Source organism: Miscanthus floridulus, chromosome 4, assembly GCF_019320115.1.
Source record: "Miscanthus floridulus cultivar M001 chromosome 4, ASM1932011v1, whole genome shotgun sequence".
Classification (NCBI taxonomy): Eukaryota; Viridiplantae; Streptophyta; class Magnoliopsida; order Poales; family Poaceae; genus Miscanthus; species Miscanthus floridulus.
The window spans coordinates 84218238-84290326 of NC_089583.1; the positions used below are offsets into that span (position 1 = coordinate 84218238).

The 72089-nt window shown below is 46.2% G+C and overlaps 3 protein-coding genes and 1 long non-coding RNA gene across 4 annotated transcripts; 3 read left to right on the plus strand and 1 right to left on the minus strand.

Annotated features, from left to right (window-relative positions):
• Positions 1 to 26406: 26406 nt before the first annotated feature.
• LOC136548730 (glycine-rich cell wall structural protein-like) lies at positions 26407 to 26931 on the plus strand. The gene has a single exon (XM_066540153.1). The coding sequence runs from the start codon at positions 26407 to 26409 to the stop codon at positions 26929 to 26931; it is 525 nt and encodes a 174-aa protein (XP_066396250.1).
• A 4592-nt stretch (positions 26932 to 31523) lies between these two features.
• Positions 31524 to 33028, minus strand: LOC136551910 (uncharacterized). Its single transcript, XM_066543442.1, has one exon. It carries the CDS (start codon positions 32938 to 32940, stop codon positions 31732 to 31734), a length of 1209 nt encoding a protein of 402 aa, XP_066399539.1. The 5' UTR covers positions 32941 to 33028; the 3' UTR covers positions 31524 to 31731.
• Positions 33029 to 44835: 11807 nt separating this feature from the next.
• Positions 44836 to 47633, plus strand: LOC136551911 (uncharacterized). The gene is made up of 3 exons (XR_010782696.1): positions 44836 to 45533; positions 45692 to 45795; positions 46632 to 47633. It is a non-coding gene; the product is annotated as an uncharacterized lncRNA (long non-coding RNA).
• A 5714-nt stretch (positions 47634 to 53347) lies between these two features.
• LOC136549896 (heat stress transcription factor B-1-like) lies at positions 53348 to 57864 on the plus strand. The gene is made up of 2 exons (XM_066541326.1): positions 53348 to 54142; positions 56719 to 57864. Exons 1-2 carry the CDS (start codon positions 53915 to 53917, stop codon positions 57412 to 57414), a joined length of 924 nt encoding a protein of 307 aa, XP_066397423.1. The 5' UTR covers positions 53348 to 53914; the 3' UTR covers positions 57415 to 57864.
• The last annotated feature ends 14225 nt before the right edge of the window (positions 57865 to 72089 follow it).

A 72089-nucleotide genomic window follows, 5' to 3' on the forward strand; every position in this document is an offset into this window, starting at 1 on the left:
CATACTCATGAGAGACTCATTCGCAGCAAGAGACTACACAAATTCACTAGAAGAAAATGTTAGTCTTAAAAGACACAAGGCGTAGGATGGGCTCCCCCTTAATATGTGCATCAAGTGCTTGAATTACTTGTGAAATGCACTAGAATCGGTTTAAGAGTCGAGGGAAGTTCATCCTATATCTTGATCAAGGCATGATAAATTTGCAACAATTGAAATTATGCCAAGGAAATATACCACCACCAAGGTAGATAGATCACCACACATATTTTCATCGATATGACCATCATAAGTTAGACTTCAATGATTTGGATGGCTATAGTTCTCTCTTGATGAAATGTGGTGAATTAGAGATTTTGTGATCATCCAAGATCCATATTAGTTTCCTAGTTCTTTCTTTACCTAAAGCAACTCACATAGAGAGCAAAGGTAAAATTCATGAAATTTGCACGTTATGAATTAGGAGTTACCACTTTTTATTGATAAGATCCTGGGAGATCAATGGGATAGAGCATAGGCACTTGATGAGCACTTAGAGAGGAGAAATAGCAATAAAAGCCCACTCTTCAATTATGTTCTCCATCTCATCCAAATCTAGGTCCATTTAAAGGATTGGGACATTCAACATTTAAACCAGGAGCACTTGGTTTATAAAGATCGAGACCTCCTAGAATAATTGTGAAATACCTAGAGAATCCAAAGGAACTACCCATCCTCATTTTTCCATGTGTGGGACGGCACATCAAACACTTGAAAGAAACCAATAATCCCACAAGATATAGGCTAAGCTCCCCCTAAATTTGTGCATATAAGAGTACACAAAGTTCACTTAAGCACATTAACAATATGAGGTCAAGGGAGTGACTTGCATTATACTTCAACTGATTTGAACTCCTTGAAACTGCTTGCAAATCAATAGTCTCAGCTAATTACTTCTTGTTCCAACTAGTTTCAATCACTTGTTGCTGTTGGTACTCTGATTGCAACTTATTTGGACCCTTGTGTGAGTTCTTTTCTTTCATTGAAATTTCTTTAGACCAAATTTATATTTCTCATATTTAATGATTCTTCATGACTAACTTGAGAGCTAACTCAATCTTGTTGCCACAATGCAATCCAATTCCATTCAGTCAGTTTTTAGATTCTATCATCCTTAGAAAGAAAAAGGAAATCCATATCTCTCAGACCACTAGCCTAATATGCATAAAAATTGGTAGAGATCTTCATCTATGAGTCCTCTAACTTCTCTAAAAAATTAGCTCATTTGAACTCCATTTGGTCTGTGAAAATAATTTTCTACCAGAACTGCTCAAATCTGAAACTACACTGTTGAAGCTGACAGAAACCAACTCAAAACTGATTTTCTTTAAAACTAATCTTCATACCAACTGTACAGCAGCAACAAGTACTAGATGTGTATAGCATGCTCACAAAGTTTCAGGTCAATTTATCAGTATTTGAATCTCCAAATCTATGCTTGAAGGCAGTCAACTCAGATTTGTAATTTTCTGGACAGATTTGATGATCGATGATTCTTCTTCTTTTCCTGTCCAATCTTTGAGGTGATTTCAGTTGAGAATACATACAAGATGTTATATCCATTCAGTCCTCTCATCAACACTCGTAATCTTGTGAATTCTTCTTGTATAGCTTATTCAAATCAACCTCAAACTTGATTCAAGCGAAACTGAAACTTTTGATCTAAATGGCCTTTAGCAGCAACATCTTTCTTTAGGTGAAGAATAACCTTTAAGCTTGTGAATTAAATTAGCACAACATCTTCTTATTGATTTTCTATGAATAAACTCAATCACAAAAAGACATTAGTAACACAAGCACTAGTTTTTCCATTTAGTAACCATTTATATGTGGATGACAAGTGGGTTACCAAAATGGAGAAACCTCATAACATGGACTAAATCTCCCTTGATGTCTCATGCACATTCTTTTGAGTGGAATGGAAATGTAAATATGCATGGTTGGTCATTTAAGTCCAAAGGGCAGATTTAAGCCATATTATGGTGAGTGGCTAACATAGACAAATCTAATCTAAATTAGCTAGAGAGAAAATACATCACATGGTTTTGGATTGATAGCCTTCATATAATAGCACACTCTATTTGAGAAACACATTCTCATTTAGTGAGACTACATAAATCACTTAGAGAGAAAGATTAGTCTCATAACTCTAGCCATAGATTAAAGTCTCCTTTTATAAGTGCTCTAAGTATTTGAATTTCTCATATAGCACTTTATTTATTTAAGAACTTGAGATTTTCACTCTATGTCTAGGTCATGGCAACAATAGTGTAATCAATTTGAACTATGCCAAGAGATACTCACAACCATTATAGCATGTAGATGCCCATAAGATGAGAATGAGAATTTGGCAATCTAACACATGACAAGATTTCATCAAGTAGGAAGTTCTTGACTTGTGAGTAATAAGTCCCTTTACTTGACTTGAGCTTGATTCTTTATTCTTGGACATTTTGAAATCTACTTGTATCCTCCAATGTGTACCAAGATTCCAAATCCATCAAACCAACTCATAATATGCACGAACATAAACTTGCTTCATTTTGTTTTTCTTAGTTTGAAGTCCACAAAGGAAAGTCGAGTCATCTATGTTGCTTAATGTGGATGATCAATTCAATTTTGATCATATTTCTATTCTATGACTAGCAACCAATGAATATCCTCAAGTGCTTCTATTATCCTAAGTGGCTACACAAGACACAAAGAAGTTTAGTTTCAAATAAATTGTACTTGAGATTTAGATGTTACCACCCTTCTTGATTGTAATGGATGAGGTGGTCTTTTCATCTTCATCTTGCACATATGAAGGTTGTAGATTTGTCCACGAACTAGACTGGAGTCAGCTGCTACTATGTAGGAGGGATGGCACTGCCGCCCTTAGGTGCGGCACTACTGCCCTGCTGATTTGCAGCAGGGGTGTGCTGCACCTCTACATTAGAGTTGTCAGCGGAATTTGGTACAACAACAACTTAAGGAGCTTCCACTTTTGTAGCATGTACTTCTTGTGGTCTTATATCACCAATGGCCATTTTCTTGATTTCTCCACAAGGTGATTCCTCATTACCTACAACATGAATAAGATCTTGCTCTACTAGAGAGCCATTAAAAGCATCATATGGCAAATGATTCATTTAGACTTGAAGTACTCTAGCCACTCTTAATAATTCACAAACACACATATATTTGTGAACTATTAGAGACTACACATGTCAAGTGGCTAGCTAGCAAGGGTTAGGTACTAGTTACTGAGGTGAATATGAAGTTTGAAGTATTTCCATTGATTCATCTTCGGGTCAACCATATAAGAGTATACAGTGTGAATTGATTGATAGCTTGAGTGAATATTTTCAATCAACTTGCTCAAGCACCCCGAAGCTTCATATCACCTTCAAGTACCTACAACACTTACTAAGCACAATTTGATACCCAAACTATATTGGGTCCATTATGGTTAGTCACAAGAGACTTAGGCACCCAAATGGCCTGTGTGCTAACACATGGTGAACCAATCACCTTTCTAGCACAAGTGCCATTTTTAGGCCTCCTAAGCATATTTAAATCAATTGACAAGTTGAGCTTAGAAGTGTTACCCATGAGACAATCCTTACTTAAATGTCCCTTTCCTTTGCAAGTGTAGCATAGGCGGTTCTTGTTCTTTCTAGCCTTCTCTTCTTGCACTTTGCTTGCTACCTTGCTAATGAACCTCTTTGTTGATGATGACAAGCCTTCACTTTTCTTATTAGGACATGAGCCAATTTCATGTCCCTTCTCATGACAACCATAACACTTCCTCTTGCTTCTTCTTGTCTTGTTTTTTGGAAGTGTGGCTTGATCATCGACCTTGTTGGAACACATAGAAGCATTGTGACCCATGTTGGAGAACTTGACATGAGCCATCTTCTTCTTCTCTTGGATCTTGCTCACGCCCTTCTCTTCTTTCTTCAAGGGGCAATCTCTGACATGGTGTCCGTCTTTCTTGCACTTGAAGCAAGTGATGAGAGTCTTCTTTGATTGACGTTGCACCTTGATGGCCTTGGGAACTTTCCTATTCTATCCAGGTGCGGCACTGCCGCCCTTGGGGTGCAGCACTGCCGTAGTCTGTGCAGCTGGCTAAACTACTATATTTTGGACAGATTGCACTTCTTTAAGTATCCCCTTCACTTTGCCATCGTTGGACTTGTAACCCTTTTGATAAGGCTTGATGCATGCATCGGTTGATCCCTTCTCGAGCTTCTTCACCATGTCTTCGTGGTTATCTTGAGAAGGTTGAGCATTGCACTTGCCCTTCCATTGAATCAAGTCCCCTTTTAGCATTTCAACATTTTCCTTGAGCTGTTCATTTTCTTTTGTAATGGAATCATCACAAGTTTCTACAATTACATGCTCAACGGAAGGTTGGCTTGCTTGAGAGCAACACTTGTTAGCACATGATAAATTAGATGAAACTTGTCTATATGTGCATTTGTGAGTGTGAGGTTGGTATGATTTTATCATTATTACCACAACCTCATGAGCAACTTGTAGCATGAGATGAGACTCCATAAGCTTCTCATGAGAGCACAAAAGCCCATCATGACTTTCTTGCAAAGTCTCATTTTTGCTAATAAGCTTTTCTAACTTGTCTTTGAGCATATAATTCTGATCTTCTAATTGAGCAACACAAGATAGAGAGTTAATAGTATGAGTTTGCTCAATTGACAAGTTTTCATACCTTTGGACCAAGCTAGCATGAGAGCACTTAAGCTTTTCATGCTTTTTGGTCAACTTCTCCAAGCATTTGATCTTTTCAACGAGAAGCTCTTCTTGCTTGTAGAGATCTTCTTCTTGCTCTTGAATCTTCTCTATGAACTTGACCACTATCAACTTGTCTTTCTTGCTTAGACATGCAAGGTGTTGATTGATCTCATCATCATCACTACCACTGTCACTGTCACTCTCACTTGCCACTTTCTTCTCTTTCTTTGCCATGAGACCGATATGTGGAGTGGTATAGAGAGTTGAGCTTCTTGGTAAGGTGGATTCATCATTTGGCTTCCACCTATCACAAGCTTCTTCTTTCTTTAAAATGTTAGTCTCACAAGAACTAAAGAAAGTAGAAGTACCACATGTAAAAATATTGTTCTCACCAACTATTTCATTACCATCCAATAAGTCATATGTTGGCGACGAAGTGGATGTGGCATGATCAAATTGGCCTTTTGAGAGAGTCACTTGAGGCTCATCATTTGTCGATGAAGTTGAGCATTCCTCAAGTGGTTTTTCCAATGAGAGGTTGCTCTCTTCACATTTGGAGTTGTCATACATTTCCTTGAGCGTGGTCCAAATGATATGAGCATCACCGAGTGGTTTACCATATCCAAATATGACAACATCAAGTACATCTTCACTCAAAGCACTCCTCACTTGTCGACATCGTTCTCTCAAGGCGGTTAAACCCAAAATTGAGAGCCAGGCTCTGATACCAATTGAAAGGACCTTGATGTCGCCTAGGAGGCCTAGAGGGGGAGTGAATAGGCCTATAAAAATTTAACTTGAAACTCTGTTAGAATAGAGAGCGGCACTACCGCTCTTCAAAAATAAAGCAGATAGTGTTGAGATTTCACAGATAGTAACCTGACCCTCTCAACTGCTCAATCCTACAACAGAAAGAAAAAATCTAGTTCGAAGACTCGATACCATAGAAATCTCATACAAGAGAGGATCTAGCTACCAAACCCTAACAACAGCTAGCAAAGAGCTGAACCAGTAAGAACACAAAGTGAAGCACGTGAGACACAAAATTTATCCTATGGTTTAGCTCGCCACCAAGGCTTGCCTAAGTCCATGTTGTTGAGGTATCCATAAAAGGATTGGCTCACCACCAAGGCTTGCCTTGCCCTCGTTCTCAAATTGAGAGAATGAACTCTTGAAGTGAGGGATAATTTCTTAGCTGTAGGATGAGGTTACAAACCTCCCAAGGCTACCACATGAGTTGGCAAGCACAAGGGCGATGCCTAGCCGGCTAGGAGCAAGCTCTAAGAGTAACAAACCCTAGAACCACCGGCCAAACATGAACCAAATGCTCTTATACTTTGGAAATCAGTGGATCTTCTCTCTAATCGAGTTTTGCTGCTTTTCTCTCAAGTTTTGATGGTTGGAATCAAGGATTTGCTTGATGATGAAGGAGCAACAATGGAGGAGAGAGAGGTGAGCTTTGGTCTGTTTAGTTTCGAACTAAACTATTGGAGAAGAAGACTCACTGTTGTGGGCCGGCTCAAATGGTATTTATACCTCTTGGGTTCCAACGGTTGTTTATGGGCGGCACTGTCACCCTCATAGGGTGGCACTACCGCCCTAGCCAAAATAGGTAGAATCTAGAGATTTTTGACTAGCTACTTTGGCTAGGTAAGAGGATATAGATCTATAGTTTTGAGCATCTGGTTGCATAATTGACAAACTATACTAGAATCCCTCTTTATAGTATGGCTTTTCCTAAACTCAAATTCAAAGCATAAAAAATGTAAATGCCTTTGAGCTGGTTGCCACTTCATTTAGCAATTGAAAACTTCTATTATCGAATATGTTTTCTTCATTCTCATTATACCTTGATTATGTGACTTGAACCATTTCCATACATATGAGTTCACCTTCATGGATTTAAGTCACTTCCACTAATAATTTGATCCTCAACACAATATGACTCCTCATAGCTTGATTAGTACCTCGACTCAATGCAAGTACTCTCGTCTTCACCTTAGCCATGGTACCTCGGTCATCAAGCCGTCGCTTGCCCTTCACCTTCGCTTAGTACCTCAAAGCCCTTTCCTTACTATCTTCACCCTATCAAGCCATACTTAAGTCACATTATATTAAGCATCCATTGAAAAATATTTCTTCAATATTTTGATCCTTGCTTGAATATTTTCTAGATATGAATGTTGAGATCAATCAAGCTTTAGTTTATCTCACATAGAGACATACATGGATCAACATCAATATGGTCAAGCTAATTCATGATTCCTTATTCCCTTCTCATTTTGGCTTGACATTCCAATTGATCTTTCATATATTCATCCATGTAAGCAAACCAATGTAGAGACCGACTTATATCCACTATACATTGTCATTTACCAAGTATGTTTGCTTTCACATGATGCTATGATATCCCATAACATAGAAGCCATTTCATTGATTCCATTTGCATTGTTGTCTTTTGCTTGAACTAGATTGCTTCCAAAAACTTCCAATACAACAATACATAGTTTGGCATTCACTTTAACACAATGTGGCATAGCATTAAGTTTGCCTACTAGTTGAACCTTGTATATACTTGTTAATACACAACCCATAAGTATATGCAATAAACTCAATTTCCTATTCAACACTTAGCAAACTTATTAGACCTTTAATCATGTTGTCATTCAATTTACCAAAACCCACTAAAGAGCTAGATCCACTTACACATCCTCTATGCGATTGTAGAGATCGAGCTATGATAAACGCTGAGAATACGTTGGAGTTTGTATGTCCAAACAAGCATGAAGTAAGTGCAAAATGTATGTGTTGAAATCTTGAGCTATATGTGTTCATGTACTAATGTCTCATTATTTAGGTGTTTTCAATGGCGAAGTGTCGTTTCAAGGAGTGGTTGTATGGTCCTAAGAACCAATGGCCGAAAGAACCACGGAGGGTTAAGGAAAAGAAGAAAGAAAGGGTAATCTATAAAGCACCTCCTATCATGTGCGAATGTGCTATAAAATCCAACTATGGCCTAGTCCCTTCGGAGCTTGGAATAGGCCATTATTACGGCCATATGATTGAGTATGATGAGGTTTGTTATTTTTCTAGTAAACATGTAATCGTATTTTCTTTGTTTTGCTAAGACATATATGATATAATATTTCTTTTGAACAGAGCACTAGGAAATATAGTTGAGAATGTTATGATGGTCAAGCTAAGTTCTTAGATGAACTGAAGAAGAGGCAACTAATTGCACAGAAGAAGGGATATAGACTTGACTATGTCAACCTATTCGTTAAACATCACAAAGAAAAGATGCGTGAGTTTGCTAGACAGCGTGGTATTTATAACCTGATCGATGTTGGGCTTAACAAATGGAGATTGGAGAGGCGGATGACGTTAGAGGAGGAGAGGGCAAGGAATGAGGCAAGGGAGGAGACAAGAGTACAGATGCAGGTCTTGAACGAGCATGTTGCTACATTATGTGCCAGTGAGTGCTCAAAAACCTTTTTTTCATTGCCTAGTTTTAAATGTAATATAATCGTGTTGCTAACTGATTGCATTTTATATATAAAGGGATTGGTTGCAGCGGGGAACATGCCACAGAGGTGGCTCGTGCAAGGTATGAGGAGAAGAAGTTAGATGACCATAGATCACGAGCTGGTCGCACCATTCAATCACCGATTGTGTTGTTTGATGAGGGAGACGAGGATGAGGACGACACTACCAGACTGAGTGAGCTCATTGCTCTAGCAGAGGCGGACATGCAGGCGCAGGAGGCTGAGGATGACACTGACAGACTTAGCGAGCTCATCGCTCTAGCAGAGGCGGGCATGTAGGCACAGGAGGCTGAGGATGACACTGGCAGACTAAGTGAGCTCATCGCTCTAGCAGAGGTGGGCTATAGGCGGAGGAGGATGACGATGCATTCTTCACTTAGGTTGCTTACTCAGTACATTTCAGACCGAGGATTTGGAAGTGCATTTACCCCTATATCTACTGTCGGCACGTAGTTGTAGTATTAATATGTTGTGTAATGTGGCATAGTATTGAACTTTTCATTATGTGGTTATTTTCATTATCTATGGTCTTAATATTCCGCTTAATGATACGGATGTATTGAAATGTGAACACATGCTGTAAAAAAACCTAACGACGTACGGCATTATATAAATCAACACATGAAACACATCAAATGGCATGTGACTACATGTACCGAACCTAGGTATAGAGTTTCCTTCGAGTAAACCTAACATGCCTTAGGTAACTAAACCATGCCTTAGGTAATTAAACCTAACATGCCTTAGGTAATTAAACCTGGGTACATGTGAAAAAGATAAAGTCATCCTAGTAGTGTGGCCACATAGCAAATTATGTTGCACCTTCTCCATAGTAGCCTCCTGTTGTTGTTGGTGGTGGTGGAAGGGGTGACGGGGGAGGCCCCTTGTTCTTGTGGTTAGGGCAGGTGCAATATGGATCATTGTAGAGTGCCTCCTATGAATCGGCACCATTGTTATTGTCGTCATGTCCATCATCCTTATAACCGCTGCTAACTTCCCTTTCTAGATCGAAGATATGGTTCTATAGGTAGTAGATGTACTTCGCATGCGAATAAATAGGTCAAGGATCGACCCACCTACTGAACCCACAGTTTTCTTCAGCCAAGGAAGACTACAATAAGTATGTCGTGTAAGTTATATACAAGACAAATATATTGAAGAAACAAATAGTAATAGCAATTACCCATGCTCGTGGGCATTTGAAGAAACGATGACCTCCATCTATTCCCTCGGTGAACATCTGCACTAGGCAGTCCTCACCATGCATGCATTTTGCCCACTCTTCTTTCCTTTCATCGTATCCTCTCAGTGGTGCCTCTTTGATGAAATCACTTTTGCTCTCAACTGGGAACCTCTCATAAAGAGCTTCCTCAAAGATATCGGGACCAAGAGGACCCTCCCACCCCCAGGTAGTTCCCTTCCCCTTTCCTCTCCCTTTGGATGACCCTCTAGACATTGGTACTACAACAAAAGCAAATGCTGAGGAGTGTTCTTCTTCCTTGTTGTGTGTGTGAATGAGAGGGAGTGAGTGGTTATTTATAGGCTGAGAGGAGGAATGGAGGCCTCTCAGTGTGCCATGTCAGCGATCCATGTGCCTCTTTGAAAGGTCCTAATATGGCTAGAGGGGGGGTGAATAGCCTATTTAAAAATCTACAAATTAACTAGAGCAATTTGATTAGTATGACAAATAGCGTAATGCAAACTTGCTCTAGCTCTACAAGGGTTGCAAGCCACCTATCCAACAATTCTAGTTGCAATGATTACTTAGGCACACAAACTTGCTACTCCAAAGAGCTCAACTAGATGAATGTAAATAATAAAGCAAGCTCTCAATTCTAATTACACTAAAGAGCTTGTATCAACTAGTTTGCAAGAATGTAGACAAGTAAGTAGGGTGATTATACCACCGTATAGGGGATGAACCAATCACAAGATGAAGATCAAGCCAATCACCGGGAGAATGCAAATGACAAGAGACAACCGATTTTTCTCCCGAGGTTCACGTGCTTGCCAACACGCTAGTCCCCGTTGTGTCGACCAACACTTGGTGGTTCGGCGGCTAAGAGGTGTTTCACAAACCTCGTCCACACGATAGGACATCGCAAGAACCGACCCACAAGTGAGGTAACTCAATGACACGAGCAATTTACTAGAGTTACCTTTCGGCACTCCGCCGGGGAAGGTACAACTCCCCTTACAATCACCGGAGATGGCCACGAACAATCACCAACTCATGCCGATCCTCTCCGCTGCTCCAACCGTCTAGGTGGTGGCAACCACCAAGAGAAAACAAGCAAAATCCGCAGTGCAACACGAATACCAAGTGCCTCTAGATGCAATCACTCAAGCAATGCACTTGGATTCTCTCCCAATCTCACAATGATGATGGATCAATGATGGAGATGAGTGGGAGGGCTTTGGCTAAGCTCACAAGGTTGTTATGTCAATGAAAATATGCAAGAGAGGTCCCTTGAGCCGGCCATGGGGCTATAAATAGAGCCCCCATCAAATAGAGCCGTTATACCCCTTCACTGGGCAAAACGCGCTCTGACCGGACGCTCCGGTCATACTGACCGGACGCTGGCCCTCAGCGTCTGGTCGCCCGATGGACGCCATGCGTCACCAGCTTCAAACGTTGTTCATCAGATTTCAACGGCTACGAAGCTGACCGGACGCTCCGGTCAAAACTGACCGGACGCTGAAGCCCCAGCGTCCGGTCGTTTCCAGTAAGCTCCCCGAGGCATGTTTTTTCGACCGAATGCGTCCGGTCCACCTTGACCGGACGCAGCCAGCGTTCGGTGCTCAACCCTTAGCCACTGTATAGACCAGTCAGTTTGACCGGACGCAGAAACCAGCGTCCGGTGCATCACAGGTCCAGCGTCCGGTGCAACACCGAAACTGGCGACTTCTCTGCCAGCTCGACCGGACGCAGCCTTTCAGCGTCCGGTTGCTGAGTGACCCAGCGTCCAGTCAGTAGACCGATGCCAGCATCATTTCGACCAACTCCATTTCAACTCTAACTTCTTCACCCTTACTCAAATGTGCCAACCACCAAGAATTTTGCATCCGGCGCAATAGAAAATAGACATTTCATTTTCCCGAAAGCGCCGTGTTAGCCTGCAAACAAAATATTTTCACAAATACCATCTCAACCCTGCAAACACCTTGCGCACATGTGTTAGCCTTTTTTCACAAATATTTTCAAGGGTGTTAGCACTCCACTAGATCCTAAATGCATATGCAATGAGTTAGAGCATCTAGTGGCACTTTGATAACCGCATTCCGATACGAGTTTCACTCCTCTTAATAGTACGGCTATCTATCCTAAATGTGATCACACTCACTAAGTGTCTTGATCACTAAAACAAAATGGCTCCTACATTTTATACCTTTGCCTTGAGCCTTTTGTTTTTCTCTTTCTTCTTTTCCAAGTTCAAGCATTTGATCATCACCATGCTATCACCATTGTCATGATCTTCGTCATTGCTTCATCACTTGGAGTAGTGCTACCTATCTCATAATCACTTTGATAAACTAGGTTAGCACTTAGGGTTTCATCAATTAACCAAAACCAAACTAGAGCTTTCACTCTTCACCTAAGCCCTTGGATCAAACAATAATAAGATAGATGGTGGAGATAGAGTGGAGTTGTGCTTCCTTGCATGCCAGTACTATATTAGTGATGTGATAATTCGATGTTGTCCCTGTATCTGAAAAGTCTATGTTTATTGTCTAAAAAGCATAGATTCATTCACTATTGCTTGGTAACCCTAGATTCATCTACAAAGCATATGTACGATACGTTTGGATTATACATGTTCTAATAAATTTATAGTTAATTTGTGTACTACATTTGTGCCTATGTAGAAGTGTAGTATGATTAATGTTTCACAGGAAAAATTCGTAAGAGTTTGCCTTGTTTTAGGAGCATCCACAGTTACAAATAGAGACATCAATATATATTCCAAACATTTAATCATCCAAGGAGCATAATGCAACCACAACGAACATCACAACCAACATAATATGTCATGCAAAGTCCAAATAGTCCACAATGTCCTTACAGTCCCAAATAGTTATAGAAAAGTAGATACAAAATTTATAATAGTGCATACTAACAACTACCACATCCCTCACTATCTCCTACTCTTGCCCTTACCCTTGTGACTGAGAACGCTCGTACCTAGAGTGTAAGGGTCACACAGACGGCGTCGCCTAGTGCCTAGAGGCGGTGTAGGATGAGTCGAGGGAGCATCATAGAGCTAAGAGGGGCCAAGCTCCTTGTGCCTCTTGTCCATGTCATCGTCGTCGTCGTCTTCCTCGTCTTTGTCCCCGTCCCCGGTAGCTGCTTGACTAGAGGAACCTAAGCCTCCTCTTCCTGTGGAAGGAACATACACGTCTTGCGTCATGTCTGTCCTACAACCACAACGACCAGCCATATGGTGTAGACGACATGACAGCCTCTGTTGTACAAAACTATGTTAACTGAAAGAATATAACGTATTAATGATATGTTTAAAAGAATATTTTTAATCTTACATCTAGGAAGCCAAGTATGTAGTCGTCATTGACTCTTGGTCGAACGCGCTTGATCTCTTCAACTGAGCATTTGAGTGTATTGCTCTACAACAAAGTTCTCAATAATAATACTTCTAAACATATAGCAATAGGTTTTGTTTTCTTTTTTACAAGAATCTAACATATTATAAGGGTTATACGGCTCGAAGGTTGCACTAACTACAATAGATAACTCCTAATGTCTATCCAAGAATGCCTAATGTATTGTTATGCAACTTAACGTACAAAAATAAGGCAATTGGCTTACCACTCTATCCAAGATCGGTCCTACCTCCACCTGCCTTCCTGCACGAGTCGACTGGTCATACGTCGTGTCTTCATCGTCGGAGGACTCGATGTCAACGTAGTTAGCTTCGGTCCGCTATAGCCTTAGCCTACACCGTGTCGCACGCTGGTACCAAGCTTGGTACCGCCTGAACTCACGGTTCGTATGTGGCTCATTGTTGTCGTCCACGTTGTCGTGTATCTCCTCTCATTCCTCAATGAAGGACTGGTGGTGCCTCTCTTAGTCAAAAATCTTCTTGTTCCTCTGACGATCCAACCTGCACGTATGTCATCGTTACATGAATCCATGTACGTGTCACCATATTAATAGAAATGGACCATCATCCTGAGACATTTGAAATATCAAAACACTTACTTGTGTAAGTCAACGCCAATCGAGAACAGAGCCGTAGGCCAAAGCTGTCTCACTCCAAATTAGCGTGCAAACCTATTTGGCAGGTGGAACTCGACAATATAGAAGAAGATTAGAGGGCACCTCATCCTATAGAAGTCGTCGGTGGCCCCACAAATGTTGCTCAGCTGAAAAGGAAGTGCATCCACTCCACCATACGGCTCCCACTCCACCTGCAACATGTCCAAATAAGATGTTAGATGGTATACTAATCATTTTCCAAACAGCATGGAAAATAAAATTTACTTACACTAGACGCCATTAGCATGTCTAGCTTGTTCGTGTACTCAATGTATGCCCGGTCTATCCTCATGTGTGGAACCCTGACCTGGTCCCAAAGGTACACCCACGTCGGCTGGTGACTTGGAGGCTGACCTTGGAACCACTCACGACGATCCAGAACCTCTGGATAGCCAACTGGAAGACGAGCCCACATCCACAGCTATAACAGGTACATGCATCCACCAAGTGACGGGTTGAATGAAGACCGACGACACCCCTCACACAGCTGCCAGTATAGAAAACACAAGACTATAGAGCCCCAGCTGTACTGACCCGCCTGGTCCCAGTCACTAAGGCAGTGGATCCACATCCAGGACACACTGTCACCCGTGGCATTGGGAAAGAGAACGTAGGCAAAAAGGTGTAGGATCCATGCCCGGCAGTAGTACCAAACCGTCTCCTCAGCTGTCTCCTCAGGGCACTGTGTGAACTCTTCACGTAGCCAAGAGATGGGAACTCCAGAAGTGCGAGCCCCTTGCTCGCCAAGCTCATGCCCAAGGAAGGCCTCCACTCGTGCTCTCTAGCCCTCTGACCTGCACTGCCCGGTGACTGGGTTGCCATGAATCCTTAGGCCTAGCATCTTCTGACAGTCCTGGAGCAAGACTGTCATCTCCCCAAAAGGTAGGTGGAAGCTGTGAGTCTCTGGCCGCCACCTATATTTAAGACAAAGCAAGATTACTTATCAAAAAGTCAATCGTATGAACAAATGGCCATGAATGGAGGCAAAGATTCACTTTAATACCTGTCTACCAACACAGTTATGGCCGCTGAGTTGAACTTGGGCAACCCACGATGAACCTGAAAAGAGATGACATCTAGGCTAGCTCTTTGTAGGAAAGGAGTGTACCTGTCGTCTTACCGTATGTCCAAGAACCCACTGTGGGTTGTAGGACGAAGGTACGGAAGGTCCTACATCGAATAAAACATAGTCTCCTGTTACTTCACGAACACATGTACGAATAAAACTTATAGATTATTACCTGCCCCAGCGCTATGAGACGTCCTCGGTGGGTCGCCTTGTACATCGGGTCGAGCAGGTGGAATTGCTCCATCCTACAAAAAAGTGAATGAATTAGAATTCCAATATACAATGAAACATGAACTTAGAAATGTATAAGTAATTGACACAAATACAGGCATAAATTGAGACATGCATAATTAAATATATGAATACAACAAATATAAAATAATAATATAAACCAATAGTCCTACCTCACTAATCTACCAACGGCAACTTCATGAGTTGTGGCCAAGTCTACCGCACTTGCCGCACTCGTACTGCTCGGGATCAGTAACAAATGGAGTTTCTCTCCCACGCCTAGTTCTTCCGGGTATCTGATCCATAACCATCCTGTGCATCATCCTCTGCCTTGATCCACGCTTGTTCCAATAGTAAGCTGGATCCACAATGTACTTCGGCCCATCATATGGAGGCCACTCTCTAGGGTCCTGGAAAGGCACAAAGCGGGAGCTCCATGTGTTCACAAGCGTGTCGACACTAAACTCGTGAGGTATCCTCCTCTCGATATTATAGTTGCGATGCCTAGCTGCTGCCACCAAATGAGAACATACAAAGTGGTATTGCCTTGGTTTACCATAAGTGCACTTGAAATTTTGGAGGACAACCACATATATCCTCGACTCTCAGACCTCGTCGTCGGACATTGTACCGCCCCTATGCTCGACCTGATAAGTCCCTGTGGCGTGGTCAAAGCATGCAACCTCATGTGTGCCAGCCCTTTCTCTTGCCTTCTCTAGGTGTGCCTTTAGTTTCGGAGCCCATATCTCTCCATCACTCCGCAACTGCAATGCATGGGCGTGTCTATCGTTGAACCAGGCAACAAGCTTATAGAAGGTGAATTGAACGACTGCATTCACAGGCATACCATGTATCCCTAATAGCAACTTATTGAATGACTCTACCATGTTGCTGCACTGAAACTCGTACCTCCAGTCACTAGCGTCATGAGCTCTCGTCTATTTCTCTAAATCCCTCATCAAACCTGTGAGCCATTGTCTACCTTCTGCATTTGATGCGGTTCTGACCTGCTCCAACTTTTCCTTAAAGTACTTGTCCTCAAGCTGTCGAGCAGCCTCCTAGAACAGATCAAAGTTACCCTTGACACCATCCTTCTAGAGTAGATTCTCGGCAAGGTGCTGAGTACACCAACGATGGTGCAATGGTGCATACCCCTCTATCTGCTCTCACACAGCATTAAGTATGCCCTGATGCCTATCAGATATGACGCCAACCTCCCTACCAGGGCCAACCACGTGTATCCGAACTAGCCTCAAGAACTATCCCCAACTATCATTGTTCTCCTTCTCAACTAAGGCAAATGCCAAAGGAACCAACTTATTGTTCGCATCACAGGATATGGCTATAAGAAGTGTGCCCTAATATTTGCCAATCAAGAACGTACCATCAATGGAGAAGATAGGACGACAGTGTCTAAAGGCCTCGACACACTGAGGGAAGCACCAGAAGGCACGGAAGAATATCTGCCTCCCATCCTTTTATGCATTAGGTTTTGGGATGTACTCAATGCATGCATGGATTCACCGCTTTGATTACATTGAAAAGAACTGGCAGCTGCTCATACCCATCCTCCCAGTCCCCATATATCATCTTCCACGCTCGCTGCTTAGCCCTCCATGCTTTACCATAAGTTATCACATATCCTCCAAACAACGCTTCAACGGTCTTGATAATTGTCCTCACCTTCATGTTGGGTTCTCCCTGCAAAATTCTCATCAACCGCTTGGCAATGAGGGTAGATGTCAACTGTCGATGCCTTAGTGTCAGCTCATGGTCAGCACAATTGTGTGGCCCGACAACTTTTGTGATCTTCCATTTTCTGGTTACCTATTGTTTCCTTGCATAAACCCTCCATGGGCAGTGTTCCTTGTCACACACAACTGTGTAACGGCACTCCGCATATGAATGCAATACCCTATAAGGCCTCTTTCGTATCACTGCAAAAGCCTGCAACCACCTCTTCAAAGCAGGGAGGTCATTGAACACCCTCCCATTCTCAATTACCATGTTAGGACTGGCCTTAGGAGCTTATAGGAGCTCATCATCACATTCTTCTCTAAATGCCTGATCGAAATGAGCAAGATCGCTGAACTCGTGAACTCTAGGATCATGGTGGCCAGGAAAGATACGCCTCACCATCTCAACATCACTCTCCGTTAGCTCTCCAATAGGGCGATCATCATCAGAATCAAGAGCCCTAGCCATCTCATATGGCTCTGAATCATACATAATTTCGACACTATTTGACTCACGGAATCTATCTCCAAAGTGCACTTGCGCAACAATAGGGGGCACATCCACATTCTCAAGAATGTCTCCTACAACATTATTATAGAAAATGAGGAAAGAATGAAAGAAATAGATATAAGGAACAGGGTAAGCTCCCAAAAACCATACGGTTAAGACACTTACTCGGATGATTCTGTGTCAAAAGGATCTCATAAGGAGGATCTGCCACGGAAAAATGAGTCTGACAACCATCTCCAAATACCGCATTGGGGGCAGATTGAGCATCAAGAACCATAGGTGCAATCTGCACATGTAGGTAAGGTTCCAGAATGGGAGGGTCGATGGTATGCCTGATGATCCATTGCTAGGGTAAACCCATGAGGGATGGTGATGTGGACAAGGATAAATTAACCTCAACTATGATTCAATAGTTTGTTACAGCTATACCTACAAAACTGGGCCACATTTCTGCATCCTTATTCTATATCAACAGAAAGATATTGAAGTCTAGTTTCCAACGCAACAAACGGTGCATCTTTTGGACTTCCGAGCTAAGAGTTATGATCGTTTTAGTGGAAGGTGCATATGCAGCCCAGCACCTGCGCGAGAATTGAAGAGATTGCTTGAGTTCCCACTTCAGTTAGCCAAAAGTAAAGAGGACCTTTGGTATGGTGGTTAGCACCCAGATTAAGTGTCAACTTTTCACATACTTTTCATCATTGTATAAATACCCATGTAATCCTTCTATGTAAGAGTCTCTTTTGGTTAAAATACAGCCACCTTGTGTGTGTGTTTCTCCTCTCATGGCGAGAATATTTGGAATCTTTGGTAAGGCATGAGTGCTTTACAACTTTCATTCTTTCGACTCTTGAGGGGGTTGTAGAACACCGAACTTTGGTTCACCCAGTTCGTGCCTTCATGTCTATATGGCATAATTGCGTGGACTGGTTTTGTTGGCGCATGGAAGGGTGGATGTCTCGGTAGTTCGTCGTGGGTGCAAGATCTTGTGGTGCGCTACCTCTCCATTAGGTCATGCAATGATAGTTATCAAGTTTACTTATGCTCTACTATGAAGATCAGGCAATACAAGTTGCAGTCGTGCGTTCCATACACGTACTCACATCTTTTGGTATCAGAGCGTGGACTGGTTTTGTCAGCGCATGGAAGGGTGGATGTCTCGGTAGTTCGTCGTAGGTGCAAGATCTCATGGTGTGCTACCTCTCCATCAGGTCATGCAACGATAGTTATCAAGTTTACTTATGCTCCACCATGAAGATTGGGCCATACAAGTTGCAGTCGTGTGTTCTCTACACGTACACACATCATTTGGTATCAGAGCCTTGGTTGTCATGGTGTGAGCTAATTATCCTTACAAGCTTCCTTCGCAGATTGGTATTCAATTCCTAGATAGTGTTGAGTCAAGTCAGAATGCTGATAGGGTGCCTTGAGAGATTTAAACATTGGTTTCCTCTCATTGCGTCGGGTTAATTCGATGGTTTGGTTCTCACTATATAGAGTTGTTCTCAGTTTGCGCTCGAGTTTGTAGTTATCTTGCATCATCAAGTCTTGTTTTTTTTGTTCTTTCTAGAGTCAAGTTTCCAATAATGTTCGTCCAATGTTGATGCTATGAGCACGAGTCGAGGATGACTCGTTTCGAAGGGAGAGAGAATGATGTGGACAAGGATAACTCAACATCTACTATGATTCAATAGTTTGTTACAGCTATACCTGCAAAATTGGGCCACGTTTCTGCATCCTTATTCCATATCAACAGAAAGATATTGAAGTCTAGTTCCCAACGCAACAAACGGTGCATCATTTGGACTTCCGAGCTAAGAGTTATGATCGTTTTAGTGGAAGGTGCATATACAGCCCAGCACCTGCGCGAGAATTGAAGAGATTGCTTGAGTTCCCACTTCAGTTAGCCAAAAGTAAAGAGGACCTTTGGTATGGTGGTTAGCACCTAGATTAAGTGTCAACTTTTCACATACTTTGCGTCATTGTATAAATACCCATGTAATCCTTCTATGTAAGAGTCTCTTTTGGTTAAAATACAGCCACCTTGTGTGTGTGTTTCTCCTCTCATGGAGAGAATATTTGAAATCTTTGGTAAGGCATGAGTGCTTTGCAACATTCGTTCTTTCTACTCCTGAGGGGGTTGTAGAACACCAAACTTTGGTTCACCCAGTTCGTGCCTTCATGTCTATATGGCATGATTGCGTGGACTGGTTTTGTCGGCGCATGGAAGGGTGGATGTCTACGTGTATGGAACGCACGACTGCAACTTGTATTGCCTGATCTTCATAGTAGAGCATAAGTAAACTTGATAACTATCATTGCATGACCTGATGGAGAGGTAGCGCACCATGAGATCTTGCACCCACGACAAACTGCCGAGACATCCACCCTTTCATGTGCCGACAAAACCAGTCCACGCAATCACGCCATATAGACATGAAGGCACGAACTGGGTGAACCAAAGTTCGGTGTTCTACAACCCCCTCAGGAGTTGAAAGAATGAAAGTTGTAAAGCACTCATGACTTACCAAAGATTCCAAATATTCTCGCCATGAGAGGAGAAACACACACACAAGGTGGCTGTATTTTAACCAAAAGAGACTCTTACATAGAAGGATTACATGGGTATTTATACAATGATAAAAAGTATGTGAAAAGTTGACACTTAATCTGGGTGCTAACCACCATACCAAAGGTCCTCTTTACTTTTGGCTAACTGAAGTGGAAACTCAAGCAATCTCTTCAATTCTCGTGCAGGTGCTGGGCTGCATATGCACCTTCCACTAAAATGATCATAACTCTTAGCTCGAAAGTCCAAAAGATGCACCGTTTGTTGCATTGGGAACTAGACTTCAATATCTTTCTGTTGATATGGAATAAGGATGCGGAAACGTGGCCCAGTTTTGCAGGTATAGCTATAACAAGCTGTTGAATCATAGTAGAGGTTGATTTATCCTTGTCCACATCATTCTCTCTCCCTTCGAAATGAGTCGTCCTCGACTCGTGCTCGTAGCATCAACATTGGACGAACATTATTGGAAACTTGACTCAAGAAAGAACAAAAAAAACAAGACTTGACGACGCAAGATAACTACAAACTCGAGCGCAAACTGAGAACAACTCCATATAGTGAGAACCAAACCATCGAATTGACCCGACGCAATGAGAGGAAACCAATGTTTAAATCTCTCAATGCACCCTATCAGCATTCTGACTTGACTCAACACTATCTAGGAATTGAATACCAATCTACAAAGGAAGCTTGTAAGGATAATCAGCTCACACCATGACAACCAAGGCTCTAAATACCAAATGATGTGTGTACATGTAGAGAACACATGACTACAACTTGTATGGCCCAATCTTCATGGTGGAGCATAAGTAAACTTGATAACTATCATTGCATGACCTGATGGAGAGGTAGCGCACCACGAGATCTTGCACCCGCGACGAACTGCCGAGATATCCACCCTTTCATGCGCCGACAAAACCAGTCCATGCAATCACGCCATATAGACATGAAGGCATGAACTGGGTGAACCGCAGTTCGGCGTTCTACAACTCCCTCAGGAATCAAAAGAACAAGTGTTGCAAGCCTCTCAAGACTCACGCATAAACAAAACTCCACGAGTTTGTGTATTCTAAATTCAGCTAATCAAGATCTGACCTTTCATTGTCTAGTACAAGATATATATAGGGATAGGGACGTTCAGCTTGGAGTAAATGGCAGCATGCGCATGCACCAGTGGATTTTGTGGCTGGTTCACGCGTCTTTCAGCTTCTGATAGCAGTTACTAAAATGGGCATAACTCTTTATTGGGAAGTCCAAATAATGAGCCGTTTGATGGGCTGGAAAGTAGACTTGAAGACGCTTCCATCCACGTATAGAACACCGTCTAACTCCTTGTATTCTGTCCGCGGTGATGCTTGGAATCCGTACCATGTATCAGTCATCTAGCTTCTGGTTGCATTTCCATGCAAAGGTGATGAACCACCATTTTATTCTTGCACACCATAGGCTTCTTGGTTCAAATGTCCAGAGGCTTGAATCTATCTTCATCCCATGCTAGTTCATACACTCCATCATTCCTAAGGACATTGGAACAAGAACTCAAAAGCATAGGCTCATTCAACATAAACTGATTATTAAACATAAGGTTAGCGTTCACCTGAGAATGAATTTCCTTCTCTAATTGTTTAGCTCTACTTCTTGTAATTGGACTAGCTTTATCAAGTGGAGTTTCATTTGAAGATGAGTGAATGCTAGGAATGTCCTCATTAGCCTCCCCCTCTTGGGAAGGAGTCATCCTTGACTCAGGCTCACCAGGAAATGGAAGCAAGTCTTTGACATTGAATGTGGTACTCACATTGGAATATTCAGGTGGCAGCTCAAGTTTGTAAGCATTATCATTTATCTATTGGAGAACCTTGAACGGACCATCACCCCTAGGGGATAACTTACTCTTACGCTGTTGGGGAAAGCGATCCTTGCGTAGATGCAACCATACAAGATCTCCTGGCTGGAATGTAACCTTCTTACCTTTGTTTGCTTGCTTTGCATATTGTGCTGATTTCTTCTCAATATTCTTTCTTGTCTCCACATGTAACCGCTTGATAAAGTCTGATCTTTTCGTAGCATCCAAGTTAACTTGTTCCTGTAATGGTAAAGGCAAAATATCCATGGGAGTATGCGGTTTAAACCCATAAACAATTTCAAATGGACAAGAGTTTGTTGTAGAATGGACTGCCCTGTTATAAGCAAATTCAACATGTGGAAGGCAGTCTTACCAGAGCTTCAAATTCTTTTTCAACACAGCATGCAACATGGTTAACAAGGTACGGTTGACAACTTCTGTTTGCCCATCCGTTTGTGGATGACAAGTGGTTGAAAATAACAACTTTGTGCCAAGCTTAGCCCACAATGTCTTCCAAAAGTAGCTGAGAAATTTTGTATCTCGGTCTGAAACAATAGTCTTTGGAACTCCATATAAACAAACGATCTCCCTGAAAAACAAATCAGCAATGTGTGAAGCATCATCGCTCTTATGACATGGGATAAAATGTGCCATTTTAGAAAAGCGATCTACAACAACATAAATAGAATCCCTCCTCCTCTGAGACCGAGGTAACCCCAGAACAAAGTCCATAGATATATCTTCCCAAGGTACATGTGGAATAGGTAATGGAGTATATAAACCATGGGGATTGAGGCAGGACTTAGCTTTCAAGCCAACGATGCAGCACCCAACGTGCCGCTGGACATCACGTCGCATATGTGGCCAAAAGAAATGATTAGAGAGCATGTCCAATGTCTTTTTGACACCAAAATAACCAGCCAGTCCACCTGCATGTGCTTCCTGCAAAAGAACTTGACGAATCGAACAAGCTGGAATGCATATTTTGTTAGTCCGAAACAAGAAGCCATCATGCACATAATATTTATCCCAACCTTTTCCATCAATGCAATGAGAGAAAGGTTCGTTAAAATCAGCATCAACAGCATAAAGTGTTTTAATGGATTCCAAACCAAGCACTTTTGTATCTAGTTGTGTAATCAATGCACATCTTCTAGACAAGGCATCGGCAACAATGTTATCTTTACCACGCTTATGTTTGACAACATAGGGAAACGTTTCAATGAACTCAATCCATTTAGCATGTCGATGGTTCAGCTTGCCTTGGCTTTTAAGATATTTCAATGCTTCATGATCAGAATGAATTACAAATTCTTTAGGTAACAAGTAATGGTGCTAAACTTCCAAAACGCGAACTAAGGCATAAAGCTCTTTGTCATAAACCGAGTAATTTAGATGTGGACCATTTAGCTTTTCAGAAAAGTAGGCAACATGTTTACCTTCTTGCAGCAGTACACCTCCTATGCCAATACCACTTGCATCACATTCGATCTCAAATGTCTTACCAAAATCAGGAAGTTGTAGCAGCGGTGCTTCACAAAGCTATGTTTTCAGTGTGTGAAATGCTAGGTCTTCGTCATGGCCCCACTTGAATGGAACATCCTTCTTTGTGAGATTGTTAAGGGGTGCAGCGAGGGTGCTGAATTTTTTGACAAAACGCCTATAGAAACTTGCAAGACCATGAAAGCTTCGAACTTGGCTCACATTTACCGGTGTAGGCCAATCCTGTATTTCTTTAACCTTCTCTTCATCAACCCGAATACCATCTGCAGAAACAACAAAGCCAAGGAAAACAACACGGTCTGTGCAAAAGGTGCACTTAGCAATGTTGCCATACAATTTCTCTTCCCTCAAAACAGCAAGTACTTGACGGATATGATCAAGATGTTCATCAAATGATTTGCTATAGATCAGAATATCATCAAAATAAACAACTACAAACTTGCCAATGAAAGCTCGTAAAACATGGTTCATTAAGCGCATAAAAGTTGAAGGAGCATTTGTCAAGCCAAATGGCATCACAAGCCATTCATAGAGACCAATTTTAGTTTTGAACGTTGTTTTCCATTCATCACCAAGTTTCATGCGGATTTGATGATAGCCACTACGCAAATCAATCTTGGTGAAAATGATGGAACCACTCAATTCATCTAACATGTCATCAAGTCATGGAATGGGATGGCAATATCGAACAGTTATAGCATTGATAGCACGACAATCAACACACATGTGCCAAGAGTCATCTTTCTTTGGAACTAAAAGAATGGGAATAGCACATGGTGATAAGGATTCATGAACATACCCTTTGTCCAAAAGCTCTTTTACCTATCGCAGAATTTCCTTTGTCTCGGTGGGATTGGTGTGGTAGGCTGGACGATTTGGAAGAGAAGCACCTGGTACCAAATCAATTTGATGCTCAATTCCACAGAGTGGAGGAAGTCCAGCTGGTATCTCATCGGGAAAAACATCTTCGAAGTCCTGTAAGAGATCAAGAACAACACTAGGCAGCGATGAAGGTAAATCGTTAGTTGAAAGTAGGACCTCCTTGTGCAAGAGCATAAAGAATGGGGCTATGGTGTTTCTCACTTCTCTCATATCACTCTTGCTTACAAAGAGACACTCAGTGTGGCGTGGCTGTTTAGGATTGGCATGAGTCTTTATGTGGCTGGATGGGTTAGAACTCTCTCCCTTACTTGTGTTGGGGATCTCACTCAATTTTCTTTTGTCAGATTCCTCTCTTTTCTTGCGAGCCATATCTGAAGCATGTATCTCCTCTGGAGATAATGGAATAAGAACCACCTTCTTGTCATTGTGAATGAAAGTGTGTTTGTTAGACCGTCCAAAATGCACCGAGTCCACATTAAATTGCCAGGGCCGACCAAGCAGCAAATGGCATGCTTGCATGGGGACAATATCACAATCCACCTCTCCATGATAATCACCAATGGAAAATGACAAACGAATCATGGCTAAAACCTTAACTGTCCCAGAATTATTCAACCACTGCATATGGTATGGATGTGGATGGCGACGTGGCTGCAAGCCAAGCTTCTCAACAAGCAAAGCACTAACAATATTATTGCAGCTCCCACCATCTATGATGAAACGGCACACTTGTCCTTTCACTTTGCATCTGGATTGAAACAAATTATGGCGTTGTCCTTGTTCAGCAGCAACAAATTGAGTAGAAAGAACTCGCCTCACCACCAAAGAAGGAGATGGTGTGTTCATTATAGAACGCGTCAAATCAGGAAAATCAGCAAGCAACTCATCAAAATCATCACTAGTAATCTCGTCGAAAGATGGAGAAACAACATCTTGTAATAGGTCATTGTGAGCAAAAGTTGGAATAGGTTGAATGGCTAAACAATTTAGACCTAGCTCAAATGTACCATCCTCTGCTGAATACTCACAAGTGTCAAGATTAAAATCTGCAAATACATTGTTAAACTCGTCCTCCTCTTCACTTTGGGAATCATAAGAACCATCAGCAAGTGCAATAATAGTACGACAATTGGGACATTCAGCTTGCTTATGCCCATGACCACCACACTTAAAACACTCAATCTTGCTTGTCTTGCGTTGGGTGGCTGCAGTAGAAGAAGTGGGCTGACTTGAACTCGCAGCTTTACCTTTCACATCCAATTGTTTGGAAGAAGTTGGAAGATATCTATTTGCTCCACGAGATGAGGATTTGGGCGTTGCAGCTCCTTGCTGTTGGAATTGAGGCGTGACATCCCCTTGCTGTTGGGAATGACGCCATGAAGCATTGTATTTGTAAGACGTAGCAATTTGCCTTTCAGCCCTCTTTGCAAAATGAACCAACTCGGTGAGACATGTGTAGGTTGTCATATCCACTTTATCAGCAATGGGTTTATTGAGGCCAACTAGAAACCGAGCCATTGTGGATTCCTCATCTTCAGTTATCCCTGTACGAAGTACACACATTTCCAATTCTTGAAAATATTCATCAATAGTACGAGTACCTTGCACAAGACGTTTCAGCTTCAAATGTAGATCACGAGAGTAATATGCTGGAACAAAACGACGTCACATTTCTCTCTTCATGTCTTCCCAAGTTATACGAACATGCCCAACTCTCTGATATTCAGTACGGACCTGATTCCACCACGCACAACCACGTCCAAACATTGCAGCTGGCTCTTCATAGCCGATCTTACATAGTTCTCCCACTGATCCGCACAACCAATTGAGATCATTCGCCTGAAGATGTTCGGAGGACAGCCTAGGGCAGTACACCATCAACTGCAATGCAATCATCTCCAAGGCAATGCAGCTCCTCCCAAGTCCTTGCAACCATGTCACTAAATGAAGGCCTATCATTGAATAGCATAGGCACGCTTTGCATGTCAAAAAACTCAACATATCCATAGTGATCGCTTTCAACGGTGCCTCCATGATATATGGTCACTAGGTTGTTCATCTAATTCAAACACGTAACGAAACACGTGTCCTTTAGTCCAAATTAGACGATAGATAGTACCTAACAAGTACTTTCTAACTACAAACTAAGTAATCAAGATAATAACTACGTATATATTTACAGTGTACTCACTAAATAGCTAGATCATATGTAGATAACTAAAAATATAACGATATATCTAAGTAGCTATCTAACTATATCTACGTGCCTATGTGCCTATGTTTCTATCTATCTATCTATCTATCTATATATATATATATATATAGATCACTAACTAAATCAACTACCTGAGTCATCACATTAACTAATAAATAACAAATGCCAACTAAGTAGGTACATTGCATATTCATAATTTTTACCTTTCCGGGCCAGCGGACGATGGGCGTGGGTCAGGCCGAAGATCCGGGCCGATGGTGGTGCAGCAGACGACAGCGGTGGCGCGCGACGGGCGCGGGATGCCCGGGGCTACGCGTGGCGAGTCTGGCTCGACGGGCGCGGGAGGCGCGCCGGCGGTGGACGGCGGCAAGGCGGGGCGAGGCCGGCGGTGGAGGGCGGCAAGGCGGGCCACGGCCAAGGCCGACGGTGGAGGGCAAGGTGAGGACGGCGGTGGAGGACAGCGGAGGCGGCGCGGCGCTGCGGCCAACCACGAGCAACAGCGTGGCGCGGGGGGCGGCCTCGGGCGCGTGTGCGGGCACGGTGGCGGGCTCAGCGCGGCGCGGCTTGAGCGCGGCCTCAGGCGGGGCGCGGGCGCGGCGCGGCGGGGGCGGTGGTGGGGGCGCGCGGGCACGGTGACGGGCGCAGGCGTGGGAGCGGGCGCGGGTGCGGCGCGGCAGCGGTGGACCGGCGGGGGCGCGAGCAAGGGCGGTGGCGTCGGCGGCAGTGCTCGGCTAGGGCAAGAGAGGGAAAAGAAGAGAGGAAAGGCGCGGGCCCGTTAGATATTTCCGAGCTCGGCGCCAGAGTGACTGGCGCCGAGCTCGGCGCCAAGATCTACGGCGCCGAGCCCCCTGGTAGGTCATCGACCGTGCCTAGGAGCTCGGCGCCAGAGACGCTGACGCCTAGCTCGGCGTCAGCATCAATGACGCCGAGCTAAGAGTCTATTTCCTAAATTCTTTTCGCCAGGGGTCTATTCGTGAGAAACTTAAAAAAAAAACAAATTGTAAAAAATTCGGTCGTGGCTGCACCTGCATCTCACAAGTTTCTGTGCAAACAGCAGTAGCTACTGCAGTGAACGGGCCGATAGCAAACACACACACACACTCTTAGGCATTTGTACTATTTACGCGGGCAATCTTACCAGTTAAAAAAACTTAGTGTCAATTAGAGAGTGCTTCCGCATAACCATAGATAGGAGAGTACTAGTTTATTGGGCACACACACACACGATCCATCAATCATCATCAACGTAATCTGCAAAGCTCTACATCTACAACACAGCTCCAATGTCTTCTGATGGCAATGAAACTACGGAGAAAACAAGCATCAGCAAAGCTGCCTGGCACGGAGGCCCCAACAAAGAAACCAGATGGACCCGCCCCCAAAAGTTGGGACAGGGCCACGCTGTGACCGAATAATATCACACCTGTCGACCATCGCCATGCGTCCTCGACTCCTCGTTGTCGTTGGTGGTGTGCTTCGCTTCCCACTCCTACCGCGGTCGAGCGATCAGAGCATCAGGACCGCAGCCACGACGCCGCCGTTTAACTTATTGGCCACTGGCCACTGGTGACTGGCCCCAGACAGGACGCCTGGCATGTCCTGGAGCACGTGCACGGACACGAAGCGAAAGCACCAGCACGGCCGAGGGTGCCGTGGTCGCAAACAATGCGCCAGCCGCGCGCGTGGTGGCGCACGGTGCACAGCGCGGCAGGAGAGCACAGCGCAGGCGGTCGCGGTCGGCCTCTCCCCTCTCTGCCTTTCTGGTACGAGCGGCAGCCGGCAGCCGTGGGCTGGCGCCCGTGTCGTGGAGCTGGCGCCCGGATCAGCACGCCACGCCGCGGCAAGATCGTGTCTCCTCGTCTTGGCCGTTGGGTAATGCGCGCGCTCCACTGACGACTGCCCGGTGTTCCCCCGCGGAAGCAAACCGCGGGTCGAAGAGCGAGCGCACTTTACAGCGGCGCGGCCGCGGCGGCATCGTTATCGGTGAAACCGAATCAAAAGATCAGGCTGGCCGTTTGCTGAGCAGGGCAAGAACGAGCGAGCAAGCGAGGAGTGGCTGCGTGGTAGTGGTAGTGCAGGTGCAATGCAGGATCCAGGATCCGATCGCCTGGCCGGCAGGGCGTACGTACGTTCCTGATGGCCGTGTGGTTCGGCATTATATCCTCCGTCGGCACGGGCGATCTGTCACTACTGCACGTTCTTCGGCTCGCCCCGCCGGTCCGTCTGCTCTCTGCTGCTTCGCGCACTTCCTTCCTCGGCCAATAACCGGACGATTAGGCGTAGGCATTATTGCCATCCGATGGCGATTAGCTGCGCCACTAAACAAACGGTGTGGTCCAATACCTTTTTTGTTTGTCTCCCACAGCATCGTGTGCCCCCTGGGGAACAGATAAGCCCGAGCACGTACTACGTACGAACTGCATACATAATGCACGGATGTACATGTTGCATGCTGGCAAAATTATACGCACCCCTGGTACTTTAATACTACTAGTGCTCTACATGCTCCAGTTGGTTATCGTTAGTTACAGATAATGAGCATCTGCTCATCAGGATTGGGGCCGGTACAGACTACAGAGCTAGCGTGGGAACTCATGCAGCATCTGTACGCGTGCCACTATGAATAATCGTGCGCGGTTGAGTTTGTGGTGCTGTCAGTGTATAGCTCAATAACTGTACATAGCAGCGGATCCAGGAAATATTTCAGGGGCTGAACAATGCTGCTCGATCTTAAGTCTTAGCTCCCCTACGCTATAGAACTTTGTTTAAAAATTCATGAGTGCTCCACAGGAGTTCCACTGCTCCGATACGGGTAGGGGGCTCGAGCGCCCCCTCTCAGCTCCCCTACGCTATAGAACTTTGTTTAAAAATTCATGAGTGCTCCACAGGAGTTCCACTGCTCCGGTACAGGTAGGGGGCTCGAGCCCCCCCCCCCCCTCTCAGCTCCCGTAAGTTATAGAACTTTGTTTAAAAATTCATGAATGCTCCACAGGAGTTCCACTGCTCCGGTACAGGTAGGGGGCTCGAGCCTCCCGTTGGATCCGCCCCTGTACATACATTGTTCGGTGCATGTTCCCTCACGAAGCAAATGAGCCAAACTGGAACATTACTTTACAGTCGGATCACAAATTGTTTCAAGTCATCCGCTCTTTTGTCAAAAAAAAAAAGTTAGAAAACGACTGTGAACTGTCCATGTACGGAGTAAGACTTTAGGCAAACCGAAGAAGGCTCCGGGCGATATAGACATAGTGGAAGCAGTGCTGATTGCTGAAGGACCGCAACAGAAAATGTGGCCCGATGGACTTTCATCAGATAGCTACAAGGTCAATTGTCGGTTGCATTGTAAAGGTCCATCAGACAGGTGTTCTGCTTATCTAGCCTGAGCTTGTTTCAGCTTATTCTCTCTCACAGAATAGTATTGAATCAATAGAAATCGGCCGCAATCCGTTCGAGTTGTGACCGGCCAAAATCAGCTAGTTTCCTTGCGCGCTCGTTACAGCGTGGCTGCAGGTAGACTTGCTGCGTTTCTTAGGCATAACCATATAAGCCAGGAGCTCACAGACAAGCTGTGTTCAGTAGTGTGACAGGGCAATAGTAGGTCCTGGATTTGTATGCAGAAAGGTACACAAACTTTTTATTTTAACGCATGGGCTCAAAGATCGTCGTATCGACTATCCTGATACTTCGCCGAGGTTTTCTACTCCATCTATTCTGAACTGTAGCTCACTTTAAGTCAAATTTATATAAAAAATACATCAACATTGATCTAACAAATTGGTTTCACTAAATTATCCATGAAACATGCCTTGTTACTGCATTTGTTTGAACTTGTGATGTTGATATATTCTTTTAAAAGCATGGTTAGTAAGTATGAACAGTAAGGCAACCAAGGATTGGAGGGAGTATGTGTGATGAACTATCCTTGGAAGTAGATGAGAAGCGGTCAGCTTATTTGACTTACCGTCCTACCTGCTACCTTGCCGCAGATCTTAGGTGCAGTTTTGCCCAACAGTTCATATGCTTACTTGAAGATCTGATAATGATAGCCGTATCTGTGAAAGTGAAGGGCGGATGTAAGACGATGGCAACACCGTACCATTTCCTGCAAATCAATACAGTATTAGTACTAGGCAAGAACAAATAACACCATAAACAGTGAAGTAGAAATGCATGCTGTCAGTGTCAGTTCGTCAGCTGTAGACGGTAGAGCCAGCTGCCTCCCAGCCTCCCTTTTTCAGAACTGTGAACTGGGCATGGGCAGTATCCTTGTCCACGGCCATATCGGAGACGGTCAGACGGACACACGGGAGTGGGCAGGCGCCAACCGCAAGAAGACGCCGTGGCCTTCACCTTGCCAGCGGCAACGGCGCCGGTGCATTCATTAATGGCCGCCGCCACCGCTCGCTGGGTGCCTGCCTGGGTCACGGCGGGCTCAGAAGCAAAGCGAGGTGCATTCATTAATGGCCGCCGCCACCGCTCGCTGGGTGCCTGCCTGGGTCACGGCGGGCTCAGAAGCAAAGCGAGAGGGCGCCAGCCTTGTTCACGTACGCCTCCACGGGCCGCTCGCGTCTCGCGCCCGTGCAGCGCGCAACTGCGACGGACGGAGACATGACCCCGCGAAAGCAAGGGACAAAGCCTTTCTTTTTGGGCGGGTACACCGTGGCGCACGGAAAGTGAGCATGGAGTGCGCCCGTCGGTCCGTGCTTGGGCAAGCTGACCTCCCTGCAGGATGTTCGTTTTCTTCCAGGTACGAACCAGAAACGTTATATAATACATATGTGTTAAAAAAAACACATGCATTTTTATCTCTCTCTTTCTCGCTGGTGACCGCCGCCGCCGACGACGGCAACCGGCGAGCTCGCCCCAGCGCCCGCACCGGCCATGGGGGCAATGGCGGTGGTGGTGGCGAAAAAATTCATGTGTTAAAATTACATAAAATACATAGTTGTGTAGTAGACAGAGTGATACGAAAAGGGCAATCGTGGTTAGGAGTTGTTAATCGTCGGATTGGACTATTGAAGGAAGCTTCGCATGATCTGTTTTTGGATATATCATAAACAAAGCTACAGCCTGTAGGAACACAACACATCAGCACCCACCTACCGTGACTGTTAAAGCTTCGACGTACTAACGGTCTCAAACAGCCTGTTGGTTTGATGGCTTCACTCAGAGCTTATCACTCGATCAACAATGTTTTTTTCTTACAATAAACTAGTATTAATTAGGTTTATCAGTATAGAAATCATGCGTATCTGGTTTTTTAGTTAGAGGACTAGAAATAAACTGTAGCCATAGTTAGAGAGAAAAAAATAGACTTTTTCCTTAAAGAACCACCAGTCCGTTGCAGATCAAGGAGCGTTTTTAACTAGTGTGCAAATGTGTCTTCTCGGCGAATTTCTGGGACACTGTATCTTACAACGAACACGGTGCTTGGCGCACATAATTTACTCGCGCGCGAACATGGCCTAGTTTACTTTCTCACTTATACTAGTGTACTTTGATTCGAACCGGAGAGTAACAAAGAATGAGAAGCGTCCGTGGGGCGGGAACGGGGAGATGGAGATCGATCGAGGTCACGGTCACGGGCGTGCCAGCGCTTGCGCGAGGCGCTGGACCTTGGCGGCGATCTCCGGCGGGATCCGCACGGCGGACCGGGAGCGCTCCTTACCGCGCCGGAAGTCGAGCCCCAGCGCGTCCGACACGTCCTCGGAGGTCCACCCGGCGCGCCGGAGCGAGTCCGAGCACCGGCCAGTCTTGAGGACCAGCGCGTCGAGGATAGCCTCGGAATCGGGTACTGGGCCCCCGGCTTCCTCGCCGTCGAAGAACCCGGAGGCGGTGACCTCGACCATCTCGTCCACTTCACGGTCCCTCCACCCGCCTTTCTTCAGCATTGATCCGAGCTCGTCGAGGTAGTTGTCCACCCACCGCGGGGTTGACCGCCAGGGTGGCGACGGGCAGCCAGAGGAGGAGGAAGAAGAGGCGGTGGAGGCTTCCGAGGACGAGGAGTCGCGGCGGCGGCGGTCGGACGCGGCGTCGCTCCAGAACTCGATCCAGCGCGGGGCCTGGACGGCGTCGAGGCTCCGGCGCGTGCACGACGACCTGCCGGTGGAGAGAGGGGACGCGAGCGGAGAGGAGGAGACGACGTGATCCATCGTCGTCGGCTGGAACGAGGCGTCGCGGGTGAAGAAGTGGAGCAGGTCGAGGCCGCAGCAGAGCACGCGGTCGTCGGCGACGAAGAAGACCGGGTTCCCGGCGAGGCAGGGGCGGCAGGGCAGGTAGCAGCGGTCGAAGAGCGGCACGAGAAGCGGCGCGCGGCGGATGGCGGAGCGCGCGAGCCGCAGGGCGCGGTCCGGGTCGGCGGCCCTCCGCCCCCAGCACCGAGGCCACAGCGCGCCCCTCGCGACCTGGAAAGACGCCGCCGCGGCGGGGAGGTCGAACGCGGCGCGGAGGCCCGCCCGGCCCCGGCCGCGCCAGTCCGGGAACCCGGGACCCGAGGGGACGCCGAGGGCGAGGACGGCGCGGAGGTCCGGCGGGAACGTGAACCCGAACTCGGCCTCCGCGCGGGCGAGCTCCGCGTCGGAGAGGCCCGGGAGGACGGCCACCCCGGGGGCCTCGCGGAGGTGGGCGAGCACCCCCGCCGCCACGGCGTGGAAGGAGTGCAGCCCGTGCCGCGGCGACGCGGACGCCGATGAGGGCCCCGCGGCGGCGCGCGTGGACAGGCGCCGCAGCGCCGCCGTGTGCGCCACCGACGGGGCCAGCCCCGCCATCCGGTGGTCCACGTCCACCATCGCTGCTGCGCTTTCAACCGGAGTGTGAGCCTGTTGCGTTGCGTCTCGGGTGCGGTGCGGGAGCGAGGAGTCCTTGAGATGCCGAGGAAACGGCTGCTGAGACAGAGGACACGAGGAGACGGGCGGAGGGAGGGGTGGGTTTATATAGGGGGAGGCGGTGGCCGTCGGTAAGACAAGGGTGGGGTCTAGGGCCGTGGACGTGGGGGCCCTGCGGAGATCTGAGCTGAGCGTGGGGCGAGAAAGCGACGGCGTCGCAGACATCGTGTGCTTCTTCGATGCGAGCTGGCTGCAGGTGGTGTTAACGTTGCGCGTCTCCGCTTCTGAGGTTATCACCGCAAGCCCAAATCCAAACACGAGATCCATTCTTAGAATTGGATAGCGCGCAGTCACTGAATCACCCATCTAAATTTTTTTTTCCAACAGCTAACGCAAAATTTCCTCCCTTCGCCGGCGAGACTGGCCCCGCGCCTCTTGCGGCGGCGTCGCTCCTCCAGTTGCGGACTCGCGGTCACGGCGAGCGCGGCTCCTCCACTCCCGGCGCGCGCGGCTCCTCCACTCCTCCAGTCGCGGTCGCGGCAGTCACAGCTCCTCCACAGTCGGCGGTCGCGGCGAGCGCGGCTCCTCCACTGCCGTCTTCCCCGCTCCAAAGCTCCGCCCCAGGCCGCCGTCTCCGCCCCGCCGGCCGCTGTCTCCTCCCCGCTCCTAGGTAGCAGGCCACCGCCTTCGGTGATCGAGCGAGCGGCGCACCTCCTCCCTCCACGTCGCGGCCCGACGCCAGCGGGCCCGCACCAGCAGCGCCACCGCCGACACCACGACGAGCGCCACCAGCGCCGCGGCCGAGGACGGTTCCGCCTCCTCCTCCGCCTCAGCCCGACCCTCCTCCCCCTTCGCGCATAGATCTCGGCCCCGCCGCTCCTACTCGCCGGAGACGGAGGAGGGGGAGTCGGGGCTGCTGGACGGGGGCACGAGGCCGGCCGCTCCCCGCCGCAGACTTGCCTCGCCGAGCCGGTAGCGCCCCGCCGCGGTCCTCACCGTCATCTCGTCCACGGGCCCACCACTATGGGCGCAAGATTTTTGCGTCGTCTCTCCTCGACAGCGCTTTTTTGCGTTCTGGATGGCCTCGGATGCAAAATGGGTCCTTTGTCTGGGTCTTCTATTGTAGCATGTTTTTAGGTATGCAAAGCACTGTGAAACCACCTATTTTACGTTTGGGTTGCTGTGTCGGAGACCGTCTGAAAACGCAAGCTCAGAGGTCAGGTACTCAAGAACGGGAGGGAGCAATAAATTCTTGTACTCGTATGATCGTATCGCGCATGGTTACTGTTTCACAGCAAGACTTTCTCAATCTTGTACTGTAACGTTCCGTTTTTTTAAATAAAAAAAAAACAAATAAGAACGGGTGATATTCTATTTTAGTAGTGACAATACAAATCAGAGATGGAGTGGCATCAATCGGTCGAGCTACAGCTACAGCCTACAAAATGTTTTTTTTTTGGTCCATTATTCGGTGCCTGGGCCAAGGACACCTGTGTTCATAACCCCGGGAAGCACAAGTACATGCGGATAGGGAATCCCTTGCCAGCCAGGGATCGATGCCATAACTTGCTTGGGAGCACTCGGATCAGATGTCCCCCAGCCCCCAGGAAAGCGAAGGAAGGGGGATGCTTTGCTTAGTTGGCTTGGCTGCTCATCTCTTATCATAGAACCCAATAATGCTGTCAGAGAAACAGAAACCCAACTGGTGGCCATGATTTTGGTCCCCCCGGAAACCGTGCATCCGTTCATGGCTTCCTCTTGGAGTAGGTCCGTCCGGCGTCCGCTACCGCGCTGCACCATCCAGCCTCTTTCGTGTACTCGGTGTACGGGCATGTGTACGTCGACTGATCTGACGAACTTCCCTGCAAGTTGCTCGTGGTTTCTCCAGATCATTGTGCATCATCGTGTAAACACAAGGCACCGCGCGTGGCGTGTGGATACTGAGACGAGACGCTCTGAATGACCGGCCGGCCGCCCGTATACATGGCCAACCGGCCGCACGGCACGGCACGGCACGGGCACAGGCACGGGCACGACCAGGCACGATACTATGCGGTCCAGTAGCTTAGCCGTACCGTGTCTATAAGTGCCGCCGTGCCAAGGTCGTGGCCCAGGCACGTTACTAAGGGAGGTTAGCCGTGTCGTGCCGTGCTCGTAGGCACGGCAGCCCGCGTGTGACTGTGCCAGCCCGCAGCCATGCCTCGCACTCGAGGCTATCGCGTCGCCGCCGCGTCTTGCGCTCGTGGCCGTCGCTCCGCCACCGCAACAGCCATGCCTTGCGTGAGGCCATCGCGCCGCCACAGCAGTGCCTTAGGCGAACGTCGCCGCGCTGCCGCAGGCCGCAGCGCCTTGCCACGCAGTCGCGCCATCATCGTAGCCATGTTTGGAGGGGAGAAGGGAGCAGGGGAGGGAGTGACCTAGGACATGCAGTCGCTAGCCTAGTGAGCGAGAGGCGGAGAGGATTCGGCGCTTCGGTCGTTTGGGACTCGGAGAAGGATCGAGCGAGAGAGTTGCGGCTGGGAGGGAGGGAAATGAGAGAGAATGAGGATGGAGGTAGCTTTTATACCTAGGTTTTCTATCAAGAGCTACATCCAATGGTCAGTAATACTTGAAGATGATCCAACGACTGAGAATAACCGAGCTGCCATCGTGTCGGCCTGTTATCCGTGTCGTGCCTGGGCCGACACTACGGGCCGACATGGCGGCCTAGGCACGACACTACGACCAGGTCGTGCCAGGCATGGGCACGATGTGAACCAGGCCGTGCCGTGCCTAGGCCGTGCTTATTAGTGCCGTGCCAGTGCCGGCCTGTAACACCCTAGGTGTTAAGCATGCATTTGGCATTGGCATTGCATGGGCACAATTATCATTGATCATTCATGAGCATGAGCATCTCAAATTTTCTCTATGATTGCTTATATAACATGTGTTTGTCACTAAATGCTTAACATATGCTAGGGTTTACATGTGACTAATGTATAAAATGTTTGTGGGTCCCTAGGAGTACCTTAAACATGCTTATAATGTCACATGTAACAACTTTGGTATTCATGACTTGGACCAAATTGGCCTCTAAGTCATGGTTATAGTGTAATCTACCATTTTCAAGTTGCATGTTTAACCTAAGTTGAACTATACCCTAGAGACTTTGCATGGCTGTGCACCCTAAAGCAAAGTTGTAGAACTCAACTATGGTAACAACTTTTATTTTTGGGTCATGGTCTAATTAAGCTCCTAACTTGCTCTAAAATAGTGCATAAGTAGCAAGAAAATACTGTTTTAGTACTTTGAAAATTTTCTTAGTCATAATGATGTTTACAGTTTCAATGGTTCTCACTTGGGAGCATTGTAACTGGCTAACCGTTGCGAATTAGGGGATGCTTCCTAAGGCAAATTTATAGATTACATGTAGCTCTACAACTTTCATTAATAAGGTTTTTGCAAAGGACGAACGGTTTAGGTGTAACGATTACGTGAAGTCGCACTGTCACTCGCGTTCATCTGGGTCTGATGTCGTTTCGACACCGGTGTCAGTGGTCGACCGGGAGCAGGCCAGGCGCGCCGCATGGCGGCCGTACGCCGACGCCGACCCGGCCGGTCAAGCCAGCGTGGGGAGAAAAGGCGTGCGCCTCTACTGCTCGCCCCATTTTTCTCTCGCACCTCGCTCTCTCTCGCCCACGCCAGAGCAAAGCGGAGCACCACGCCGTTGCTCTATTGCCGTCGCTCCGCCATGCCCACTCACCGTCGTCGTAGCTCCACCGCTCGATTCCTCGCACCAATAGCTCCGCCACCTCCACCTCTACCTCCCCAAACCACTACTACCTCACGTCACGCCTTGGTAAGGCCCTATTTCACCTCACCGCCACCGCGCCATCACCGGAGCGTCGTTGTGCTCTCGGCACGCCGCGGCTAGCTTTCATAGAAGCACCTCCGCTCACTCTCTCTAGTCTCATCTTCCCCTCTAACCCTAGTAACTCACGCCGGTGACTGATTAGCCTCTACCGCCGTGTGTTCACTGGAACGCGGCAGCGCATCGCCGTGCCATTGTCGTCGCCAAGACCTTCACGCGGTCGAAGTTCACTGTCGCCTTGTCGGAACCCTAACCCTCCCTAGCTAGCTTCGTTAGGTTACCGTGAAGCCGTAACGTGCCTGGCCTGAGCACACCACGGCCAGAGAACGCCAGCGTACCGCCACGCTGCCTCCGCCATCGCTGTCGGCGAGGGTGCTCCAGTGCACCATCGGTCCAATGAGAGGTACCACTAGATGCGGGGGATCACAGGGAATGCAACGATGAAGACGCTACCGCCGGAGACCTCACCGATCAGCGTCGTCCCCTGTCCTGATCTCACTGATGGGTGGGTCCCATTGACCGCGGGCCCCAGCTGTCAGTCTATGTATGTTTTGATTTTTTGATTTATTTTCTAGATTTGAATGTATGTTTTAAAAATTCATATATCAAGCTAGGAGTGTCCAATTTTGGTGAACCAAATTTTATTGGATTTCTCATGAAGTGTTGATAAAAATATCAAATGCATAGTTTCTAGTATTTTTCTTGGAGAATAAAATGGATCTAAATAAATGTTTTTTTAAATAGGTTCTATCTTGAAAATGCATAACTTGAGCTTGGTATGTGCAAAAATTATGATTCCAATTTTGTTGAGTTTGTATTGACATGATCTAGCTAGAAAAAATACTAAACTTGTAGTGGTCATACTTTGGATATGGTCTTCTTATTTAATCATAAATAAATGCTAGTTTCTAGTGAAAATAAATAAGGAAAAAATGCATAACTTGAGTTCATGCAAATTTTTGTACAATGATCTTGTGTTATGGTGAAGCTAAGAAAAATATAAAATATGTTGCTTGACACTTGTTAAAAGGCAAAACTATTTTTGCTAAAATAAACCTAAGAAACTTGTCATTTTTGTATAGAAGGCTATGCTTATCCAATTGGCATGAAATTTGTATAGTAGGCTTTTCGGGTCATATGTATTCTAGTGTATTTTTCTTAGAATTTATGGAACCCTAGAAATATTTATCTCATAAATCACCTTATTATATAAAGAAATTAATAAAGGTATCTAAATACATTAGTTTAGCATAAACATAATGTTTTCTATGGTCCTTGTGATGCATATGATCTGCTGATAATGGTAGCTGTGCTTGAAGTTGATTGGTTATAAGCATCTACTTAATTATGGCTATAGGAGTAGTTTCTATTGTATTGATAAATTCTTGATGATAATTACATTTCTTGTGAAACTTGTTATCAACAAAGTTGTAGATAACTTACTTATCTTACTTATTTCAAATTTTCATGGTAATAGACTAAATGGTATGGGAGTTATAGCTGTTAGAAGTCTGCTATTAGATTTGCTTGTCTTCTAGATAGATCTGGATGATTAAATTGTTTAACCTACATAGCTATTAAATCATCTTATGATGACTAAATAAAAGTAGTAGGCAATTGTATAAGCTTTCTAGAAAATCCAAGATCATAGCATTTGGTTGAGTAAAACTCCAGTTATGATCTAAAAGCTACTGTGTTATGGTCCAGAAATAGACTTAGTGTGGATTCTTAAACTTTCTAGAGAAGAGATATGCACCTACTCAGTAAATAAGAATTCAACTTGGTTATCATCTAAGTAACTTGATATAATCATAAGCATAGAATCATGCACATTCTCATGTCATATCATTCACAATCCTTCTTATGCATCCATGATACTTACTTTATGCATATGCATGCAATAGGTGCAGTGGAAGAAATCATGTTGGTGGAACTCAAAGCCGATCCACAAGAGGAGAACCAGGAAGCTCATCACCAAGAAGCTCTAGGCAAAGGCGAACCTAAAGTTGATCATCTCCTAGAGTGCCCTGACCACCAGCCGACCACATTTGTGAAAGGCAAGCCCCGGAGCATTCTAACATCCTATGTGTTCTAATACCAACTTGAGTCCTTTTACGTTAATGCATTAAGTACTAGAAGTTGATTGGAACCTCTTGCTACATATATTTTCCTTGTCTAGAAATATCTATCTTGAATCCTATGTAGGTCTAGGATCGACCTTTATGCTTAGCCATGCTTATACCGGTAGAAGTCGGGTGATTTCCTGTCACCTGCGAGCTATAGGTGGTGACTTGATCACGGTTGGCTATATTGTGCTATCGTGGAACATAACCAGGTGATGTTGAATAATTGGAGACTGAGTGGAATCTTATATGTTAGGTATGGTGACTTATAGTGATTCCGTTTGTGTTGTTTAAGGATCGACAGTTGGAGGCCCTCTTGTCATGTTGAACGTATGCCTCTCACAAAGTTGGCCGGATAAGTCATTTCGACCGCGAAGCCCATGACCTATTGATCCGCTCCTCGTACATCTTTACTATCATCCAGAGTGCTCACTCTTACAGAGCGGGGCCTAGCCTGAGTTCAGCTACTCGTCTTCATGGTCAGAACGAGTTATCCAGCCAGCTAAATGATAAACATGCGTTCAATCTTATCAAAAGGTCCAATAATGGTACGGTCCTTAATCGACACAGACAAAATCACATGAGTCAACCTACACATAGACTTCGCCTGGCCTCCATTTACATTACCCTATGATTCTTTTCCACGATAGCAAATATAGCCAACAGTGCTTCTGTATCCACCTATATCTCACAGGTGATAGAAAATCATCCGACTTCTACCGGTCTAACATGGCTAAGCATATATTCAATCCTGGACCTACATAGGATTAAAGGTGTATATATCTGGACAAGGTAGTTCCATGCATCAAGTGTTTTTAGTCAACTCTTATAACCGAATGCATCAATCATAAAAGAACTCAAGTGATATTTGTAAAAACATAAGAGGCTTAGAATGTTTCGGGGCTTGCCTGGAATCCAACACTAGGTCAGTGTTTGTTAGATGACACTCATGAAGTGTAGTATTTGATAAAAATATGAAATGCACTGTTTATGGTATTTTTCTAGGAGAATAAAATAGAGCTAGATAAATGCTTTTTATATGGTTTCTATCTTGAAAAATGCATAACTTGAGCTTGGTTTGTGCAAAAATTGTGATTCCAATTTTTTGAATTTGTATTGACATGCTCTAACTAGAAAAAATACTAAACTTATAGTGGTTGAACTTTGGATATGGTCTTCTTATTTAATCATAAATAAATGCTAGTTTCTAGTGAAAATAAATAAGGCAAAAATGCATAACTTGGGCTCATGCAAATTTTTGTACAATGGTCTTGTGTTATGGTGAAGCTAAGAAAAATATAAAATCTGTTGCTTGACACTTTTCAATAGGCTAAACTATTTCTACTAAAATAAACCTAAAAACTTGTCATTTTTGTATAGAGGGCTATACTTATCCAATTGGCATGAAATGTGCACAGTAGGCTTTTGGCATCATATGTATGCTACTGTAATTTTATCAGAATTTATGTAACACTAGAAATATTTATCTCATAAATCACCTTATTATATAAAAAATTCATAAAGGTATCTAAATACGTTAGTTTGGCATAAACATAATGTTTTATGTGGTCCTTGTGATGCATATGATCTGCTGATAATGGTAGTTGTGCTTGAAGTTGATTGGTTATAAGCAGCAACTTAATTATTGCTTTATAATTTCGCTAGATGGCTGTAGTAGTAGTTTTTGTTGTATTGATAAATTAATGATGATAATTACATTTCATGTGAAACTTATTATTAACAAAGTTATAGATAACTTCCTTATATTACTTGTGTCAAATTTTTATGATAATAGACTAAATGGTTTGGGAATTATAGTTGTTAGAAGTCTGCTGTCAGATTTGCTTGTCTTCTGGATAGATCTGGATGATTGAATTGTTTAACCTAGATAGCTTTTAAATCATATTGTGATGACTAAATGAAAGTTATAGACAATTTAATAAGCTTTTCCGAAAGTCCAAGGTCACAACATTTGATTGAGTAAAACTCCAATTATTATCTAAACTTATAGCTGTTGTGTTGTGGTTCAGAAATGGACTCAGTGTAGATTCTTGAACTTTCTAGAGAAAAGATATGCATCTACTTAGTAAATAAGAATTCAACTTGATTACCATCTAAGTAACTTGATATAATCCTTAGCATAGAATCATGCATGTTCTCATGTTATATCATTCACAATCCTTCTTATGCATCCATGATACTTACTTTATGCATATGCATGCAATAGGTGCAGGGGAAGAAATCACGTTGGTGAAACTTGAAACCGATCCACAAAAGGAGAACCAGGAAGCTCAGCACCAAGAAGCTCCAGGTGAAGGCGAGCCTAAAGTTGATCGTCTCCTAGAGTGCCCTAACCACCAGTCGGCCACATTTGTGAAAGGTAAGCTTCGGAGCATTCTAACATCCTAAGTGTTCTAATATCAACTTGAGTCCTTTTTATGTTAATGCATTAAGTATTAGGAGTTGATTGGAACCACTTGTTGTATATATTTTCCTTGTCCAAAAATATCTATCTTGAATCCTATATAGGTCCAAGATCGACCTTTATACTTAGCCATGCTTATATTGATAGAAGTCGGGTGATTTTCGATCACCTGTGAGCTATATGTGGTGACTTAATCATGGTTGGCTATATTATGCTATCGTAGAACATAACCTGGTGATGTTGAACAATTGGAGACCGGCTGGAATCTGATATGTTAGGTGTGGTGACTTATAGTGATTCTGTCTATGTCGTTTAAGGACCGGCCGTTGGAGGCCCTCTTGTCATGTTGAACGCATGCCTCTCACATAGTTGACTGGATAAGTCGTTTCAACCGCGAAGCCGAGTAGCTCAACTCAGCCCGGGAACACGAGCATTTAAAGTGTGCACCCTGGAGACAGTAAAGATGTGCGGAGAGCCAATGGCGTGAGTCCAAAGCCAGGTTTGAGTCCCGAGCTTCCTAGCAGAGGTAGTATCTTTGAGGGTGCAGCGCTGGTATTACCCGTGATTTGGACCTGAGTTGTACCAAAGGTGACCTATGGGTGTGTGTTAGGAAAAATTCCCCAGCTAGGTAGAAATCGATTCGAATCGCCATCTCTCTCGGATAGTGAAAACTTGACATGAGCCCCCTTCATCGTAGTAATTGATGAAAGTGTTGGTTACGTGGATTATGAAAATGCTCACCTTGATATGATTACTATTGTGATGATTTAATGGTACATAACATGTTTGGCGTAGGATAAATGCTAATATAGAATGGAACAAGAATAATAAACTTGTTATTCAAAAGTTAAAAGATACTAGATAAATATTGGCTTGTAGGCAAAGGATGTTAACCAGCTCCACTTATAAGCCTTGCATGATCATTAGTGTCTCTTATTTTTGGTTTATGACGGGTAAGTCTAGCTGAATACCTTATCATACTTAGGGTTTATTTCCCTATTGTTGCAGATAATGTGATATACCACGGCTACTGTAAGCACTGTTTTGCTCCTGCACTGTCTGGCGGAGAGTCACCGTCACAGTAGTCGGTTAGATGCTGACGGTGCGGCGTGACCGGTGGTGAGTGAGCCAGGGACTGGCATTCTTGGGCGAATGGCGGCTATTACTTGTTGCGATTGGATTTGGAAGCTGTGTTATTAGAGCAAGGTTAATAATACAGCTGGCTTGCTGGTTGTAAGGTTCCTTGTAGCCTTCTCTTAGCCCACTCATATAGTAGTTGGCTCTTTACAGTTAACACATGGCTCACTTATCTCTCTCACAGACTTTCTTGGTTCTTGTGCCCAAGCCGGCTATAAGCTTACAACCTGCTTCTCCTCTCTCTCCTCCCTTCTCTTCTCTATCTCAGCATTTAGTCGGCTTACAACCTGCTATTATACTTGCTCTTATGATTCGGCGGATGGCTCTCTTGGTCTTGGGTAATTCTGACCTACCATTTGTTCTTGTTCTTGTTGTCGCGTGGTTTGTCGCCGTTAGGATTCGTTGGAGGGATTTATGACAAAGCAAAGTGATAAACATTAGCAGCAAGAGAATTTTATCAAAAAAAAGCACTGTTTTTTTCTGGATCACAGGACAGGAGACTGGTCGTGCTTGCTCAATGATTGAGGTGAGGTCTCCCTTTCGATCTTACACGTATGTTGGTTTGGTTTATAACTTGTATTTTTTCAGTCAATGGACATTATTTTTCTCTCACAACAAATCGGTTAAGAGTACTTTTAGTCATAGCTTATCAGCAAAGCGAACCGGGCATAGTCTTTGTTACTGTGCTGTGGGTTGTAGGTCGGCGTCAGGGCATAGGGAATGAGCAGCACCTAATGACCTAGTAATAGCGACGTGGTGCACGAAGCGTTGGCTTAATCCAGAGACAAATTAAAACCGGCTGTACCTTCAGACAGTGACCAGCAGCCTCCACGCATGCACTGGCACATGTGAAAACTGCAGGCTCGCTCGGCACTCTGGACAGAAAGCAGTGGCGTGGCAACAAGCCGACACCACTGTCTACTGGCGCAGAAGAGCCTCTTGTTTTATTACTGCGGCACGTTGCTTGATGATGCATGCTGCTGGAAACATAATACTCGTAGAGTATTATTACTGTGACTCTGTGAGTGCTGACACTGTCACACTGAGAGTCTCAGACGGTGAGCCCATGCACACAGGCAATTGTTACTGTGATTGCTTCAGGATCCACGGCTTTTGTCACTTGTGTGCAAAAAAAACTGCAGCCTTCCCGCACTAAAAAATCGCCGACGGCAGCTGCCATCTTCTGAGAAAAACGCTGCAGCCGGAAGCGTGCTGCTGTTACACTCGCAACGGGCGATTCCTGCAACTCGCAGCAATGAAGATTACCACCCACACCGAACGCTTGGTGGTACATGCAGTAAGAATGGCAGGTGAAATCGTAGAGGAGAGAGGAGACTAGGGATTGGGATACTCGCAGTCTCTCGCTCGCATGTGCGGAGAGACGAGACGAGACGACTGACTCCTGCTGGTTCGTGCGGGTGAGTTCGTCAACCCGAGCAGGTAGGCCGTGCACGTGCGACCATGTGCATCAGGGGAGGACCGCGTACGTTTCGCCGTTTCGTACGTGCCTAGGGAGGGTATAACTCGGAGTCCGTCTCCACACAACTCATAGCTACCTGCCCAAAATTCGGTAATTTGTCTATCTTTTTTTTTTTAGAAACGAATTTATCTATCTTCTCGCGAAAAAAAAAACCAAAAGGAAGTACAAAATCTAACTCGGTAGCGAAACTTTCCCCTCAAAAAACCGGAAGCAATCGGGCCTGATTTTAAAATATGTAGCTGGGCTAGAACCAAAGCTACAGAAACCTCGTTTATTATGCGGATACAGAATGGGCTTCAAAATGAAACACTTCGACTTCATCGAAGTTTCTTCTTGGGCCTGAGGTCTCGTTCGGAAGAGAATGTACGTCGTTTTGCTTCATCGATTTTTTTTCTTGGGTCTTTCTACTTTTGGTCCGTTGTTAGCCTGTTACACCAGCACTCTGCTGGGCCGCGAGCCCGGAAGTATGGACCTATTCGCTTGTTTTATAATTCGTATTTTTTAACCTATTTTTTAGTCAAAACGGTATTTCGGTTTATTTTTTCAGCGAAGCGCACGGAGCCTACGTGCACCAGCTAGTTTTCTTTACTTTGCCTGATATAATACTAGTATCTACCATTATTATTATTACCTTTGTTCCTGCATACCAAAACTGCCCCCTTGCGAAGCCACGTCGCCCCTTCCCTACGTCCGTCAGATCACGTGTACGTCCTCCGCCTAACCGTCCGATCCCATCGCCCCTTTACGGCTCGAACCATCGATGACGTGGTCGCCGCACTGCCGCAGTCCACAGACCTTACGCCTTTTCCTCCCTCTCCGGTGTCCACCACAGGCGACAAAAAAAAAAAAAAAATCGCCTTCGATGGCTACTCACTGCACGCACCTTGGCTGTAGCCGCGTCGCCCCTCACCCTCCTCCTCGCATGCCTGCGCAGCAGCTCCATCGACGGCGGCCGTCTCCTTCCGGCCTCTTCGGGGGACCTGTCGGAGGACGAGGACGATGCGGACGACGCCGGCGACGTCGTCGATGAGACGGCTACGACGATGAGGACGACGACGCCCGCAGGCACGCGCACGCCCGCCACGGCGGATACTGCTCCATAAGCCTGCCCGTCTCCCTCCTCCCTGCGATTCCGATTCCTCTCGGCTGCTGCGGCCTAAGGTTTTGGTTTTCGCATTCGTGCAGGATGGAGCTTCCTTTTTGGGGGAGGTATACACTTCGTGTGAATTTGCTGAAATCCTACTAAAATTTGGATCGCCCTTGATTTTTGTTTCAAGTTGTGTATGCAGAGAGAGGTTGATGAATCCATGAACTTTTTTTGCCCCACTTTGGTACCCCCAGGTCCACTCCTCTGTACTACGACAACCAAACGTTAGGAGAAGAAAAAAAAATCGGGTTTCAGGTTCACAGGGTCTAGGCATGCGCTTCATCGTATTTACAAGAGTATATATTACAAGCATAGTTGCAATGTACTCACCTATGCTCAATCTTTTTACAGGATTTATCTTATTTAACCATGAATCATATGACTCGACGACAAAGGTTATTTTTACTTATTCATCTTATTTATATTTTTGCGCACTCATTTCCTTCCTATGTACTGACATGTAAATCCAATTAAACAACCGAACAGGCTGATGGTTGTTTAATTGGATTTTTCCCTGCTGTGCTTTTGGACTGATGCTTTACCTTATCAACAGGTCTATTGATCAGCTTAGTTAATCTTGGCCTCAGGATGATAGCAAAATAGATGGCTTCTTTAATGGTGCTGTTGCAGTGTCAGCTTCCTCTTCATGCTAACAGGGTACATCATTTCAGTTTGATTTTGTTTGTATGGTCAGATTTAAGCACTAATCTTTTCCTCTCTGCTACAAACTTTGCATTTTTTATTGCCCAGCGTTGTTATTGTTTGCAAGATCACATATTGGGATTCTCTAGATGTCGCTCTCCAAATTATGTTTCACACTCCTTCCTAATTTTTTTTCCCAATTCATTGCATTTGCCTGACAGCCGTCCTCCCTAAATTTGTATATGATGTTCAGTCCCATTTCGCATGAGTCCTGTGCAAAAAAAATCTGAATGTTACACTTTTTCCATGAATTATTTTACATATGCACATCGAAACCATCATGTACGGCTTTTAAAACATAAGCAACTTGCCTTTGCATTCAAACATATTTTTAGGACTCAACTCATTACTTTGCTTATAATAAACATGTTTATTGGTTATTGTCAACCGGAAACCTGTCCAGCAGTCACAGATTTCAAGTTTACTAAATAAATCAAAGCTACTTTGCACTGCTACTTAATACCAGCGCATACAGTGTTCATTTTGAGGTGACCCATCTGCAGACACCTTCCTAAAATTTCACATTCCTGAAATCAGTTTCCCAGTGTCAGTACCTCAGTTAAAGTTTGCACTCTTTCCTCTCTAATAATGATATCATCTACCAAGATTCTGCTATCATCTGACTCTCATATAAAAGAGATATTTGTTTTCCAGTGCATACTTCATGCTTCTTCAGATTAATAAGGCTACCACTTCAGATAGCCTAGCAGACCTTTTCCCAATTTGGGACTGCTTCATTGGTAACCCAGTTTGGACTACCTGATCAATTTTCCTTTTATATATATTTGCAGAGGTCCACCTACCGTGTCTTCGGATTCTGACTATATTGTCAAGGGCTTACAACGATGCAAACAAAAATAACGCATTTCAGTTTCAATGGCGTAAAAAAATCAAAGGAACTATGAGGAAATGAACATCTAGCTTCAGTAACGGCATTGCCATTTTAATCAATGCAACCAATGCACTTCTAACATTAAAACTCGAGTCTTGATTGTTTTGGAAATGTGCTAGGTAAATCTTTCTGTATAATGTATTATTTTGTTTCTTTGGTCACTTACCCTTTTAGTTCCCAACTGATCGTATTATTTTTTCAGTCGGTTCACACTCCTTGGTTATTATTTATGTCCATAGTTCTTTAGTCGTCCTTCTTGCAATTTTTCTTGAGCCTTCTCACTAAACTAGTGAGTCAGTTTATCCATTTCCACATGATTATTTACTCCACTTTAGTAGCAATTCTTTATATGGCTATTGCTTGCTGGAATACTTGACAGTCGACACAACGCAACCATTGCCATTTCAGTTAAAACGATCCGGATCATTGTCAAGGTTCATTATGATTTTGTTCCAACAAAATCTTGAGCTCATTGCCTCAGTAAAAAATGCATAATCTTTTATTTCATAATGCAACCATTCTAACTGGTCGGTTACTTTTTCCCATAGTGATTGAGACATCTAAATTTCCTAATTATTTAGGAGTCGATGATATTTACTCTTGAGGCCATGATACTTTGCAAGTGATCTGCATTAGCCTTTTAGTATTAGGTGGGGTGCCCGAAGTTTCAGCAATACTTTGCATGTAGCTTCCTGCTGTATGACACCATATGAGAAACTGTTAAGCGTCCATGTTTTTGTCATCAATGTAGCAACGATGGAAAGATCTCTTCTCCTTTTGTGTCACTAAACATCAAAGTTCTGGTGACTATGTAAAATTCTGTTACATGTGAGTATATGATCGGTGATGACCTATACTGATAGTATGATTCTGTACATATTCTTTTTTTATTTAATTCTAGAAGAAATTTCCTTCCAAAAAATAGATATACATACTTCACACTATTATCGATCCTGTGTCTCTATGCACACAAATTTTTCTACATATATTCTGTCCATATTACAGACATTTACCATCTGCGCCTCCAAACGCTTTCTGTCCATTGTGCTAACCGGCCTCTGCAATTCAAACACTATCATATTGCCATCTGCTTGCAAATTTCACGGCTTATTTAACCTTCTATCTTTTTCCCTCTATGTCCTTTGAGTTAACCCGTGGCAGCACGCGGGGTACTCACTAGTATATATACAGCTGTAGTAGTACACAATATATCATGGGACCCAAATTCTTTCCTTCCGAGCAATAGTTATTGCATATATTTTATATTAAAACTACAACTTTAGTTTGTTACAATTTCTGGGGCACAATCTGTAATTAACTATTGCATATATTTTATATTAAAACTACAACTTTAGTTTGTTACAATTTCTGGGGCACAATCTGTAATTTTCGCTTTTGAGAATAAAAATCCGTTAGATAAAACCGCAAACTTGACAAAATCTGATTTGTGTTGGCATAAACACAATTAACAATTTGCAATTATTTTTATTGTCAAACAAGGACAAACATTTGATATGTTATTACGACAAAAAGACAAATAACAAAGCACGAATAATTTACATGTACTATTACTTGAAACCATCTTCAAATTCAAGCACTTGAAATATAGGAGAAGTGATATACTATGGTACTAAACAACGGAATTCTGTTCAACAATTTCCTCACGTTTTTTTTTTTGACTATCTATTCTATTTTGAAAGTCGTAACAAGGGTAGCAGGAAGAGAACAGGGGGCAAAAAGAGGCGATGACAATTGACAAGTTTGGATTTCCTGCAGCCAAATTCCGGTCCTGGACCTTCAGAAAGTCACCAATTTGAACCGTTCAGCAGAAGCCACACCAAGAAAAAGAACACACATGTTTCCACTTTTCCAGCTAATAGCAGTCAAACGAAACACCTAGCAGAACCTTCTCAAGCGCCATTATCCATTAACCATATCCCATTCGCGTCCGTTCTCGCGTGAGATCGGCAAAAGAGGAAGCATTCTAGCTTGCTCGGCAGCCTTCTCTGTCCGGGTCCGGTAGCGCCTTCGGTTTGGACCGACGCCCGACGGACCGGCCTGCTACCAAGCGGAGAAGCGAAGCGCGGTGGTGACTCCAAAAGTCAGCAACTTGTCGCGTGGCGTACCTCTGGCATCGGCAGCGAGAGCCGAGAGGGAGGCAGCCACCTTCCCCCGGCCCGGACCCGCAGCTGGCCTCATTTTCTCGACCCCCGCTTTTGTTTCAGTTGGTGAGGCGTTTACTTGGCGATCACCGAGTTGGACAAGCAACCAGAAACAACCAACCCCTTCGGCTGGACCGAATTTTTTATTTTTCGGTCCTTTTAAAAAAAATATTCACAAATAGATTTCGGTTGGTTTGATTTTTGTTTATGGACCCTGACCTCGGCGTTATGGCTTTTGGCGCCGAGGTCTTGACGAGGCGTCGGACGTGACGATGACATGGCGCCGATGTGGGTAAAGCCTCGACGCCATAGATCTTGACGCCGAGCTCGGCGCCGTAGATCTACGCCCTGAGCTTATACCCTATAGCTCTTGGCGTTTAAAATGAAACAAGTATAATTGTTCCGAAAAACATATAACACGTGCGCGACTTAGTTCAAAGGCCTAAGTTCAAACCCAGCGCTGAATTTTTTTAATCTGCTTTTTTTTATCTGAAACGGTATTTTTCTCTTATAAATTTTTACAAACTCATTTAAATTCTTTCAAATCTTTCCTAAATTCCTCCAAAAGAACGGAACCAGAGGTCACCAGCCCCAACCGCCTGGCGCCAGATGAATTGAACGCGCGCACGCTCTCTCTCTCTCTCAAGTCTGATCAAATCTGCCATGTATCAGGAGTACGTCCTTTCGTTTCGCACCGGTCACGTCGTCTCCCGTCGCGTCGTCGTCTTGGGAGGGCACGACAGGTCAGGTCGGAGCAGGCAGGTAAAAATCAGGAGGCAACTATTCACTGTCATTGCAGGTAAAAAAAACATCAAACAGAGTCTTAGCAAAAAATATAGTAAAAAATTAAAAATATAGCGCTGACGTTTGAACTCAGGCCTTTGAGCTACGGGCCTCTTTGGCCGGGTTCCCGCCGGCTCCGGCTTTTTCGCTGTAGCCAGGTGTCGGCCGCTGTGGTGGACAGGTGTCTGCAGGAGCCGGAGCCACGGAGCCATAAAAACGGGCTTCGCTGGCTTCAGTTGTGTCAGTGAGAGAGGAAAGAAGGAGAGAGAAAAACGGCTCCGGTGAACAGTAATATGGTGTCGCCCGCTGGGCGGCCGATAGGCCGGAGCCCTGCCAAAGAGGCCCTAAGTCTCGTATGTGTCCTAACTAGTTAAACCGCAGTAGCGTTGTTACATGTTTCTCGGAACAATTATACTTGTTTCATTCCAAACGTCAAGAGCTATAGGGTAACAACTCGGCGTCAAGATCTACGGCGCCGAGGCCTTGTCCACGTCGACGCCAGGTCACCGTCACGTCCGACGCCTCACCAATACATCGGCACCATTGGCCATAACGTCGAGACGTGTTTCCTCGGCGCCAAAAGCCATGGCATCGAGGTCATGTAAAATCAATATTTATAAATATTTTTCAAAAGAAAGGGCGAAAAAAAAATTCGGTCGGCTGCACTACTGGAGTGGAGAGCAGGTCCAGTCCAAGTTGCCTCGCCATCTGTTTCTGCCTTTTTTCAGTCTCGAGCTTAGCCATGCATGGTCTAGTAGGGACTGTTTGTGGGGGTTGGTGCAACGGTACCTCCTGTACTGCAAAGACATGCTCTAGTGTGTGCCGGCGTGCCGCGTTTCGTTTTGAGTACGTGTTCTCCGTACACACGAGGACGATCGAGATGGATGTTGACGCAGCCGAAGCTTGAGCATAACATCCAACTTTCGAGGATTACCGACCACTACCAGCACCGTGCGGTCTGCACTTAAATTTAAGGTATGCATGCAAAGTACATATGCAGATGTATAAAACAAGTATATGTCGTTTTTCAAGTCAAAACATAGTTGAAGATAAAACACATATCACTTACTTCTGTTATGGTTATCAAGGTGTGCATGAGTGTTACTATACAAACTTTATTCTATATATGCATAGGGAGATGAGCGCGTCCCGATTTCCAAGACAAATTACATATCTGAAGTCAAAAATTAACTAAACACATGTTGAATATACATGAAGGCGAGATGCAAAGGTGAAAAATATTAATGGATATGCAAAATTATATAAAGCTATATAGGTGATTAAAATTTATCACAAGCAGATAAAAAAGATAAGAAAGTATCTATATAAGGACTCTATTAGAATATGAACACATGAAAGTGCATCAACTGAGCACACGCCAAAACACAAAGGAAGCGCAGGAACGGGAAAAATATGAACGAGGAGGGCAAATAGATGGAGCAAAAAATGAGCATTATATATAGAACTACTACCTTGTAGCTGGCTAAAAAATAACTTATTATGTAGCCACTTTGAGTTACGATAATTACTATATTAATTTACAAGATTATAATAAATCATTGCTAAGTGGTTTACTATAACGTTATGGTAAATATCCCATGTATTATAGTAACCCAACTATCATAAATATGTATTAATATTATCGTAAATTAGTATATAAAATTATCGTAAATGGAGGTGGCTAATGAATATATATATATATATATATATATATATATATATATATATATATATATATATATATATATAGAGAGAGAGAGAGAGAGAGAGAGAGAGAGAGAGAGAGAGAGACGGGGGGCCCACCAGCTGGTTGTTATATTGATAATTGGCTCTTAAGCAGCCACGTAGGTTACAAGGTTTTGTTTTGGGATACTCGCTGGTTAGCGTTACATTGCGTTAGCTAGAATCGATCACCAAGTTGTGGCAATCATTCTGTCCTGTCTTCCTGGAGCCCCAGAGGTAAGCTTCAGTTTTGCACGCTGCGAGAGTTGCAGACAATGATGTCCTGTCCGATCTGAATACTCTGGCATTCCTTCTTTTTCTAAATATGCCAAATTCTTAAAAAATGCTACAGTACCCATCACATCGAACCTTGCGATACGTGCATAGAGCATTAAATGTAGACGAAAAAAAAACTAATTGCACAGTTTGGTTGGAAATTACGAGACGAACGTTTTGAGCCTAATTAGTCCATGATTGGATATTAATTGTTAAATAAAAATAAAAGTGCTACAGTAGCCCGAATTCCCAAATTCACCGAACTAAACACGCGCGTAGTAGAAGGAAAGCGTTGAAGTGCTTCCGCGGTATGTGATGGTGAAATCTCCTTGATTGCTTGCACTGGCCAGTCTGATTGTGTGTTGGAATGTGCAGTGCGTTTCAGAGCTGTTGGGCACCTGGGCATCCAAATAGGATGTGAGCAGCCATCTCTTCTGGTGCTTGGCAGGCTTCACAGATGGTGTTGTCAACAATGTTTTTCCTCCATAATGTTGTTTTGCACTGGATCCTTTCCAGGGACAGGACTACATACTATATATCTAACAGCTTAAAAAAAATATATGCTATGCAAAGCGAACAATTATGAATAAGAAATGAAAAGTACGCAGGGCAGTTGGTAGTAGTTGAACTCAATCACAACCGAATATGAATAGAGACGACATCCACATGATTATTACGCTAAAACATGAGCAAACGTGAAAAAAAAAGACAAAAATAAGTTATTTTGATTAGTAGCGAACCCTAAATTTATATATACAACTCTGACAATACTTATATAGACAGGTTGATACTCGATAGATAGACCAGTACTAAGTACGTCAAGTCAGTTAGGCGAATTTTAGTTGTGTTAACTAGGTAACACACCGAGAAGAAGTTACGCATCAGTTCGTCCACCTATAATCCGCGTCGTCAGTGTGACGGCACGGTCGACGCCACGTACGCCCGGGGCTGCGTGTCCGTGTCAAGCTCGCCTGCCGATGATTTTTGCTTGCATGCGCCCGTAACGATCGTTGGTTCCGATCAATCAAAGTTAGTGCATCATCAGGTTGACTGCAATCATCGATCGACGGCGTGCATAGAGTAGTTTCCCTTTTTTTTCGTTTTCCTAAGTCCACGAATTTTGCAGCAGCGCAGTGGATCAGTGAGGACCGTCGCCCGCTGCCCACCCTAACTTTTTTTTGGGGGTGTTGGGGTGACGTCCGTGGAAGTGAGAGATGTGGACAAATCGGAGGTGCAGGTGCCGCCGCAGTGGAGTGCAACGAGCGCGCAAGCCATCGATGCGGTTGGTCTGCGCTGCTCTTTTCCACGCGCCTTTGGGTTTACTTTCTCAGCCACACAGGTGCCAAGGAATTCCGGTGCGGTGGCCGCGGACCCAAAAGGACATTCAATTCGTCCTGGCGCGGTCGACCCTCCTCTGCGTCTGCGTGCACCCGTCCCGCTCCCGCCTCAGGTGACCAAGCCACAAGCCAGGAGCGGCGGGCCCCGCTCGCGCGCCACGATTTTGACTCGGCTCACGGTGGAAAGAGTGCACGGACGCGATTGGAGGGGAGGGAACGGATCGGGGTCGGGGACAGGAGAGCGCGGCGCCCACGGCTCCTCCTGGACAAGCGGTGGATGGAAGCTTCTTATTTATTTGGACCGGCTGCAAGAAAGTGCGAGCATACGTACCCACACAAACACACACACGCACTGACCCGCGCGAAGAAATAGACGCAGCTCACGCCTATTACACTCGGAAAGCAAGAAGCCCAACGCCGAAGGCAACCGCCGCGCTGGTCTATCGGCTATCGCCTCGCGCGCGACGGCGTGACGAGCCGCAACGCAAAGCCCCTCCTCCTCCGCCCGCCAGCCCTTTAAATCGCCCGAGGAGGCGACGAGTGGCTCTCCCCAGCGACGCCAGGGCGGAGAGCTAGGTAGCCGGGGAGCTAGCCCAGCAGCTGGAAGCACAGACCCGAGCGGGGGGCCGCGGCGGCGGCGCACAGGCGCTTACATGGGAGTAGAGGCGGGCGGGTGCGGGCGGAGGGCGGTCGTCACCGGGTTCTACGTCTGGGGCTGGGAGTTCCTCACCGCCCTCCTCCTCTTCTCGGCCGCCGCCTACTAGCTAGATTCGTGTACACACAACAACGCACCGGTGATCAGTTACTAGCTAGTGAGTAGTAGGCTATAAAACACACTCATATATACTAGCAAGCGTTCGTGTAATAAGCAGCAGGGGCCAGTCGCGCCGACCGATCGAGAGATGGAAGAAGCCGCGGCGGCGTCGAAGAGCAGCGGCGGCGGGCCGGCGCCGTTCCTGACGAAGACGCACCAGATGGTGGAGGAGCGGGCGACGGACGAGGTGATCTCGTGGGCGGAGCAGGGCCGCTCCTTCGTGGTGTGGAAGCCCGTGGAGCTGGCGCGCGACCTCCTCCCGCTCCACTTCAAGCACTGCAACTTCTCCTCCTTCGTCCGCCAGCTCAACACCTACGTGAGTACACACTACACGCCGCTTGCTTTGCTTTCCTACTTGCTTAGTCATCAGTTACTACCAATGGATTGGATTCCATCAAAGCATTGCACGGTAGTAATTAATACTCGTCGATCTATTCCATTCCATTCCATGCATGATCTATATATCATCTGTTGGTGAATTAGATGATTGTTGCAGCCGTATTAAGTAATCAATTAGTCTGCTAGCTAGATAGATGATCGTTTTCTACTCTGACTGAATTGTCAGTTCCGGCGCGCTATCGTTGTCGCGGCCATGCTACTTCTTCCGTAGTGTTCCGATCTCTATAGCATGTTGCTTTCATTTCGTCTGTGCTCGATGACTAGCAGCTCATCAACAAAGGTTTGCTTGGGGTTGCGAAAAGTCCTCCATCCGTCGTTGCTTTGCTTCTGATTCGACAGCCCGGCCCGCTCTTTCCAGAATCGCTGCCGCCGCACGACCGTTCTGCGTGGGGGCACCTTATTAGTTTATAAAGCCGCGGTGGTGCACATGTATGCCGAGGGGGCTAGCTCAACCAAACTGATGAAAGAAGAAGCCTCTGGACGCCCGATAATTAAGCTAGCTGTGCCTGTGCGTGTGGTTGACGACGAGTCCAGAAACCTTCCAAGGCATCTACTCCACCCTCTTCCAATCCAAGGCCACTTGAACACTGATCCATCAAGGCCGGGTGTCGTTTGTAGCGTTGCGCAACTGTTAGACAGTTTGAGTGTTGTATTTCCCGGCGTGTGTGTAGTACGTGTGTACGCACGTATAGTACCTGGACGTGACCTGTGACCACCTTCGCTTCGGCTTCGATGCAGAACAGCAGTCCAGGCGTACAGCAGACAGTCAACAATTAGATTATATTAATTAATTAGTATAGGTATGCATGCGTGTCGCGGTTCATAGGAAGGACGAAGGAGTACGTACGCGCGCAAGTCAATCTCAATTCCGCCCAGCTTTACCCACGCAAAGCATGCTTATCATCGGTTACTATGGTCCAAATGACGGGTCATCCAGAATGTTTTTTATAAGAAAAAATGACAAAGGGAAAAAGAGATCGAGGCGGAGAAAGTTGCATGAATGAAAGTGGAGAAAAACATGAAAAGGGTGGCTGAACCTCCTGCTGATGTTCGCCTCATTTTCCACTTTAATTTGTTCTAGAACTCGATCTGGCGGTTGTTGTTGTTGTTGCTGCTGCTGTTGTCATTAAGTTACTTTCAAGGCACCCCCGGCCGCTTCCTTATAAATTATTGAACCTAATAATACGTATGATTTATTACTAACTTTCTTGCACGCACAGACATGTATCTCTGCATGTCGTTTCAGTGTCACTCAGAGCTAGCTGAAGAGTGAAGAGGAATGACCCGCGATGAGACTTGAGGGTATCTATCCCTATCGTTGTGCTGTACTCCTATATAGGAGGAGGCCAAGCCGGGACGCTGGAACAACGTGTGGTATATATAAGGAGGAAGTGGTTGCTTCATTTGGCCTCGCAGGACACCTAGTAGCAACACGCAAAAGGTGCTAGCTGCGAAGTGCATGGGGGCTGGCAGCTCCATGGAATAAGCAAAGCAGATTAGGCACGCGCCTGTCTTGATCAGGTCGCTTCACACGCCACGGTATTATAGTGGCGACAGAACCATGACATGATATTCTAGTAGTGCGCCTGGGCCCTGCTGCGATCGATCGATTATCCAGCACAGATAGATTATCTATGGAACAGTCAGGAGGAATCTTAAGGAAGCTTCGGATGGATGAGCTTTTTTGCTGGGCTCTTCTGCATGGCCTACAAGAAGAGGTTAATTTAGCTAGGAATTGGAAGTGTGCGTGTATGCCAGCTGAACAAGCAATAATCATCCAAGGCAAGGCACCCAAAACCTCTGCTAATCTTTTGTTGCCTTCCATTTGTTAGTTGGGAACGGAAATCGCTCAAGAAATAAATTAATTTGGAAGTTATTAGAATGGTGATTTATTTTAGTCAACAACTGAATATGCGCTGTGATTGGGTCTTGTACCTTGTACGGAGATGCATGATGACTTCGCCCACTAGCACACTTAAAGCTTCACACTGACAGCGGGTTTGTTCTCACTGATCCTTGAACTATTCTAGTTTGAGGGAGAGCTAGAGCTTCTTTGACTGTGTGAACAGCTAAGGCGTTACCTGACTATGTGAGCAACATCTGCTAGTCAAAGTAGACAGGCCTGACGAAATGGCTATTGGCCTTTTCCTTCATCAGCAACTTTTTCCACGTTTGGTGGTGATTGGAATTTGACATTCACAATAGGCACGCTTGTCGCGATAAGCTTCTAGTGATGATACGTTTCTAGAGTCCTACTAGTTTGATATCTCAAATAAAAAATATATAATCTTTACTCATATACAGATTTGCACACGATTGATTCCGCCTCTGAAATTGACGTGTTAAACATCAAGAATTGTTTACGGACTGGCTGAATGGGACACTGATGAATACAGCTCTTGTTCATTTTGCCGTTGTTTTTTTTAAGCATCGATCTGCTCATCTGCATTGGATACTTATACTTACGTCGATGGCGACCATCCATCCATGCAGGGTTTCCGGAAGGTGGCGCCGGACCGGTGGGAGTTCGCGAACGACAACTTCCGGCGAGGCGAGCAAGGCCTCCTGTCGGGCATCCGTCGCCGCAAGTCAACGACGCCGCAGTCATCCAACAAGTCCGGCGGCAGCGGCGGCGTGAACGTGGCGTTCCCTCCGCCGTTACCCCCTCCCCCGCCGCCTCCCGCGTCGGCCACCACGTCTGGCGGCAACGAACGCAGCTCGTCATCGGCGTCGTCGCCGCCACGGGCCGACCAGCTGACCAGCGAGAACGAGCAGCTCAAGAAGGACAACCGCACGCTGTCCACCGAGCTGGCGCAGGCGCGCCGGCACTGCGAGGAGCTGTTGGGCTTCCTCTCGCGCTTCCTCGACGTCCGTCAGCTCGACCTTCGGCTGCTCATGCAGGGAGAGGAAGACGTGCGAGCGGCGGGGGTGGCCGCCGGTGACGACGACGCACAGCAGGCACAGCGCCGCGCAGCAGTGGCCAACCTGCAGCTGGAGCGCGGCGGCGGTGGCGAGGAGGGGAAGAGCGTGAAGCTGTTCGGCGTACTCCTCAAGGACGCCGCCGCGAGGAAGAGAGGACGGTGCGAGGAGGCGGTGGCCAGCGAGCGGCCCATCAAGATGATCAGGGTCGGCGAGCCGTGGGTCGGCGTGCCGTCGTCGGGCCCGGGGCGGTGCGGCGGCGAGAATTAAGGTATGGTTGATGCACCATGGCCGGCAGTGACATTGCCAGCTTTACAGCGAGCGCGTGTTCATGCATGCTTTTGTCCGTGTTTGCATTTATCATCCAAGGAGGTGAGGTTGATGGCAAGGATATATAATTCCATCGATCGATCAAGTAACCAAAGCCAGTGCTGTGGTAAAACTGTGAAGACAGAACACAGGACACATGAGATAGGCGTAACCCAAAAAATAATTATGGGATGCTTTGGAGGTAGCAAGATTGAAAGTAGAGATGAGTATTTCACTCAAAAAAAAGTATAGATGAGTAAAACGGGCTATAATGAGCCCATATGTTCAGAATGGAACATTATCGTTTTCAAATGTTTTGTTTAAACCTTTTATTTTAGTACTTGTTTGACTGCATTTCAATCCGTCTTAATTTTATATGGATTAAGAGGAATTAGAGTGGACAATTAATCACCTCAATTCCTCTCCAACTCATATAGATTAGAGTGCAGCCAAACAAAACTTTTATACTATTTGCAACTCCAGTTGATTCTTACGTTCGAAGGTACAACAAAATGAAAGGGATGTGTCTGCTTTTACAGCCGCTATAACTATCTTATCTTTTTATTATTAATTAGAGGCCACTCGACCATTACAAATTACTCCCTTGGTTCTTTAAATAAATCAATTTCTCGAGTTATCTTACGTCAAATCTTTTAAAATATTATTAAATTTATAGAAAAGATCATAAGATTTTTTTACACCAAATTAGTATCATTAGATTAGATATAACAAAAAATATTTTCATAATATGCTCATTCGGTGTCACAAAATATTTGTACTTTTTTTTTTATAATTTCGATCAAACGTAAAAAAAAATCTAACTCAAAATAACTCTAGGAATCGATTTATTCAGAGACTGAGGGAATAGATACCTAATCACTTGGTTCCATCATAACTTGTCCTACAATTCTCACTCAAAAACCCACACACCAAATAGGAAATATGAATTCACCCTAACTCCCACTCTTATTTCCCTACTCAAATCAAACAAGATATTGGAATTAAAAGTCCAATCCACTACTTAATTCCCTTCACCAACTCTGACCACTAATTTCCGTGCTTCTTCCCTCATATTTTCCAAACGCACCACAAAGATACTCTGGTCAACCTTCAACTCAATAAAATTAGAGATTTACTACGCTGCACTACTTATGTAGAGTTAGTGAGTTACTGATAAATTTGCAAACAACAATCAAGCTCTGGAATCTCAAAGACCGGACTCTGAAGATTGCACATAGAAAAGAAAAATAGAAATTTACGCATAGATTTTTCTTAACCATCGAAGATCAAGGGAAAGGTGCAGAAGGCGTTACCATCGTCTCAGGCTCTGGCGTGTCGCCGCCTTCCCGTGAAACCACGTTGGCATTCACGACGACGTGCGATCTCATGTTTCCTCTGTTTCAGAACCTGGCCATTGCTATCAGCGCAGAGGGGGGACCTTTGGCTACAAGCTGGTTACAGGGCGCTGTCGTGCTTCTTGGCTTTGGTCACTAACTGATGCTCCTTCAGCGGGTCGTCACGTCGCTCAGCTAGCCAAAATGTAGACAGGAGAATGTAAGCGCAATTCCCGCGAACGTTCACGGGTTTCTTAGTCGAGGTAACGATCCGACCAATCAAGCCCACACGTCTCCACCTGCATTGCATGGCATGGATTTGTCATGATATTTATTGGCCGTAAACAAAAGATTTTGTAACCACCTTGCATGCATGTATGAATGTCTCTTCGGACTAATACTAACTGCACGTGCGAAAGGTTCTAATATGACTAGAGGGAGTGAATAACCTATTTAAAATTCTACAAGATCACTAGAGTAATTTGATTAGTATGATAAATAATGAAATACGAACTTGCTCTAGCTCAACAAGGATTGCAAGCCACCTATCCAACAATTATAGTTGCTATAATCACTAGGCACACAAGAAGCTATGTTATTACTCACTAAGAACTCTCAAACTTGCTATACTAAAGAGCTCCACTAGACGAACTTAAGCTATAAAGCAGACTCTCAATTCTGCTACACTAAAAAAAACTTGCTACAACTAGTTTGCGGGGATATAAATGAGTGAGTAGAGTAATTATACCGTCGCGTAGAGGAGTAAACCAATCACAAGATGAATACTAATTTAATCACTGGGAGAATACCAAAGGGCAAGAAACAACCAGTTTTTCTCTCGAGGTTCATGTGCTTGCTGACACGGTAGTCCCCGTTGTGTCGACCAACACTTGGTGGTTCGACGGCTAATAGGTATCACACACCTAGCCCACCACATGAGGCGCCGCAAGAACCTACCCACAAGTGAGGTAACTCAATGACACGAGCAATTTACTAGAGCTACCTTGCGGCTCTTTGCCGAAAAAGGTGCAAGACCCCTCACAATCACCGGAGCCAGCCACGAACAATCACCAACTCGTGCCGAAGCTCCTCCGCTGCTCCAAGCCGTCTAGGTGACGGCAACCACCACAAGAAACAAGAAATCCGCAGCCACAACGATCCCCAAGTGCCACTGGATGTAATCACTCAAGCAAATGCACTTGGAATCACTCCCAATCTTACTACGATAATGAATCAATAATGGAGATGAGTGGAAGATGTTTGCTTAGGCTCACAAGGATGTCAAGTATGTTAAAGTGCCAAGAGGGTTAGCCCCAAGCCGGTACCTTTCTATTTATAGGGCCCCAAGACTCAAAGAGCCGTTGGGCACTCTTAGGCTGACTAGACGCACTGACCGGACACGCCCCAGAGTCCGGTCGCCTACGGCCGTCCACGTGTCATCGTTTGAACCAGAGCCGCTCAATCTCAACAGTCATCTCCCGATCGCTCGCGCAGTCAAAAGATGACCAGACGCACCACTGATGCGACCTGACGCATGTACACGCGGTATCCGGTCATTTCCAGTAAGGGTCCAGAGACGGTTTTTAATGACCGGATGCGTTAGGTTAGAGGCGACCTGATGCGCCCCGACATTCGATCCTCTGTCTTCTTCTCTGCGCGCGCCCGCCAAAGTTTGACCGGACACGCCGGTGCATGTGGCCCCAGCGTCCGATCGCTTTTGCTCAGTCTCGGCCAGATAGCGCGCCGCGCCTATAAATGACCGGACGCGCCCGGGGTGAGTCCAGTCACCCCACGGCCAGCGTCCGGTCGTGGACCTTCTCCTCTTTTTCTTTTTCTAATTCCACAACTGCTTCACCCTTGCTTCCAACTTGCTAACCACAAAGTATAGAACTTGTGTGCACGTGTGTTAGTATTTTTCAAAGCATTTTACAAGGGTCAAGGTTAGCACACTAGGTTCCTAAATACACATGCACGAATCATGTCACCTAGTGGCACTCGATAAACCGTTTAGCCATAGATTTTCCCTCTTTATAGTACGGCTATCGATCGTAAATACACTCACATCCTCTATGGTGTCTTGAGTGCCAAAACAAAAATATATTTGATACATTTGCCTTGATTAACCTTGTTTTTGTTTTTCTCTTTCTTCTTTTCAAGTCGGAGCTTGATCATCTTCAACACATGTCCATCTCCATCTCCATGGACTTCATCACCATGCTCTATCACTTGATATATACCAACCTTGCTCACATGGCACTCATGACAAATGTTAGTACTTAGGTTTCATCGATCATCCAAAATCAAACTAGGGCTTTCAACGTGCTTCCATCTTTCTCTCTTTTTTAAATTTATTTTTTCTTTTTTCTTTTTTCTTTTTATTTTTTATACAAGTTATTTCACACACAATTTTATATTTCTATTAATATATTATGATATTAATCTATAGATCTAAGTTCTTAAATATAACTTATACGTCTAACTTTACATCTAAGTCATTCATCAAGTTATATATCTAAGTTATACAAGCAAGCTATACATATAACTTTCCTTTTTTTTTGAACGTTACTAAGTTATACACATAACTTTTATGCATAACTTATTACCACAACTTATATATCACATCTTTTACAATAGACCATTTTGTAGAGCAGAACTTATTAGCATAAGTTCTTATCAAAACTTTTTGTTGGGCAGCATCGACCGTTTGTATAGAATAACTTACGTACATAAATTATAGAATAACTTGTAAATATAAGTTGTGTTTCATAATTTTTGTACATAAGTTATGTACACATACATTCACATGACTTTTATATGAAGTTTTACACATAACTTTTATGCATAATATATATGCATAACTTTGACAATATAACACTTTGTACATAAGTCGTGTTTCATAACTTTTTGTGTTTTCAAGTTTTGGTATAAGTTATAATTTTTTAATAACTTTTGTGTTTTCAAGTTCTGACAAAAGTTACAAGTGAATTCGTTTCTTTATGTTTAATAACTTTTGTACATAAATTGTGTTTTATAACCTCTATGTTTTTAAGTTTAGCATAAGTTATAAGTTAATCCACATAAATTGCAACTTTAGAACAAAATTCTTTGAAACAAATGCAAGTGGTTTCTAGTTTTGTTCGTCTCGTCACGTAGAACAGATCGGTGTAGACTGAATTGAAAAATAGATACATGGTTCAGAAGTTATACCAATTTAAAATAGATGTCTGCTTTTTTACTTTGCATTGGCCTGACGTCACAGCCAGCTGAAAATGAGTGGGCGCATGCAGCGGTTAGCTAGTTTCGCTGACCAGCACGCAGCCGGGCGCCCAAAAGAGAATGAGCACGCACGGGCGGAATTGTTTTTTCCAAAAAAAAAAAAAGAAGGAAGCTGTGGCGTGTCGGAAAACTGTTCACCGAAATCAAATCCCACGAACGTTCGCGAATTAGGTGCGCTCGAATGTAAGTCGTTAGTGTTTGTGTTGGCGCCTGGCACCTTGCCGAGGCACAGGGGCGGACCCAGGATTTCGCCATGACTAGGGCAGCCGAGCGGGGCCGGGCGCCGGGGCGGCCACTTGGGCAGCGGCTGACGGCGGGCGGGTGGCCAGCGACCAGCCAATGGCGGAGAAGCGGCCTGCGGAGCGCAAATCAGAGGCCGGAGGGAGCGAGCCGGTGAGGGGCAGCGGCAGGCGACGGCGTGGAGGCGGCCAGGAGAGCGAGGAGCCGAGCGGCGCGACTCAAGACTCGGCGCTGCGACTAGGGCAATGGCCCTGGTTGCCCTAGCGCTGGGTCCGCCCCTGCCGAGGCAAGCCGTTCGTTGTATTCCAAACCTTCTCCTGACGTTCTCGAAAAAAAATGTTTCCTCTGTTTCGTGATCATGATCAAAATGAGCGCAGAAGGGCTGAAGCGGCGGAGGTAGAGAAGCCAAATGGTGCTATGGTGAAATTTGGGGTCCGTGTTGCGTCTTGATGGCCTTGGGCCTTCCTATACCTATAGTACATAAATGTGAGAGGCCCCTTTGTTTTCGGCCCAGAGAGAAGATGGAACAGCTCGACGTCCCCGGATGCTTCGAACTAAAAGCCCACGAGCTTGGGCTCAAAGCTTGGCCTTGTCTCGTCTATAATTTGAGCTGGTCTTTGTGACAAAAGACGAACCAAACGCGAGTTCAATCGTTTCTGACAGCCCTACTCGTAATCAGGCCCATAGCCGCCAAGAATACGGCCGAGTGGGCTGAGCTTCGTAACTAGGCCGTCCGATAGTCCGATGACAAATCGCTTTGGGAGGGTCAATGCGCAGGAGCTGGCTATCTTTGCCTTCTGCAGTTCTGCGTTTCTGCCCTTATGCACGTGCAGGACATGCTATCTGAACGAATGAGTTCGGGATCCCGGACCACGACACATCCAGCATTTTTCCTGCTACCCATATGCATTCAACTAGCTACAGTGCTGCAAAGACAGATGGCGGGCAAACCGTGAAGGGCGCCGGAGATTGTTTGGCCGCTGTCCTGACTCCTATGCGTCGTCGTCCTTGGCTAGCTGGCCTTGGAGCCGAGTGCAGCGCGAAAACGAATCGCCGGGCAGATCGTGATGTCTGCCAGTGCGACGTGGGACGGGGAATGTGGCTGAAAAGGGAAGCCGAACCGCCGGCTCCGGCGCCACGCGTCCGACGTGTGCGGTCGAGGGAGGGGCAGGCAGGGCACTGTGCGCCTGTACGGCGCCCGGTCAGCCTGAGCTGGACTCCAATAAACGGTCTTGTCGCGAGACGGCGATCGTGGACGGGCGCCAACTCACTCGACAGCGTGGGACGATCTAGCGGCAGACATCAGCTTGTACGCCTACCGTGCATGGCGCGTCGGGGCGCCGAGGCTCTCATCGTCTCACGCCTGGCATTGCCTGGGATTTAATTGGATTATCCAATGTTCAAATGCACTCAACTCGCTTTAGACTTGATAGATCTTGTTTAGACGTGGATATTCGTTGCCGCAAGGTCTAACAAAAGCTAGATGGATTTGGAAGCCGGAACGAAATATCCACAAATCCATTCGAGTTCCTTGCAAGTTGCACACATCGGTGGAGGCAGCGTTGTCTGTTGGCCCGCGGGATCACCGGCATGGGTGAGTCGATAACTCACCATACTTTGCCGATCATGATTATCGTTGTCCGATCACATACTATGGCTAGAGGTAGAAAAAAGAGAGAAAAAACAGAGCACACACACAGCACAAGCACCAGCGTTGGCCGGAGCTCTACAAAGGAGATGGTAAAACTGAACTCGTTCTTTTTACTGAGTTGTAGTGGCAAACTATATATACAACTATATCCATCTTGTCCTAGTACAGCTGTCATGCTGCTACAGTGACTAGATGTGACAGTAGGACTGACTCTGGCGCCTGCTCCTGTTGTGGCTACAGTGCGGCAGGTGAGCCGTTCGACGCGTGCCCCTGCTGTGGCCTTCGTCGGCTACAGTACCACAACAGGGTACCTTTTCGGCGCCACCTTCCTCTGCCGTGTGTTCACACAAGGAAATAGTAGATTATTCAATAATTCTTCTTATAATCCTACTGCTAACCCTTGAACCCCCTTCATGTCGATCATCTCCTTCAGCTCCGTGAACCGAGGACGACCGAGCGGTTTGGTGAGGACGTCCGCGAGTTGCCGACCAGTTTCGACGAACTCGATGACGATCTGCCCTCTATCGACACAGTCCCTGACAAAGTAAAACTTGACGTCGATGTGCTTGCTCTGGTCGTAGAGAACCGGATTCTTCACGAGGGCGATGGCGGGCTGGTTGTTCACCAACAGTGCTGGTGGGTGAGCTTCCACACCGGTCAGCTCGCCCAACAGCCGACGCAGCCACACAGCTTGGCACGCCGCTATGGCCACCGCCACGTACTCTGCCTCGCACATAGAGAGCGCCACCACCTTCTGTTTCAGCGACAACCATGAAATTAGAGCCGACCTGAGGAAGACGAGCACGCCAGAGGTGCTCCGCCGTCCGTTGATGTCTCCCGACATGTTTGCATCGCTAAACACAGAGCTGCAGCCTATTTCTACCGGTCTTAGGGAAGATGATCCCCTGATCCACCGTTCCCTTGATGTAGCATAGTAGCCGCTTCATTGCAGTCTAGTGATCCTCTCTGGGATCTTCCATGAAACGACTGACGTAGACCACGGCGAATGCAATGTCCGGCCTCGTGTGGACTAGGTAGCGTAGACCGCCGACGATGCTCCGGTAGAGTGTTGCATCTACCTTCGCCGCGGTACTGGCCTTCGTCAGCTTCAGTCGCTCCTCCATTGGAGTCACGCACGGCTTACACTTAGTCATGCCGCTCCGCTCCAACAGCTTCGAGGCATACGCGCTCTGACCGAGCGTGAGCGCCTTCTTTCCCTATCTCATCTCTATGCCGAGGTAGTAGGAGAGTGCGCCGAGATCGCTCATTCAAAAATGAGCCGTCATCTCGTGCTTAAAGCTGTCGATGTTCTCTGCACGTGCACCGATGATGATCAAGTCGTCCACATAGACGCCGACGACGAGCTCCTCCTTCTCCCATCGCCGCATGTAGAGCGCATGCTCGGTTGCGCACCTAGTGAACCCAAGCTCGCCCAGCGTGGCGTCAAGCTTGGCGTTCCACGCTCGTGGGGCCTGCCACAGCCCGTAGAGCGCCTTGCATAGTCGAAGCACCCTGTATTCCACTCCTTTGACGGCGAACCCCGGAGGTTGTCTGATGAAGACCGTCTCCGCCAGCTCGCCATTGAGGAAGGTCGATTTTACGTCCAGGTGATGGACGCGCTAGTCCTTTGCTGCTGCCAAAGCAAATAGCAGTCGGACAGACTCCATGCGCGCTACTGGCACAAAGACTTCCTCGAAGTCGATGCCCTCGTGCTGGACAAAGTCTCGGGCGACGAGTCACGCCTTGTGCTTGACAATGGCGCCGTGCTCGTCTCGCTTGACCTTGTACATCCACTTCAGGACGATTGAATGACATCCTGGAGGTGGATCGACAAGCTCCCAAGTCTCGTTTTCCTCGATTGTCTTCATCTCCTCCAGCATGGCCCATCGCTAATTTCCATCATGCTCGGCCAGCGCAAACGTGGGTGGTTCCTCTACACTGATGAGAAGCAGCTCTGGGTCATTGAGCAGCCTACCCGCTAGGCCTGAGGGCCCTGTGCCACCGACGATGTCGTCCAACCTGCGGAACCGCACCTCCTCACCTTCATGTAAGGCATCCACGAACTCTATGATGTCACTTGGAGGTGAGACAAACTCGATCAACATCGATAGAGTTCCCTGTTCCGTCAAAGTGGTCTGCACAGCACCTGGAGTGCTCAGCACCCTAGCTGTAGTGCTCGGCACTACTTCTGGACCACTTGTCACCACTCCTGGAGTGGTCTGCACCCCCTCGAAGTGCTCGGCACCCGTCTTGTAGTGGTCGGTACCACTGCAAGACCTCTCAGCTCTGCTATGAGAGTGTTCGGCACCCGTCCTAGAGTGGTCAACACCACTGTAGGACCTCCTTGCTCTAGTCCTGGAGTGCTCAGCACCCCTCCCAGAGTGCTCGACACCTCCTCAGGAGTGCTTGGCTCTATCGCTGGAGTGCTCGGCACCCCTCCTAGAGTGCTCGACATCTCTCCTCCAACATCTCCACCACCGTGGATGACTAAGTGCTCGACGACGAAGGTGTAGGTGAAGCCACCAGCTTCCCCTATGCTCAGACTGTTCTAGTCCCAGGCCGTCTTCTCGTCGAACATGACGTCGTGCGAGACAAGCACCTTGCCTCTGTGTGGGTTGTAGAGCCAGTATGCCTTGGTACCTTCTATGTATCCTAGGAACACCATTGGTGTACTCCTGTCCTCCAGCTTAGTGAGGACCGACTTTGTCTTCCTGACATGGCCGATGCAGTCGAATGTCTAAAGGAAGGACACGCTTGGCTTGCACCCATACCAAGCTTCGAACGGCGTCTTGCCCTTAGGGCCTTGGTGGGTGTGCAGTTGAGGATGAACACTGCCGTGGTCACCGCCTCACCCCAGAACCTTGCCGGCATGCTCTTGGCCTTCATCATGGATCGAGCCATCCCAACCATCGTCTGGTTTTGCTGCTCCACCACACCATTCTGATGTGGTGAGTACGGCACGGTGTGGTGTCGCACCACGCCCTAATCTGCATAGTACACAGTGAACTCCACCGAAGTGAATTCACCACCGCGATCAATCCTAAGCATATGTAGCTTCTTGCCGCTCTCTGCCTTCGCGCGCGTCTTGAACTTCTTGATCGCCGCCGCCGCTTCGTCCTTGCTCATCAGGAGTTGCAGCCATATGTAGTGACTGTAATCATCTATGAGCAGGAGGAAGTACCACCGACCACCATTTGTGGCTGGCATGATTGGCCCATAGAGATCGCCGTGGACGAGCTCGAGGGCGTCCATCGTGCGATACTTGGCCGCCTTTGGGAATGGTAGCCTCCTCTGCTTTCTGGCTAGGCAGCTGTCACACAGCTCGCCTACGTGCTCGATGTGGGGCAGCACTCGAACCATCTTCTCTAGCCAACCAAGCGCGTCGAAGCTGAGATGGCCGAACTGGGCATGCCACACCCATGGCTCCTTGGTGTGCCTTGCTGCTAGGCACACCGGCTGCTCCACCTTCAAGTCGAGTAGGTTCAACCGGTTCTGGGACCTCTTCACCTTGGCAAGAAGTCGCTGCTCCCGGTCTCTGATCCTGAGGAGGCCGTCCTTGATCAGTACCTCGCTACCGTGCTCAACTAGCTGTCCAATGCTGATGATGCTTGAACGCAGCTATGGGATGTAATATACATCCATTAGCACGCGGTGCTCGCCATTCTAGCACTTGAAGATGATGGTGTCATGCCCTTGGATCGCCACCCTTGAGCCATCACTGAACTTCACCGTGTCGGTCATGTCGTCGTCAAGCTCGGAGAAGGCTGCCTTGAAGCCCATCATGTAGTTGCTAACGCCAGAGTTCGGATACCACCGTTGCTCCTGCTCACCGCCCACACGTCCTAGGTGGACTTGGGCACGCAATTCATCGAGGTTGACAGCCTTTAGGGCCTTCCCAGGCCCTGCCACAGCCATGACCTCTTCCTTCTCCTCAGCCTCAACGTCGTGCAGTGCACAGAACATTGCTATTAGGATAGTGGCCTCATCATTATCATCAGCTTGCACCAGATGAGCCTCAACCTTCTTCTCCTGCTTGTAATTTAGGCACTCTCGTGCTCAATGGCCCATCTTCCCACAGTGTCGGTAGGCGTTGGGGTTGACCTTCTTCTTCTTCTTCGAAGAAGCCTTACCACGACGCTTGCCATTGCCACCACGGCAGGAGGAGGCTACCCTAGAGTTCCTTTGGGCAGCCCACTCCTCTATCAGCAGTAGCTTGCTGCTATTCTTCATTGCTGTCGCCTACTCTAGGTGCTCATTCACCGCCCATAGATGACCTATCACATCCTCAATGGTGAGGGTGGACAAGTCCAGCATTGTCTCTATGGAGAGAGTGATCTGGATGTACTTCGCCGGCATGGAGTGGAGGTACTTGGAGACCGCCTCCTCTTCGTCGATGATGATGTCATGGCTCCTCATCTTGCTGATGAGTGTCTGCAGGTAGAGGGAGAAGTCCTCCACTGATTCATTATCCTAGAACTTGAGGTTGGCGTACTCTTGCTTTAGAAGCTAGGTCGCCGTCTTCTTTGCGTGGTCAGAACTGACGCGTATCACCGTAATGGCCTCCCATGCCTCCTTAGCAGAGCTCTTCGCCCCCAACGGCTCCCTGTACTCCACTGGTACAGCAGCGAGGATAGCCTCTAATGCTGATATGTTGTCTTCTTCGTTGTCGGTGCCCTTATCAACAGCATTCTAGGGCCGTCGGGCTCTGAGCTTGACCTTCATGGTCACCACCCACTCTCTATAGTTGGTGCAAGTCAGCGTCGGCCAACTAGTGCCGCTGACCTCCTGCACCATACGCACAACGACCTCCTGTCGTGATTGGGTAGCCACAGCAGCTCCGCTGCTGTCGCCCATCTCTAAACCGTCCATCATCGCCAACGGTTAGTCCGGCGATGACGCTTGTACGGCTTTGATACCACTTATTTGCCCACAGGATCACCGGCACTGGTGAGTCGACCACTCACCATATGTTGCCGACCACGACTATTGTTGTCCGACCACACACTATGGCTAGAGGTAGAAGAAGGGAGGGAGAACAGAGCACACACACACAAGCACCAGCGTTGGCTGGAGCTCTGTAGAGGAGATGGCAAAACTAAACTCGCCCTCTTCACCAAGTTGCAGTGGCAAACTATATATACAACTCTATCCATCTAGTCCTAGTACAGCTGTCATAATGCTATAGTGACTAGATGTGACAGTAGGACTGACTCTGGCGCCTGCTCCTGCTGTGGCTATAGTGCGGCAGGTGAGCCGTTCGGCGCCTGCCCCTGCTGTGGCTATAGTACCACAACAGGGTACCTTTTCGGCGCCACCTTCCCCTGCCATGTGTTCACACAAGGAAGTAGTAGATTATTTAACATTGTCCACTCGTTGCCGGGCAGCAGAGCTACGGACGACATCCACACGTACGTTTTTGGGCGACACTAGTGGCGGGGTGCTTGGACAAGTGCGTAGCTGATGAGTGCCGCCTCCTAAGCATGTCAGGGATTGTTGCCATACGCCGCTTCTTGTACGACGCCTACCCGTGGTAGACCAAGGGGAAGCATCTTCGTCGGGTTCCGCATGGACCTGGTGTCCATCGCCGAGGAGCTTATTATGGGTGAGTACCATGACAACAACCGCATTGGCATAGCCGCATAGGTATCCTCATCAACATGGCCACGAGGCCACGTGGTAAGGACACGGAATTTATTAATACAACCATTGAATATAAATTAAGTTCATTCCTATATTTATGCAATATAATAAAATAAAACGATAATGCTTCAATTAAGTTGATGTTCGGACGGACAGACGCCTCACTCTGCTTATTCCCACAACCAATCTCTCGCTACCTCCTTCCTTCCGCGCTTGTGCCCCGCCCCACCCCGACGCGTGGCCATGGCTACCTCCCTGACCGGCAACGGCCATGACTTGCAATAGTATGTTTCGAATGTTTCAGATATTTTAGAGGTATGCTTCATCTGTGTTTTTTGAACGCATGTTGCAGTTGTGTTATCTAGATGTTGCATATGTTTGACACATATGTTGCATGTGATTTATTTAGATGTTGTGTATGGTTGCAATGGTTTTCAAGTGTGTTTCAGGTGTTTTTTCAAGTGTTTCAGAAGCATGTTTCAAGTGTTTCTACTGCCTTCAGAAATATGTTGTAACTGTTGTCTTTGGATGTTTTAAAAGTAGATCGGGTGTTGTATCTCTTCTCCCCACCTTTTGCTCCATTGTCTTTTGATGTGTCCTCCTCCCGGCGTTGGCAAGGCATCCATACGATGCCATGGATGGGTCCTTCCGAATCGTAGGCGCCACGCCCCAACCCCTCTTGTCGCTTGGGCCCCACGTGCAGCGTGCGAAACGGAGTGCAGCGCGGGCGTCCGTCCGGACGCTAGCACTACCGTAATTAAAATCATGTTGCGACATAATACCGTTATTTTCAATATACTTAGGAATAATGATGAGATACTATGAACTTGAACAATGTGTTTTGTATGTGCTCTACAATAGATGGGGTGCGAATACACCATCTTGGAGTCCAATTTCATCGAAGCCTATGTCGATACGGGACGCATGGGGTTTCCCACAGAGAAGAGAGAAGAAGACCTAGTCTAAATAGGATTCTCTACATGTAATTCTACTAGGACTAGTTACACGTAATCCTACTAGGATCTCTACTTTGTAACCGACTAGGACTCCTGCCTCTCCTGGACTATATAAAGGAGGGCAGGGGTCCCTAGAGGGACACACATAAGCGACAGACATAACCACAACATACCTCACAACACAACAAATAGCGCAGGGCGCAATATACTATCCACCCCACACTGGACGTAGGGTGCTGTGATTTTCTGGCGTGCCGAACCAGTATAAATCGTTGTCTCCCTGCGTTTACCATCGAGTTCCTACAAACGCCGATACCCCTCCGAACAAATCACCGTCCCAGGTACCCCGTGATAGGTTGCCGGTGGTAAAACATCGACAGCTGGCGCGCCAGGTAGGGGAACTCGGCGCTTTGCATTTGAGAGCTCGGTGGACCTCAAGATCAAAGATTTGTTGTGGCTCTTGTTGGCCCTCATCGACAAGTCGCTACAGCTCTCGTCGACCCTCAAGATCAACAACACGTTCTCGGCGACAGGACCTCAAGATCAATATTCGCAGCCCTCGTCGACAACTCGCTGTGGCCCTCATCGGCCCTATCTGAGATGCATCTTCAGCACCGTCCCGCAGAAGCTCGACCTCTCCATGGTGATCCCCGTCCTACATGGGCAAACTCGTCATGTCAACTCGTCGACTACATTGACCCAGATGCGTTCCATCACGAAGCTAGCCAATGTCTCATCTGGATCGATCTTACTTCTGTCCGACACGGGATGTGGGGTCCCCGATCCCAACGACGCATTAGGCACGGCACTCGCACGGGATTTCGACTCCAGCGAGCCTATCAACGAGCGCTGCAAGCTACAAACTATAGGCAAGCTAGCAGCCTGCAAGTCAAAGAAATCTCGGAAATCCATAGCGCTTAATCTTTGCCGTTACATGCAAGACGACAAGCCTGGTCTACAGAGGCAGTCCTTTGCATCCACTTTTTCCTAGAGCAAGTCAATCAACTCACCGCAATCTATTCGAGTCCGATCAGCAACAGACTTGTCAAATTCAAAGAATTCTGCTACGTATAACAAAGAAGCTACCAAAGAGATTCCAAGACCTTCGCTCAACATACACAGAAGACGTACGCGAGCATTACTACCCCAACGTCCCCGACGACTACTTCAAATTCGCGAGAGCACTCGACGACCAGCGGACGACTACTTCGACTACTCCTCTCATCGAGAAAACTAGTCGAGGGCGGATTCCACGTGATCGACAACTAGTCGGAATCTACTCCGACTAGTCGGCTTCATCAACGACCGCCACGGCTTCGTTGACAACTCCGCCATGAACCAAGCTAAGTGACGCTTTAATTTTTAAATACATTCCGGATATTATTCGTATACCTCTGTGGCCATATCATCTCCTTAACGGCTTTTAATTTACCTCGGATAGTAAGCCTTAATTCGTGAAGCTTATTTTCTTGATTGGATGGTCACGTCAATGAAACTCGGAACCATACGGATGGTCACATCAAAGAACCTCTGAACCAT

What these genes read in the sequence shown, in the direction of transcription:
- LOC136548730 (XM_066540153.1), top strand. Translation starts at nt 26,407, where the DNA reads ATGGTGGTGCAGCAGACGACAGCGGTGGCGCGCGACGGGCGCGGGATG.
- LOC136551910 (XM_066543442.1), bottom strand. Translation starts at nt 32,940, where the DNA reads ATGGTGGACGTGGACCACCGGATGGCGGGGCTGGCCCCGTCGGTGGCG.
- LOC136549896 (XM_066541326.1), top strand. Translation starts at nt 53,915, where the DNA reads ATGGAAGAAGCCGCGGCGGCGTCGAAGAGCAGCGGCGGCGGGCCGGCG. An exon ending in TCCGCCAGCTCAACACCTAC is followed by an intron (nt 54,143 to 56,718) that starts GTGAGTACACAC and finishes CCATCCATGCAG; the next exon opens with GGTTTCCGGAAGGTGGCGCC.